Raw genomic sequence first — 72,089 nt, forward strand, 5'->3', positions numbered from 1 at the left:
GATCTCCAATTGGAGGCAGCTGGTCCTCGTTGTCTCTGATTGGAGATCATTTTTAAGTCTGGGTTTTTGTGGGTTATTATATTTTGAGTAGTGTTTGTTTCTCTCTGTGTCACGGTTTGTTGTTTTGTAATTTCAGTTATTTATGTTTTGCAAAGTTTCACGGATTTAATAAATTGTGGAACTACAACCACGCTGCACTTTGGTCCGCTCCTTTCGACAGCCGTGACAATGGTCATGTTATTATAGGCCTCCTACATTGGAAAGGAGGGGATGACAACTCAACATCTATGGTCACATTATTATAGGCCTCCCACAATGGAAAGGAGGGGATGTAGTATGCTTTAAATGCCAGCATGTCATACTCATTTTGACTTTTCATGTAGTAAAATTCGCTGCACACTATTGAGGAAGGGAATGATTTGTTTGACAACAGAAGGTATTCAAAGAAGGTAACGCACTGTACCAAAATTAACAAATGGCGGGAATCAATGCAATTCTGCATTAAATGTTGAAATTAGTTGCTTACTGCATTAGTTTTTAATAATACAGTATATAGTATGATTAGTACACAGTATGTAGTTTTAGTAAGTAGCAGGCAAGACTGACTTCGGCCAATAACTTTACATAGCCCTTTAGCATGTTTACCTTGGCCAGGTCAACCTCTGCAGCATTCTGTTAATCTGTTTCTCCCCCCTCCTCAGTGAACTGACTGAGAAGCGGTTCCAGCTGACCTGTCTAAGCAAACACAATATGTTTACCTGTCTGTGGCACAGCGAATCACGCTGTCTCAGCAAACACAGGAGACAGGGCCTTCTCAACCATTAAATCTGGCTAAGTCTGGCACTGGAGATACTGTGTCACACAGCCAGAGAGGACAAGAAAGACTTTATCTGAGGCCCACTGAGACACTTTCCAACTGGTGCAACTCCTTTTTTAATTATTTTTATTTATTTCACCTTTATTTAACCTCTATGGGCTAGGTGGGATGCTTGCGTCCCACCTACTCAACAGCCAGTGTAATCCCGTGGCGCGTTATTCAAATACCTTAGAAATGCAAAACCTTCAATTTTTCAAACATGACTATTTTACACCATTTTAAAGATAAGACTCTCGTTAATCTAACCACACTGTCCGATTTCAAAAAGGCTTTACAACGAAAGCAAAACATTAGATTATGTCAGCAGAGTACCCAGCCAGAAATAATCAGACACACATTTTTCAAGCTAGCATATAATGTCACATAAACCCAAACCACAGCTAAATGTAGCACTAACCTTTGATGATCTTCATCAGATGACAACCCTAGGACATTATGTTATACAATACATGCATGTTTTGTTCAATGAAGTTCATATTTATATAAAAAAACAGCTTTTTACATTAGCATGTGACTAGCATGTGACTAGCATTCCCACCGAACACTGCCGGTGAATTTACTAAATTACTCACGATAAACGTTCACAAAAAGCATAGCAATTATTTTCAGAATTATAGATACAGAACTCCTCTATGCACTCGATATGTCCGATTTTAAAATAGCTTTTCGGTGAAAGCACATTTAGCAATATTCTCAGTAGATAGCCCGGCACCACAGGGCTAGCTATTTAGACACCCAGCAAGTTTAGCACTCATCAAAGTCAGATTTACTATAAGAAAAATTGTATTACCTTTGCTGTCTTCGTCAGAATGCACTCCCAGGACTTCTACTTCAATAACAAATGTTGGTTTGGTTCAAAATAATCCATCGTTATATCCAAACAGCGGCGTTTTGTTCGTGCGTTCAAGACACTATCCGAAAGGGTAAATAAGGGTGACGAGCATGGCGCAATTCGTGACAAAAAAATTGTAAATATTCCATTACCGTACTTCGAAGCATGTCAACCGCTGTTTAAAATCAATTTTTATGCCATTTTTCTCATAAAAAAGCGATAATATTCCGACCGGGAATCTGCGTTTAGGTAAACAGACAAAAGAAAAGAAAGCATTCGGTCGACGCGGGCACGCGCCTAAGCCCATAGTACTCTGAGTGGCCACTTGCCAAAAGCGATAAAGTGTTTCAGCCAGAGCCTGCCTCGATATCGTTCAGCTTCTTCCCGGGCTCTGAGAGCCTATGGGAGCCGTAGGAAGTGTCACGTTATTGCAAAGATCCTCAGTCTTCAATAAAAAGAGTCCAGATGAAACACTACTTGTCAGACAGGCCACTTCCTGCATGGAATCTTCTCAGGTTTTGGCCTGCCATTTGAGTTCTGTTATACTCACAGACACCATTCAAACAGTTTTAGAAACTTTAGGGTGTTTTCTATCCAAAGCCAATAATTATATGCATATTCTAGTTACTGGGCAGCAGTAGTAACCAGATGAAATCGGGTACGTTTTTTATCCGGCTGTGTCAATACTGCCCCCTAGCCCTAACAGGTTAACCAGGTAGGGTAGTTGAGAACAAGTTCTCATTTACAACTGCGATCTGGCCAAGATAAAGCATAGCAATTCCACACATACAACAACACAGAGTTACACATGGAATAAACAAAACATACAGTCAATAATACAGTAGAACAAAAGAAAACAAAGAGTCTATATACAGTGAGTGCAAATTAGGTAAGTTAAGGCAATAAATAGGCCATAGTGGCGAAGTAATTACAATATAGTAATTAAACACTGGAATGGTAGATGTGCAGAAGATGAATGTGCAAGTAGAGATACTGGGGGGCAAAGGAGCAAGATAAAAAAATAAATACAGTATGGGGATGAGGTAGGTATGTCAAGCACCCCTTATTTTCTAAATTCTGGGATCAACTCGAAAGTGTCAATCTTACCAATTTAATAGCGCAAACAATTGAACAAGTCAATTGAAACGTACCGCAGGGTTTGGCAGTGTTTACAGAATGACTTGAGTATGATACAAATCCATATTGTGTCTGTCTAGGCTTATCTCCTACAGTATTTCCATTGGCTTGCATTGCTTACCTCTAAGTTTGGGACAACGGCTATTCAAATCCAGCATGTCAATGGTTCTGGAGGGACAGAGAGAGAGAGAGTACAGCCTTTAGCCAGGAAAATATAAAGTATGAAGTGATATTTATGACAGTATTGAATACTACTAATCAGTCTATGCAAATCCCTGACTGTCACTCAGAAACTTATTCCAGTGTCATTTATTCCAGTGTCTGACTGCCAGTGTGTGTGTAAACACCCCTCCCCCTCTGAAGCATAGTCTACTGCAGCTACTGATGTAACAAGCATGATTCAGAAATTAGGAAGAGAATGGATTCACTTTTTCAAAGCTAGTAAATAATACTATAGATATCACGTTTCACATTGGATTTATTAACTACAAAATAGATAAAACATGTTTTTTATTTTAATTCTGGTGCTGCTCTGTACACACAAGCTTGTTAGTCAGCAAGCTCGCTCTGGTTTAGCTCTCAAACGCTTGGTGGCATTATGTGTGATGTAATGGAACTGAGAGTCATGATCAAGGGGCTAGCTCTGGTCCAACGTTAGTTAAGCCAACTCTGAAATTCAAAAACATTCAAAGTTCCTTCATAGAAGCCACTCCTCCGTAAGTATAATTATGTCAGCCTTATTTAGTGGGGTGGCAGGTAGCCTAGTGGTTAGAGTGTTGGCCCAGTAACCAAAAGGTTGCTAGATCGAATCCCTGAGCGGACAAGGTAAAAATCTGTCATTCTGCCCCTGAACAAGGCAGTTAACACACTGTTCCTAGGCCATCATTGTAAATTAGAATTTGTTCTTAACTGACTTGCCTAGTTAAATTTAAAAAAATCACATGTCATAGCAACAAGAGGCCCAGTGCTCTCCTCACCTGCATAATTTCAGTAGCATCCTACACTACACTTGTCTGTCTAATGCATGTTCAAAAGTTTGGGGTCACTTAGGAATGTCCTTGTTCTTGAAAGAAAAGCACATTTTCCAGCATCAAATTCATCAGAAACACAGTGTACACATTGTTAATGTTGTAAATGACTATTGTAGCTGGAAACGGCTGATTTTTAATGGAATATCTACATAGGTGTACAGAGGCCCAGTAACAGCAACCATCACTCCTGTGTTCCATGGCACGTTGTGTTAGCTAATCCAAGTTTATCATTTTAAAAGGCTAATTGATCATTAGAAAACCCTTTTGCAATTATGTTAGCACAGCTGAAAACTGTTGTGCTAATTAAAGAAGCAACAAAACTGGCCTTCTATAGACTAGTTAAGTAACTGGAGCATCAAGTGAACATGATTGGAGCATCCAAGTGAACATGATTATATTATGCTACAGTGCATGTTGTATATACCTGTAGAAGATCCAGCTATAGCCTTCTCTCTGATGCCTCCTTGCCCTCCTTCCCCTGCTGTGCCACCAGGAAGCTGAAGAAACACCTCTATTTCATCAGCACCTCAGAGAACTGGAGCTATAGAGAGAGAGGTAGAGAGTAATAACAAGCACTATAGCACTTTACGAGAGAGTCAAGCCACTGTATACACTACCAGTCAAAAGTTTTAGAACACCGACTCATTCAAGGGTTCTTCTTAATTTTTACTATTTTCTACATTGTAGAATAATAGCGAAGACATCAAAGCTATGAAATAACCCATATGGAATCATATAGTAACCAAAAGTGTTAAACAAATCAAAATAAATGTTATATTTGAGATTCTTCAAATAGCCACCCTTTGCCTTGATGACAGCTTTGCACACTCTTGGCATTCTCTCAACCGGCTTCATGAGGCAGTCACCTGAAATGCATTTCAGTTACCAGGTGTGCCTTCTTAAAAGTTAATTTGTGGAATTTCTTTCCTTCTTAATGCGTTTGAGCCAATCAGTTGTGTTGTGATAAGGTAGGGGGTACACAGAAGATAGCCCTATTTGGTAAAAGACCAAGTCCATGTTATGGCAAGAACAGCTCAAATAAACAAAGTGAAATTACATTCTATCATTCAAGTGTAGTCGCAAAACTCATCCGGCGCCATGATGAAACTGGCTGTAATGCGGACCGCCAAAGGAATGCAAGACCCAGAGTTACCTCTGCTGCAGAAGATATGTTCATTAGAGTTACCAGACTCAGAAATTGCAGGCCAAATAAATGCTTCACAGAGTTCAAGTAACAGACACATCTCAACATCAACTGTTCAGAGGAGAATGTGTGAATCGGGCCTTCATGGTCAAATTGCTGCAAAGAAACTACTACTAAAGGACACCAATAATAAGAAGAGACTTGCTTGGGCCAAGAAACACGAGCAATGGACATTAGACTAGTAGAAATGTGTAATTTGGTCTGGAGTCCAAACTGGAGATTTTTTTTTCCAACCACCTTGTCTTTGTGAGATGCGGTGTGGGTGAACGGATAATCTCTGCATTTGTATTTCCCACCGTAAAGCATGGAGGAGGAGGTGTTATGGTGTGGGGGTGCTTTGCTGGTGACACTGTCTATAATTTATTTCGAATTCAAAGCACACTTCACCAGCATGGCTACCACAGCATTCTGCAGCGATACACCATCCCATCTGGGTTGGGCTTGGTGGGACTATCATTTGTTTTTCAACAGGACAATGACCCAACACAACTCCAGGATGTGTAAGGGCTATTTTACCAAGAAGGAGAGTGATGGAGCGCTGCATCAGGTGACCTAGCCTCCACAATCCCCCGACGTCAATTAAAACCTCTTCAGCGTCTCATCCCGTCACCGGGATCAAAATCCAGCGAAAAATCATATCGCCAATTAGCATTAAAAAAAAATCATAATTCTTTTTTTATAGATACACCTCTCCTGAATCGACCCACGTCGTCCGATTTCAAAAAGGTTTTACAGGAAAAGCAAATCATTAGATTATGTTAGATGAGTCCATCGTAAAAAGCAGCTTCATAGCCATTTTCCGACCAACCACTTGCATCACATATAATCAAAAAACAGCTAAATGCAGCACTAACCTTTTACAAACTTCATCAGATGGCACCCCTAGGACATCATGTTATACAATGCATGCCTTCTTTTGTTCAATAAAGGTCATATTTATATATAAAAACAGCATTTTACATCTCTGTCTGAGGTTGACTACATAATTTCCCCTCAAAAGCGTCCCGGTAAACAATGCTACATTTCCCTAAATTACTATCCTATAACGATTTTTTAAATTTATATTGTCAATCTAACATTTATAGATGAATATCTCTTGAGAACACCTGTCATACCAGATTTTAAATTAACTTTACTGGGTAATCACACTTTGCGATAAAAGGAGATGCGATACTCAGAAAATGAGCTAATATACAGAGCTCGGCGCCATCTTGGAAACAATCGCATGTCACATCTCATCTTGTATAATATTGTCAATAATCGCCTACCTTTAGTTGTCTTCATCAGAAAGCATCCCAGGTCCACAACAGATGTATTTTCGGTCAAAAAGTCCATACTTCACGTTCCATTAGCCAGGTGTTGGTAGCGCGTCCTATGGCTCTCTCTAAGCGCAGGGCTGAAGTTCCGGATAAAATGCGATTCTCCCGCATGTAGGTTCGTTCAAACATGTCAAACGTTGTAAAACATTAATCTTCAGGGCCTGTAACACCAAGAGAGCCAATAAGATTCGAGGGGGATGATTTCATGGCCTTTAAAACCGTTTCCAAAGGTGGGGGCAGACATGGCCGCCGGCGTCATAATGGTGATGGCCCATCCCCTGTGACCAATTTCCAACTCGTCTCATTCACTGAGTTTTGACTCTATAAGGCTCAAACCACTGTGAAAAGACTGGCGACATCTAGTGGAAGCAATAGAAAGTGCTCACTGAACCATGGTTAACGGTGTTATTTATAGGGAAAGATGAGAAGTCGAGTCCACAATTCAGAATTCCACTTCCTGTTTCAATCGGTCTCGGGGTTTTGACTGCCATTTGAGTTCTGTTATACTCACAGACACCATTCAAACAGTTTTAGAAACTTTAGAGTGTTTTCTATCCATATATAATAAGTATATGCATGCCCTAGCTTCTGAGTTTGATTAGTAGGCCGTTGAAAATGGGAACGATTTTTTTTCAAAATGCGCTGTGGCGCCCCCTATCCTACGGTATCCTCAAGAGGTTTAAATTGAGATGGCTTGGGATGAGTCGGACCACAGAGTGAAGGAAAAGCAGCCAACAATTGCTCAGCATATGTGAGAACTCCTTCAAGACTGTTGGAAAAGTATTCCAGGTGAAGCTGGTTGAGAGAATGCCAAGAGTGTGCAAAGCTGTCATCAAGGCAAAGGTTGGATAATTTGAAGAATGTCAAATATAAAATGTATTTTGATTTGTTAAACACTTTTGGTTACTACATGATTCCATATGTTATTTCATAGTTTTGATGTCTTCACTATTCATCTACAATGTCGAAAATAGTAAAAATGAAGAAAAACCCTTGAAAGAGTAGGTGTTCTAAAACTTTTGACTGGTAGTGTATACAGTGGCTTGCTAAAGTATTCACCACCCTTGGCATTTTTCCTATTTTGTTGCCTTACAACCTGGAATTAAAATTGATTTTGGGGGGGGTTGTATCATTTGATTTACACAACACAAAATATTTGTTCTAATGAAACAAACAAGAAATAAGACAAGAAAAAACTGAAAACTTGAACATGCATAACTATTCACCCCCAAAGTCAATACTTTGTAGAGCCACCTTTTGCAGCAATTACAGCTGCAAGTCTCTTGGGGTATGTCTCTATAAACTTGGCACATCTAGCCACTGTGATTTTTGCCCAATCTTCAAGGCAAAACTGCTCCAGCTCCTTCAAGTTGGATGTGTTCTGCTGGTGTACAGCAATCTTTTTTTAAGGGGTGGATCAGCTTAATATTGTGGAAAGATTTTTGCTTCCATCAATGTAATTTTATTTATTTATTTTTTATTTCACCTTTATTTAACCAGGTAGGCTAGTTGAGAACAAGTTCTCATTTACAACTGCGACCTGCCCAAGATAAAGCAAAGCAGTGTGACACAGACAACAACACAGAGTTACACATGGAATAAACAATAAACAAGTCAATGACATTGTAGAAAAAAAAGTCTATATACAGTGTGTGCAAATGGCGTGAGGAGGTGGGCAATAAATAGGCCATAGTAGCGAAGAATTACAATTTAGCAGATTAACACTGGAGTGATAAATGAGCAGATGATGATGTGCAAGTAGAGATACTGGTGTGCAAAAGAGCAGAAAAGTGTATAAAAACAGTATGGGGATGAGGTAGGTAGATTGGGTGGGCTATTTACAGATGGACTTTGTACAGCAGCAGCGATCGGTTAGCTGCTCAGATAGCTGATGTTTAAAGTTGGTGAGGGAAATATAAGTCTCCAGCTTCAGCGATTTTTGCAATTCGTTCCAGTCACTGGCAGCAGAGAACTGTAAGGAAAGGCGGCCAAATGAGGTGTTGGCTTTGGGGATGACCAGTGAGATATACCTGCTGGAACGTGTGCTACGGGTGGGTGTTGTTATCGTGACCAGTGAACTGAGATAAGGCGGAGCTTTACATAGCATAGACTTATAGATGACCTTATAGATGAATTGTCTGCATCATTTCCAATCCCCCATATATTTTTGGGGTAAATATATATATATCCATATACATACACGTATGCATACATATACATACACATACCTATATAGACATACATACTTTTTTAAGAATATACCTTTATTATTCCCCGCAAACCCTACCACCCTTCCCCCAATTGGAGTAAACTAATAAACACTTAGGCTACTACCTTCAGTTTATACATCTTATACACATTTTACAGACACAATCTGTTTTACAATAGTTATATTTTGCTTGTTTTTAGTCCTTCCTCTATTTCTGATGTCAATCCAGTTTGATTTCTATTTGTAACTATGCTATTTCACAACATTTCTGAACCTATATACATTTTACAGACCCTGTATGTTTTACATGGGTTATCTTGTTATTAGTCCCACCCTTCAGCTCCATTCAACCCCTCCCATCTATCTCTCAACACCATCCATTTTGGATTTCTATTTGCCATATATTTTTCAACTGTGCTGTTTCACAAAAGTACTGAACCTTTCTATTCTCATAGCTTCAACAGATTGTAAATTAAAAATTAACATTTTTGTTAAAATAATAATTTTATTATTGATTGATTGACTATGGCTTTTCAAATCACTGTCACGTCCTGACCATAGTAAGATGTGATTTTCTATGGTAGAGTAGGTCAGGGCGTGACACGGGGTGTTTTGTGTTTTTCTATCTCTATGTTTAAGTTCTAGTTTTTCTATTTCTATGTTGTTTTTTGGGGTTGATCTCCAATTGGAGGCAGCTGGTCCTCGTTACCTCTGATTGGAGATCATATTTAAGTAGGGGTTTTTCTTCCTGGGTTTTGTGGGTGATTATCTTTTGAGTAGTGTTTTTCTCTCTCTGCGTCACGGTTTGTTGTTTTTGTTATTCTAGTTATTTGTGTATCGCAATGTTTCACGGAATAAATAAATATGTGGAACTACAACCATGCTGCATTTTGGTCTGATCCTTTTGACAGCCGTGACAATCACCCAGTATTGCTATCTGCAGCGTTAGTTCTAGGCAAATGTTGCAATTCTTCAGCCATTCCTGGACCTGTGACCAAAAACGAGCTATATATGGACAATACCAAAATAAATGATTTAATGACTCTGCCTCCTCACAGCAGAATCTGCAGAGCTGGTGAAGATTGTATCCCCCATATATATAACATTATATTGGTTGCAATAATTTTGTATAGTAATTTAAATAGAAAAATGTGAAGTTTTGAATCCGGCGTTGTTTTGCGTATCAAATCATAAACCATGTGCTATGGAATGAGTACAGCAAAAATCTCTTCCCAACTATTTTGCAATTTATATGGCAAAGCTGTCAGTTTTTTGGTCCTTAAATGAAATTGGTATATGTTTTTATTTATCACACTTTTCTTTAACCATTTATGTTCTTTAATACAGGGCCGACATACAAGTTCTTTACTTTTTTTTCCCCCTTCTACTTGCCTCTTCCATTTGTGTGGTAACGCTGCAATTAATTGGTTGTAATGTTGGGTAGAGCAGGCATTTCCATATGACTGTGTTAGCTGTATGTGTGACATAACTCCACCAGTCCTATTTACGATATCATTCACAAAAATTATACCTTTTTTTTTATTTATTCGAAAAATACGTTTTTTATCAATTAGTATATTTGAGTTTAATCACAATATTTGCTGTATTATTTGTTCTGTCTTTTCAGGTGGATTAAACTGAAATTGCAACCAACTTTCTATTGCTTGTCTAAAAAATAACGAGATTTTGGAGATTATTTCCTTTTCAAACAACTGAAAGTGAGCAGGTGTAATCTGAAAAGGAAAAAGGCCCTTCTTGAACATAGGATGAGACATTCTTACCAATTTACAAGAGAACCAGTTTGGATTTAAGTATAACTTTTGTATGACTGATGCCTTTAGTGAGAGGTCTAATGCTTTAATATTTAATCATTTCTGCCCTTCGAATTCATATTTGTAAAATAAATAGGCCCTCTTAATTTTGTCTGGCTTGCCGTTCCAAATAAAATTGAATATTTTTTGTTCATATAATTTAAAAAGCAGGTCACTAAGTGTAGGCAAAACCATAAGCAAATAGGTAAACTGTGATATGACTAAAGAGTTAATCAGGGCAATTTTTCCACAAATAGACAGGTATTTTCCTTTCCATGGTAACAAGATCTTATCTATTTTTGCTAACTTTCTATAAAAATGTATTGGAATGAGATTTCTTTCTTTTGGAATTTGTATACTGAGTATGTACACATCTCCGTCAGACCATTTTATTGGTAAACTACACAGTAATGTAAAAGTTGCATTTTTAGTGATCCCATACGTAATATAGTATAGTAATACACTTTTAATCCAGAGAGGATAGCAAAAGTATCTAGATCCTCTATGAGGCAGTGAAGAGATTGTAATTGTGGTTTAAGAAGAAAACATGAATCATCAGCGTACAATGACACCTTAGTTTTTAAGCCACGGATTTCTTATTCCTTAATATTATTATTTGATCTAATTGTAATAGCTAACATTTCGATGGCAATAATAAATAGATATGCCGATAGTGGACAACCTTGTTTCACTCCTCTAGACAGTTTAAAAATTTCTGAGGTGTAGCCATTATTTACTATTTTACACTTAGGGTTCCTATACATCATTTTAACCCATTTTTTTAAGGAGAACACTGTTCTGAGAGAAGCCTTACTTGACATACAGACTAGATCTAGGCATTTATATATAAACTCTAGTCGTACTTTATCAAAAGCCTTTTCAAAATCAGCTATGAAAACCAGGCCTGGTGCCCCCGATATTTCATAGTCTTCTATTGTTTCCAGTACTTGTCTTATATTATCTCCAATGTATCGTCCATGTAAAAAACCTGTCTGATTAGGATGAATAATATCTGACAATACATTTTTAATTCTATGCGCCAAGTATTTTGCTAGGATTTTTGCATCACAACACAGAAGTGTAAGAGGGCACCAATTTTTTAAATAGACTGGATCTTTATACACTGCTCAAAAAATAAACACTAAAATAACACATCCTAGATCTGAATGAATGAAATAATCTTATTAAATACTTTTTTCTTTACATAGTTGAATGTGCTGACAACAAAATCACACAAAAATAATCAATGGAAATCCAATTTATCAACCTATGGAGGTCTGGATTTGGAGAAAAACTCAAAATTAAAGTGGAAAACCACACTACAGGCTGATCCAACATTGATGTAATGTCCTTAAAACAAGTAAAAATGAGGCTCAGTAGTGTGTGTGGCCTCCACGTGCCTGTATGACCTCCCTACAATGCCTGGGCATGCTCCTGATGAGGTGGCGGATGGTCTCCTGAGGGATCTCCTTCCAGACCTGGACTAAAGCATCCGCCAACTCCTGGACAGTCTGTGGTGCAACGTGGCGTTGGTGGATGGAGCGAGACATGATGTCCCAGATGTACTGAATTGGATTCAGGTCTGGGGAATGGGCGGGCCAGTCCATAGCATCAATGCCTTCCTCTTGCAGGAACTGCTGACACACTCCAGCCACATGAGGTCTAGCATTGTCTTGCATTAGGAGGAACCCAGGGCCAACCGCACCAGCATATGGTCTCACAAGGGGTCTGAGGATCTCATCTCGGTACCTAATGGCAGTCAGGCTACCTCTGGCGAGCACCCCACACCATGACTGACCCACCGCCAAACCGGTCATGCTGGAGGATGTTGCAGGCAGCAGAACATTCTCCACAGGGTCTCCACGTTTGTCACGTGCTCAGCGTGAACCTGCTTTCATCTGTGAAGAGCACAGGGCGCCAGTGGCGAATTTGCCAATCTTGGTGTTCTCTGGCAAATGCCAAACGTCCTGCACGGTGTTGGACTGTAAGCACAACCCCCACCTGTGGACGTCGGGCCCTCATACCACCCTCATGGAGTCTGTTTGACTGTTTGAGCAGACACATGCACATTTGTGGCCTGCTGGAGGTCATTTTGCAGGGCTCTGGCAGTGCTCCTCCTGCTCCTCCTTGCACAAAGGCAGAGGTCCTGCTGCTGGGTTGTTGCCCTCCTACGGCCTCCTCCACGTCTCCTGATGTACTGGCCTGTCTCCTGGTAGCGCCTCCATGCTCTGGACACTACGCTGACAGACACAGCAAACCTTCTTGCCACAGCTCGCATTGATGTGCCATCCTGGATGAGCTGCACTACCTGAGCCACTTGTGTGGGTTGTAGACGCCGTCTCATGCTACCACTAGAGTGAAAGCACCGCCAGCATTCAAAAGTGACCAAAACATCAGCCAGGAAGCATAGGAACTGAGAAGTGGTCTGTGGTCACCACCTGCAGAACCACTCCTTTATTGGGGGTGTCTTGCTAATTGCCTATAATTTCCACCTGTTGTCTATTCCATTTGCCCAACAGCATGTGAAATTTGTCAATCAGTGTTGCTTCCTAAGTGGACAGTTTGATTTCACAGAAGTGTGATTGACTTGGAGTTACATTGTGTTGTTTAAGTGTTCCCTTTATTTTTTTGAGCAGTGTATATACCATTTGGGTTCTGTTTCAGAAATAATGATATCAGACCTTCTTGTTGCGTGTCTGATAATTTACCATTTATATTGGAGTGGTTAAAACATGCTAATGGTCCTCTGAGTATATCAATAAAAGTTGTGTATACTTCCACTGGTATGCCATCCAGCCCTGGAGTTTTCCCATCCTTAAAGGCCCCAATTTCATCAAGAAGTTCCTCCTCTGTAATTTGGCCTTCACATGAGTCTTTCTGTACAGATGTTAATTTTACATTATTATTAGGAATAAAATCCATACAATTAGTTTCAGTTAGTGGAGATGGAGGAGACTGAAATGAAAACATATTCTTAAAGTACTTTACTTCCTCTTCCAAAATATCATTCGGTGAATCATGCGTGACTCCATCATTTGTAACAAGTTTTAATACCATTTTTTTGGTAGCATTTCTATATTTAAGATTGAAAAAGAATTTGGTGCATTTTTCCCCATATTCCACCCAGTTCGCTTTATTTTTATAATATATTACACAGAATCTTTCTTGAATACGTTCCTCAGATTTCTTTTTGTTTTTCCTCTAACTTATTCTGTGCCTCTATGGTACAGTTTTTATTGCTATTTAACTGTACTATTAGTCTTTCAATTTCCTTTGTTAATAATGACTCTTTTGATTTAAATTGCTTTTGTTTTATAGATGAGTACTGAATTGCATGGCCTCTAAAGGCACACTTAAAAGTGTCCCATACAATAAGGGGATCTGCTGTACCTATGTTATGTCTGGAAAAAGTCAGTTATAAATTATTCTGTCCTAGTTCTAAACAATTTATAATCTAGTAAGCTTTGATTACATTTCCAATATCCTCGCCCACGTGGAAATTCTGTAAGGTAAATATATATGCCAATTATGTGATGATCTGACCGCATTCTGTCCCCCATTAACACTTCTTTAACTTTTGGTACCAGAGAGAATGGCATAAGAAAGTAGTCAAGACAACTAGCTTGACTAAGCCTCCACCATGTATATCTCACTAGGTCAGGGTATTTAAGTCTCCATATATCAGCTAATTCCAATATATCCATGACATTCATGATTTCTTTAAGTGCCTGAGGGTGATAGTTTGTAGTGTGTTTGTAGTGTGATTTCCTTTCCGGAACATAGAGGTATTTAAGACCGTATTAAAATCTCCCACCATAATAATAGAGTCTAGGGTTGCTTGTATAGTTGATAAATTCTTATATATATTTTCAAAGAAGCTTGGATCATCAGTATTTGGACCGTATAGGTTAATAAGCCATATCTGTTTATAGTCCAATAACATATTTAAAATAATCCATCTACCTTGATGATCTGTTTGGACAATTTGCACATTTGGATCAAAATGACTGTTAATTAAAACCATCACCCCTTTTTAATTTATTTGCCCATGGGAGAAATATATTTCACCCCCCCCCCCCCCCCCCAGTCCTTTTTCTACAAAACTTCATCTAAAATTGTTGAATGGGTTTCCTGTAAACAATAGGTATTATATTCCTTCTCTTTTAGCCAGGTAAATACTGATTGCCTTTTCTTATTATCTGCCAGGCCATTATAATTGTAACTGGCTATACTTATTTCACCACTTACCATAATGAGACACAACTTTCAATTCTATTTATCAAAATATATGTTTGTAAACATACCATTAAAAAGTAACATGATGATTGAGTGTCTATATAGCTGTACCATGATATTTGCATTGCTACTAAGTAAACCTAAAATTGGTCACTACTATTTCACCCTCTAAAAGCCCTCCTCATCCCTAGTTGGGTTGTCATCCCAATGCCCGGCAGACCACCCCCGACCCCTCTTATCCCATGGCCCTGAAAAGACTGGGATCCATCCTAGAAAAGAGTACACAGTGCCATTTACAGAACAGAAGTAGATCAACCTCCAAATGCATTTCCATCGCCCTCACCTCGATTTGTATTATATATAGCCATAAAAAAAAAATATATAAGACTCCTATTAATATTTGTAGTAATGTAGGCAATTTATGAAAAGGATTTTACCTCTCACCAGTCTCGCCATTATCAAAATTACATTATTGCAAGCAATTATTATTTTAGCAAACAATTGTTGTGAATCATCCTCTATTGTCCCTAACATCTTTTACTCCTTCGGAACAGTTGTGGGATACACACATACACTCATACACACTCACCCCTTTCCCCCCACACAACCATAGGCTCACATTCTCAACAGTTGCACCATCCCTGAGCTCAACTCAAGAACGGTCTTGATTTACAAATGCATTTACAGTTGCAGCTGTATGAGAAGGCCTGCAAGACCGTGCAAAAAAAATGGGCAGAAATTGAGATTTTATTAACCATTGTCACGTCCTAGATGATGGAGGACAAATGTACACCTTTTTCCTGAAACACCCATAACACGGTCCCCCATATTGACCATATTCCCAAGCATCTCCATGCAGTCAGACTTTTGATTTTGTGCCACCAAGGCCACAATAATATACCCCCTTTCTGAATGTCTGCGTGTGACCCCCTCCCCATGGGTTACCGTAGCAAGTGTTGCCAGCACTGCCACTGCCTGGGTGGGGGCACCCCACCGGAATCCCCACCGGCTAGGTACAAGGTCGTCAAGGTTCTCATTAGCAGCTTTGAGAATTTCCTTGTATAGTATGCTCTCCCTTCAGGGGGCTTTGGCTTTGCAGGACCAACCCTGCCAAGCAGTCTTTTACCCAGGCTTTTAAATCATTATTTTATCTTTAAAGGAAGCAAATTTGGCAACGATTTAGCGTTCATACCTTTGCCCTCTCTGTTTCGCGTGGAATCTGAAGTGCTGTAAGGAGGAACTCTCTAACTACAGATTAAGGAACTTCTTCTTTCTCTTGGATACCTGTAAGTACCAGATTCTCTCATGGATCTAGTCTGTATGTCAAGTAAGGCTTCTCTCAGAACAGTGTTCTCCTTTTTAAGTTAATTCACTTCGGTTTCAATCTTATTGACTGTCCCTTTCAGCTTGTGTGTTTCCTTCTCCAGTGTCACAGCTTTTTAAATCACTCAACTCTTTTATCCTTACTAATTCAAGTATACCCAGTTTGTCATTTATTGATTTTAACAGATCGGTTTTGACCTTCACCATTCCCGGTGGTGAAAATATTAAATTGTCTGTGTCTGTAGAACAGTCACGTTTTCGTTTAGAAATCGGTTCCCCTGTCTTACTCTCCGTCATGTTTGGGTGTTGCTTGTTTTTGTAATATTTGTCAATACATGTCTTTAGTCTTAAGATTTATTTTGTGTTATTATCCAGATTGAAAGTTATCACCCACCAGATTGTGTAGTGCTAATATTTAGTCTAACTTGCCGATATTGAATATTACGTTTTTATCTTGAGGTGCTCTACATAACTTCGTTCAGTCTGCCATTACCTGTCTCAGTCCCGCCTCCCGCCTTGTGTACAGCAATCTTTAAGTCATACCACAGATTCTCAATTGGATTGAGGTCTGGGCTTTAATTAGGCCATTGCAATACCTTTAAAATGTTTCCCCTTAAACCACCCGAGTGTTGCTTTAGCAGTATGCTTAGGGTTATTGTCCTGCTGGAAGGTAAACCTCCGTCCCAGTCTCAAATCTCTGGAAGACTGAAACAGGTTTCCCTCAAGAAGTTTCTTGTATTTAGCGCCATCCATCATTCCTTCAATTCTGACCCATTTCCCAGTCCCTGCCGGTGAAAAACATCCCGACAGCATGATGCTGCCACCACCATGCTTCACTGTGGGGATGGTATTCTCGGGGTGTGGAGAGGAGTTAGGTTTTCGCCAGACATTGCATTTTCCTTGATGGCCAAAAAGCTTGATTTTAGTCTCATCTGACCAGAGTACCTTCTTCCATACGTTTGAGGAGTCTCCCACATATCTTTCGGTGAACACCAAACATGTTTGCTTATTTTTTTCTTTTAAGCAATGGATTTTTTCTGGACGCTCTTCCGTAAAGCCCAACTCTGTGGAGTGTATGGCTTAAAGTGGTCCTATGGACAGACACTCCAATCTCCACTGTGGAGCTTTGCAGCTCCTTCGGGGTTATCTTTGGTTTCTTTGTTGCCTCTCTGATTAATGCCCTTCTTGCCTGGTCCATGAGATTTGGTGGGCGGCCCTCTCTTGGCAGGTTTGTTGTGGTGCCATATTATTTCCATGTTTTAATAATTGATTTAATGGTGCTCCGTGGGATGTTCAAAGTTTCTGATATTTTTTTATAACCCAACCCTGATCTGTACTTCTCCACAACTTTGTCCCTGACCTGTTTGGAGAGCTCCTTGGTCTTCATGGTGCCATTTGCCTAGTGGTGTTGCAGACTCTGGGGCCTTTCAGAACAGGTGTTTATATACTGGGATCATGTGACAGATCATGAGACACTTAGATTGCACACAGGTGGACTTTAACTAATTCTGTAACTTCTGAAGGTAATTGGTTGCACCAGATCTTAATTAGGGGCTTCATAGCAAAGGGGGTGAATACATATGCACGCACCACTTTTCTGTTTTACTTTTTATTTATTGAAACAAGTAATTTTTTTCATGTCCATTACATGAAATCCAAATAAAATTCATTTTAAATTACAGGTTGTAATGCAACAAAATGGGAAAAATGAATAATTTTGCAAGGCACTGTAGTTAGTGGCTCAAATGTAAGCCTAACACCCCAACAGACGGACTTGCCTAAGCTTTCTTTCTCTGTAGCGGACACACGTGATCTGTCAACAAAAAAGGAGCGAAAAAGAAAGCTGAATGATCCACTCATTATGGATGTGAACAGTATTATAGTGTTCATTATGTTGGAGCTCGCCACAGTCCACACACACAAACATTATTAAATTCCTTGGTGAACATGAGCCTGGCACATCAAATCCCATTCCATTTGTTTAAATAAACACAATTCCATGAATTGTATTGCCCTTGAGGCACCAGCCGGTGGATATAGGACACATATCCCCACAGGTGGGGCCCAGATAGACTGATTTAGCTGTCCCTGCCCATGTTTAATTGGACCTTCACGAAGGGCACTCAGACATACTATACAGCTGGACCTATGTCCATACCATTACAGAAATGAGATCTGACTCATATCACGTGATATGACTACTCAGGGGCCGGTAAGCTTGATGACTATACAGCCTGGTCACACCAGATCTAATGCAGTATTCGACATTCATCCAGGTCCACAGAATGGCGGGAGATGCCTTCAATACCGGGCCACTAGGGGCAACGGTGAGCACTATTACCATCAAGTGGGCGTTGTGGATGGGGATGGGCATAAGCCATGAGCTCCGGCTCCAAGGATTGCAGGTTCAATCCCAGTGCTAGGCACTCTTCTTATTTTATTCCCAAACATTAACCAATCGGAATCAATGCCTAAACTTAACCGTCAAACTCTTTAGTTTATCTCCCCTTTGGACCATGGTCGAATACCGTGTTAGACTGTGTCAGTCCGTGAGATCTTGTTGGGGTATTTGGACGTAAGAAAGTTTGGTAACAGGGGGTAGATGGTATGTCTGGACTGTAAGTGGAATACCTTCATCAGACATGAGATGGAATGTAAATACCTAGGGGGTGGGTTGTTGGTTGGTTATTTGTGTGTAAAAGTACAAGCTTGTTGTGAAAAATGTTTTTTTTTTCTTCTCGGGGATGATTCTATTATTTTATATTCCATTCTATGGAAGACCAAGCATCCCCTCTTGTTCATACTGTGTCTCACTCACATGCTGCTGAGATGCTGCCTGGTGCAAGCGTCTTTGATAAGTCACATGAGTACATGTCAAGCACAATTGTATCAGAGCGTTGTCTTGCATCAAATTGGACTAGCTAACTCTCCCTGGCTTATGCCTTGCAAGTCTGTTTTTTACCAACACAAAGGTCTGACTGTCTTCTGATGGTAGACAAAGTCCAGAATAAGCCAAAAACTTAACAGAGCAGAAATGACTGGGTGTCCTGTCCTAATATTATTTTCATGGTAGAGTTAGATTTTTCAAACAGGGCAGGGAGTGAGTAAAGGCCACACTGTCTTACACCTGTTTTTGCAAATTAAACAAGATCTCAGGCAGCCATTGGTCTGAGTCAACAGAGCTGATCACCTGCTGATTCTGAGATGTACCTGACCAGAGTGACCTCTTTCAGAGAGAGACAGACACAGAGAAACACTCAGTCCTTTGGCATTATGTCCCTATCTCTCTCTTGCACTGGATGCAATTCAGACGAATTTACTTATTTTTTAGGCATGTAATCTCAAAGTTATTCTCCAAAGAGGGGAAATGAAGGTGAGTTCAGAAGAATAACTCAGTGTGACTACACTCCTCAGAGAGGACAGTGTGTAAGTTTTTCCTGGCCTGTCATACAGTTTTATATCAGAGCAGGGATCAGACTGTCTCCGTCTTGTGCTGCTGCAGCTTGCCTCATGTGACAGAATTCCTGAAGAGTGAGAGTTCCGAGAAGACAGCCAATCAGACAAGGGCCTTGACCAAACCGACCAATGGGGTCTGGACAGAGTAGTGTTTACATCCTGAGAGGGATATCAAATTATAGCCTGTCCCTGGCTTCAAACAGGGGAAAATCATACTGTGGTCGTTCACCCTGGTTAGATCTGAATTCCTTTCATTCAGAATAAGGAAATAACATTCGTTTGCGGAAACACTTTTGATGTGTGAAAAATACGTCTACCTGCAATTTGAAAGGTTTCTCAAAATGTGGTGCTGCCAACAGGTGCCAAACACAAAAGAGCCTTAACTGCATCAATTTCCTCTTGACACTGGGTGGACCAGAAATTCAGCCTTGGCCTTCAGATTGTCAGGGGAGACACTACTATAGAAAAGTTTACAGAAAGCACGGTAGTACCCCGCCATTACCAGGAAGCGCATCAGTTCTTTCTTTGTGGAGGGCTGTGGGAACTGCTTCACAGCCTGAACCTTGGCTTGAACGGGACAGACAACACCCTGACCAACAACCTTGCCTAGGTATGTGACTGTAGCTTTGGCAAACTCACTTTTCCAAATTGACAGTCAACCTGGCCCACACCAGTCTTTCGAACAGGGCTTGCACTCTCCAGACATACTCCTCCCAGGAGTCTGAGTAGACGACCACGTCGTCCAATTGCAGCCTCTTCCTCAGATACACAATAAAATCTTTTTGATAGACATCGGAGATGCTAAGCCTATGTCATGCTCAATTAAGTGGGTTTGCGATAGAGTGTCAGAAAACAAAACAGGGTCGTTTCTAATAAGAGCTACCAATTCATCACATTTCTCAGAGTCTAAATGATCTACCAAAACCCCAAGGTTTTGCAAAGTCTGGGAGTTTTTCAACCAACCTTGTAAGACCTCATCCGAAACCCTAACTCCCTCCTCTTCTCCCCCCTCCAAAGTTAAAGCCACAAGATGCAGTGACTGGAGCAGCAGTCAACGCTGACCTCACCGCTGGAGTGCCTTCCACTTTGCTTAGATCACGGGAGTGATAACATTTTAACAAGTTCACATGGCATAATTTAGAGGACTTCCTATGACCAGGGGTTTCAAAACGATAGTTCAAATCTGACACTTTGCCTAACACAGTGAAAGGACCACAGTATTTTGCCTGAAAAAGTGAACGTACAAAAGGCAGAAGAGCAAGCACACGATCACCGGGACCAAACTCACGCAGCTCAGCCTGTCTGTCATATTTCAGTTTCATTTTCTGTTGAGAACATTTTAGTTTCTTTCGCCAGTTCACCAGCCCTATACAACTTCAGCCTAAAACCATTTACATAGTCAATAAGGTTCCGAAGTGGTTCCTCAGGCAAACAACCATCCTGCAGCACTGCTAAAGGCCCACTCACCTTATGACCAAACACTAAGTAATTTGGGCTAAACCCTGTGCTTTCCTGCACTACTTCACGAGCAGCTAGTAACAGCCAAGGTAACCCCCTCCTCCCAATCTGCAGACAGTTCTGTACAGTATGCACGAAGCAAGGATTTTAAAGTTTGATGAAAACGTTCCAAAGCTCCCTTACTCTGGGCATGGAACGCAGTAGACCGGTGTTTAACTTTAAGCTGTTTAAGAACCTGAGCAAATAAATGGGAGGTAAAGTTAGACCCTGATTTACTAATTTTGAAGTTGTGGTACACAAGGAAAAAGCTGCCGGATATCTAGTTTCTTGACACATAACAGTTAATAAGTAGCTATGACCTGACTTGGACCGTGGTAAAGGCCCAACACAATCAATAAGATGCTCAAAAGGTTGCCCTATGGCTGGTATTGGATACAAAGGTGCTGGCTTTACAACCTGGTTTGGCTTGCTTGTGCACTGACACGCATCACAAGTTTTAATAAACTGAGCTACATCCCGCTTTAAACGTGGCCAGAAAAAAAATTACGGAGTATGCAATCATAAGTTTTACGAACACCCATATGACCTGCCACATCACCATGTGATGTTTGCAACACCTTATTTCAAAGTAGTAGGTACAACTATTTGAAGGACTGGTTCCCCTAGACCCTGATCATAGTGTGGAACCCATTTCCTAACCAACAGCCCATCAAGAAGAAACACTGAGCACTATTCCTCACCACTGAATCAGGAACTTTAAACAGATCAGCCAAGGTAGTATCGGCCTTTTGCTCAGCTATCAATGAATCTCTAGAACTACTCAACTGTTCTGTCTGGAGTTTGACTGGCAACTAAAGACTTGCTGGCTTACTCGCAACCTTATTACGAGAGGCAGCGCCGGTAACAGCACAAACTGGAAATACCTCAGGAGACAGTTGCGATCTGAAGATACCCTTGCTGAGGACACTGAAGGTTGCTTCATAAAGATGTTTAGTTTGCCATCTGCCCACACCTTTCTACCTGCCAAGTCATTCCCCAAAATCATGTGGACTCCCTCTACTGGCAACTGGGGTCTAACCCCAACATCTACATCACCCTCCACCAGACCACATTTTAGGGTAACTTCATGTAAAGGAGAAGAGAATGGAACTAAACCCATACCACGTACCATTACACAACTGCCAGTATCAGACTCCTTAGAGAACAGCAAAACAGATTCCAGAATAAAAGAATCTAAAGCTCCAGTGTCTCCTAACATCTTGATTGAAACATTTTGCTTGCCATCTACCAGGGACACTACACCATCTGAAATAAAGGCTGAAAAATCAGTGGGAAGAGAGAATCAAACTCAACTAGTGGCTGAAAAAGCTCACCCTGGTGGTCAGAGGCTGAAACAGGAGCTGCCATCACAGTAGGTTTAACTTGACCTGACTTTTGATTTAAAAGTAGAGGGCAATCTTTCTTCCAATGTCCTTCAACTAAACAGTAGTGAAAGGTATTAGCATTAACCGGTGCTTTAAGTCCTCCAAACCCAAACTTCTGCTGAGGCCTTTGGAAAGAAGCTCCAAGAAAAGGTGACCTACTATTCCTAGAAGTAAAGTTATTTCTATGGTACATGTCACTGTTTCACTCAAAACAGCTTTTATGTGTTAGCCTGTACTCATCTGCAAGGACTGCTGCATCACTTGGAGACTTAACTTCACGTTCATTCATGTATGTAGCAACCTGGTCAGACAGAATTTTTGAACTGTTCTAACAATCAAATTAGACAGATCCTCAAGTACTAACTTCAGAAGCTGTACACCAATGATTAAATGCAGAAGTCAAATTACGAACCAACTCAGAATAGGTTTGTGAATCTAACTTTTTCCTGTAACCAAAACGTTGACGATATGCCTCTGGCACAAGCTCGTAGACCTTCAGAACTGCTTATTTAACTTTAGCTTACACTTTACTGTCGGCTACACTCAGTGCTGCAAAAGCCTCACGTGCTTTACCTGCAAGTACACATTGCAACATAGTCATGTCCAAATCTGACCAAGCTCTAGCTTCCACAATACGCTCAAATACTGCAAAGTATGTGCCTGGATCTGACTCAAATTTAGGCAACAAAGACTCTGAAACATCAAACTGTGGTAGTCCTTCTGGTCTATTAGCGCGATTGAGAAATGCTATCTCCAACTGCATTTGCAACAGCTCCCACTGCTGCTCAAAAGTTAATTACATTTTTTACATTTTTTGTCATTTAGCAGACGCTCTTATCCAGAGCGACTTACAGTAGTGAATGCATACATTTCATACATTTTTTTCTCCGTACTGGTCACCCGTGGGAAACGAACCCACAACCCTGGCGTTGCAAACACCATGCTCTACCAACGGGACCATAGTTCTGGGCGGATTCCTCACCTCACCATGATCATTGCAACTCCACGAGGTGAGATCTTGCATGGAGCCCCAGGCCGAGGGAGTTTGACAGTTCTTTTGTGTTTCTTCGAATAATCGCACCGACTGTTGTCACCTTCTCACCAAGCTGCTTGGCAATGGTCTTGTAGCCCATTCCAGCCTTGTGTAGGTCTACAATCTTGTCCCTGACATCCTTGGAGTTCTTTGGTCTTGGTGGAGAGTTTGGAATCTGATTGATTGCTTCTGTGGACAGGTGTCTTCTATACAGGCAACAAGCTGAGACTAGGAGCACTCCCTTTAAGAGTGTGCTCCCAATCTCAGCTCGCCACCCGTACAAAAAGACACCTGGGAGGCAGAAATCTTTCTGATTGAGAGGGGGTCAAATACTCATTTCCCTCATCAAAATGCAAATCAACCCACAACATTCCTGACATGCGTCTTTCAGGATTTTTGTTGTTGTTGTTATTCTGTCTCTCACTGCTCAAACAAACCCACCATTAAAACCACAGACCGACCACCTCTTCGTCAGTGGGCAAACGCACAAAATCAGCAGGGGATCAAATACCTTCCCCCCCCCACTGTACATGTAACTACTTATCTTCCAAGAGATTCGATCTTTAGTCGATTAATTGATAAAGTATGAACATATTGAAGGGCTAGACTAAACTTGTACCTTCACTACTAGCAGACTGACCCCAAAAAACACCTATTTCCTTAAGACCCTGCTATAATTTAGTTTTAAGTCATTTTTTTTTAGCAACAATCTCAATCTGATAATGTTCAGCAATTTCAATTAACTGCTCCTTAGTACACAACTCTGAAGCTACCTCTGGAGCTTGAACAAAATTACTCAGAATGGAAGACATTTTCCTCAACCAATAACCATTACAAATGCTAAAAAAAAATAAAAATAAATACAACTCACCTGCTGTCAGTCTGGGTTCAAGAACAGGAGCCACACCCCACTATCCTCCAAAAACAATTAACTGACCCTGGTCTTTGTGCAGTCACATGTGGTGGGGTTTTATGCACACAAAATCAGTGGAGTGGAAAAGACAACCAGAACTGCGGCCCCCCCATAACCCTGGAGGTGCTCCCGAGCCAATGTAGGGGAAAAGGAAAGCTCTACCCACATTCACTGCCACCTAAAACAAAAACACCACGAGCCTCCTATTGACACTCGCTGATAAGCCTGAAGAGGAGGAGAGGACTCCCACTTGAACAAAAACCCAGAAAAACCCAGAGTGAATTGCTAACCAAATTTAGCTACCAAACTAACTTAACCAAAAGAACACAAGGCTCTCACTCTCTCCAACAGTATTGGCCCAACCAAAACATCCCCTTAAAGAAAAAAATGTGTCAATCTGAACTAAACTAACCCAAGTTAACTATAAAAGTCAAATAAGCCAAATTACAAAACAAACGTATCAATAATAAAGCAAAGACAATCTAGACAAAACCTTAAAGTAAATGAAAATACTAAAGTAAGGCTAAAGTACAATTAACTTATGGACGAGCCCCCACTTGTCACAGGCCGGCTCATAGCCTGTAGCAAAAATGAGGGGACATGAACAACAGGTATAGGCCAATCAAAAGGTTCTTTATTATAAACCAAAAAACGATTAACTTTAAACAAAGAAAAAGGAATGAGGTGTGGAAATGTCATAATGTAGGGTGTATGTAAGGTGCATGGATGCATGAATCTGTGTGTGGGAACATGACTGAGTGGAAACTAAGTAAACCTACAAAAGAAACAATCAAAAGAAACAAACAAAACAGGATCATACCTGGAGGAGCAGAGAGAGAGATAGTGGTTAGTGAAGCAGTTTTAAATACCCTGAGCCCAGGTGGCTCCAATCACGCCAGCTCCAATCACTAATGACCCTCCTCTGCCAGCAGGAGGAACCGCCCCTGCACTGCAGAGGAGGGGCCATGACACGGGACATAATAGATTCCCTGCTCTGCTGCATCTTTAGGTTAACTGAATGTTGAAAACTGTGGTTAGGTTTTTTGAACCACTCCAAAGAAGAAGTTCCCTCAATGAAGAAAAAATATATATAAATCCAACATGTAAAGTGTTGGTCCCATGTTTCATGAGCTGAAATAAAATATACCAGAAAATGTCCATACACACAAAAACATATTTCTCTCAAATGTTGTGCAAAGATTTGTTTACATTACTGTAAGTGAGCATTTCTCCTTTCCCAATATAATCCATCCACCTGCCAGGTGTGGCATATCAAGAAGCTGATTAAATGGCACGTCATTGCACAGGTGCACCTTATACTGGGAACAATAAAAGGCCACTTTAAAATGTGAAGTTTTGTCACACAACACAATGTCACAGATGCCTCAAGTTTTGAAGGAGCATGCAATTGGCATGCTGACTGCTAGAACTGTTGCCAGATCATTGAATGTTAATTTCTCTACCATAAGCTGCCCCCAACGTTGTTTTAGAGAATTTGGCAATACGTCCAACTGGCCTCACAACCGCAGACCATGTGAGCAGTATTTCTGTCTGTAATAAAGCCCTTTTGTGGTTGGCCTGGCTCCACAGTGGGTGGGCCTATGCCTTCCGAGTCCCACCCATGGCTTCACCCCTGCCCAGTCGTGAAATCCATAGATTAGGGCTTAATGAACTGACTGATTTCCTTACATGAACGGTAACTTAGTAAAATCTTTAAAAGTGTTGCATGTTTCATTTATATTTTAAGTCAGCATGCAGGACAGATTAGAAAGTGAAACCACAGAAAGAAACCTTTAATGTAAACAGACAGAGAAGATAGCATGCAATGATGTGCCTCTAATTTTGCTTTATATGTACTTCGCCAGTTTGAGCTTTACAACAGGAAATAAATACAAAAAATAAGCTTGATTAGTATAGGCCTACCAAACCTCCTTATCAATCAAAAGGTCATAAGAGCATAGTGTGAAAACCACCAAACTTCTGAGCAGTTCTAAATTGTCTTTACTCTTGTATGCTTCCTGTGTATGTTCAAAGTCAAGAGGGGGAAGTATTTCTGCTTTTCGGTGGAGTTCAACTGTGTGCCCGCGTCCTACTCCGCTTAGAAAGGACATTGTCTTCTGAAGTTTATATCCGCGCCTGCCCGAGCCAGGGCGGATACAGTTTTGACGTAAAACACGTGTGTATTCCTCCTTGGTAAAGACTTTCAGGTGGATTCCAGCTCTAAAATCGAAAACACCTGTCCCAATAAATATCCCATCAAACAGGAAATCGTCGTTTTTATTTTCCAAATTAATGTAACAAGTTGATGAAAATAACTATTGTATTAATCGCACAGTAAAGTATTGAAAACTACGGTGAAATGGTAATAATCCAGTCATGTCATGTGGTTATTTTGTCAGTTCATTCAATGAAACAGACGGGGGAGCCATTGCCTTGCGAAAGTTAACTGTAGGAAGGGTGCTGCCAAGAGTTTTTCTTTCTGTTAAATTTCGATCCAATGAAGTTGGCCTTGAATAATGATTGATTGGGACTAACATTAATGTTACAAACATTTGAAAAAATAAATAAAGTTTGGGTACTTCATTGCCTAAATTGAATTACTGCTATTATTTTACTATAAATAAACCCCCTTTTTTTAACAAAATTATTATTATTATTAAAGTATTCTCTTATATTTTGAGGAAATGTGGACATTGAAGAACCAGACATAGGCCTATATCATAATATTGTCTATTTGTCCACTTGTGGCACACCCACTTTTTTTAGTTGCTTATGGCTTCTTTTCTCAGAACAAGAAATCAACTGTGGCGCACGAAAAGTAAATCCACTTGACTCAGTGTAACGACAGCGAAGGATAGACAAGGCTAAATCGGGAATTTTCCTCTGACACACGTGAGAGCCCAAGAAAGAGAAGACAATAACGGAATAAAACTTTATTAATCTTTGATTTAAAGAAAATTTGACATTTTGACTCGGCCTGTTGAAATATTTCGTTTTCTACTCGTTTTCTGTTAGTTTCGTTTTTCCGCTGGGCACAAAACAAGATTTGTGACCAAATTATGGTTGGTGGCAATAAACGCCTGCTTATATTGTCGAAGGAGGATGCCTCTTGTTGGCTTCCGCTACTTTCCTGATGCCTCTTTCCTGCTTGTTTATTCTTTTGAAAATGTATGGAATAACGAATAGTTCTGTTACAAATCTGCAATGAACGAAAGTCATCATTCGAGGAGATCGAATTGCGTGCTCATCTTTGGGTTTTATCATTTATTTGGAACAGTACTCTGTGTGGTTTGGTGTCGCTACACTTTCTTTCAACTCTGGGTACGTCGGTGGCGTAGATAGCGCAGTGGTGAACCTTTTCTCCTCAACTGGAACATGTATTATACCATACTTGGATAAAGTATCTGAAGTTCCGACAATAACAAATAAACACCTTTTACCGCCGTGGATTATACATACAGAAACCCTGGATAACACAATAGTAGGAGAAAGTGTTGTTTTCTGGAGAGCAGGAACGCGGAGTGTAAGAGGCGTCTAGAAGGATGCTGTTTCTTGTACAATGGAATTGAATAATTTTTTTGCAGTTGTTGTGGTTGTTTGTTCATTTTTTTCGAGTTTCAGCCAAGAACTCAATCCCAAAGGCAGGAATGTATGCAAACTACCAGGGTAAGTAAAATAACGGTTCTGTCGATTAAAAAAGGAGTTGCCTGCCTCTATCGCTCTCCATATCGTGCAGCTAGCCTACTTCTTGATGTATTGTGCTTTTATTTATTGATTGCTCACATTGCAAAATATTTTTTTTGACGTTGTCTTTCCCTCCACTAACATTTTACATCTTTGATATTGCGTACTAGTTGGTCGTATTTCTTTTCATATGTATAACATCTCCTTACACAAGAAGGAGTCCATCTGAACAGCCATCCCATCCAGATGCGATATGCATCTGAAACCGTGGATAATGTTCCATATTTTCTTATAGGGGGCGCTATATATTGAGTGACACTGGCCTGAAGTCGTGGCATCAGATAGTTGTGTTTCCCAACTCCAGTCCTCGAGTACCCCAACAGCACAGATTTTTGTTGTTGTTGCCCGGACAAGCACATCTGATTCAACTTGTCAACTAATCATCAAGCCCTGAATGAGTTGAATCAGGGGAGTTTGTCCGGGGCTACAACAAAAATGTATTCTGTTGGAGGTACTGAAGGACTGGAGCTGGGAAACATTGAGCTAAATGACTGAAAATAACCACACACAATGTTATGGCTTCAGCTGCCAGACACAAAGGAAAGTTATAGACTGAACGTAAACAGCTCAGTTTCCCAATGTTTTCATTCGATTCTGAACACCCATGAAGTAAGTGTGTGTGTGCGTGCGTGAGTGCACAGCAATGACAATCTATTCACTGAAGCATTAATTTCTTACTCTCCAGTAAGCACCTTTACTATGCAAGCATGTCAAAGGAGGGTCAGGTGCAAGAGAAGAGTGTATGGGATCCAAAGTAGAGGTCATAGCCCGTCTGTGGTCTGCCCATCAACACACTCTGACATTAGAAAGGAGACCCCAGGGCCCAGCCTGCTTCTATCCTTACCATTCCTGTTAGAATGTCTCCTGACAATACAACTCCAATAGCCAATGATGAGCATTTACAGTACCTCATGTAGTCTGTATAAAACACATTTCTTTATTGTCATAGTTGTTGCCCAGGTCTATATAGTTGGTTTGATGGTCAATATTTTGACTTTTAGCATCCCCACGGAGTGTTTTTGTTTAGGGTACAGTAAACTCTCCATTCTTCATCCTCACCACATACATATTTGGCATTGGCCCAAATCTCAAATCTCAATTGCAATCATATCCTTAGTTTTTTTTACAAGCTTGAGTGCTTGCTTTATGGCAGTGCACCATCCCTATCATTTTATTTCATTTGTTCCTTTTGTTTTATATTTTTACTGGGTTCAGTCACAGGATGAATTGAGGGAAGTTATTTTTAATTTATCATTGCTGCCCAGCATTTCTTGTGTGTCCTCATGTTATTAATCAGCTCTATTGTAGCTGGGTGTTACTAAATCAGCTCTACTGTAGCTGGGTGTTACTACATCAGCTCTACTGTAGCTGGGTGTTACTACATCAGCTCTACTGTAGCTGGGTGTTACTACATCAGCTCTACTGTAGCTGGGTGTTACTACATCAGCTCTACTGTAGCTGGGGATTACTAAATCAGCTCTACTGTAGCTGGGTGTTACTAAATTAGCTCTACTGTAGCTGGGTGTTACTAAATTAGCTCTACTGTAGCTGGGCGTTACTAAATCAGCTCTACTGTAGCTGGGTGTTACTAAATCAGCTCTACTGTAACTGGGTGTTACTAAATCAGCTCTACTGTAGCTGGGTGTTACTAAATCAGCTCTACTGTAGCTGGGTGTTACTAAATCAGCTCTACTGTAGCTGGGTGTTACTAAATAATATCTACTGTAGCTGGGTGTCACTAAGTAATATCTACTGTAGCTGGGTGTTACTAAATCAGCTCTACTGTAGCTGGGTGTTGCTACATCAGCTCTACTGTAGCTGGGTGTTGCTACATCAGCTCTAATGTAGCTGGGTGTTACTAAATCAGCTCTACTGTAACTGGGTGTTACTAAATCAGCTCTACTGTAGCTGGGTGTCACTAAATAATATCTACTGTAGCTGGGTGTTACTAAATCAGCTGTACTGTAGCTGGGTGTTACTAAATCAGCTGTACTGTAGCTGGGTGTTACTAAATCAGCTCTACTGTAGCTGGGTGTCACTAAATAATATCTACTGTAGCTGGGTGTTACTAAATCAGCTCTACTGTAGCTGGGTGTCACTAAATAATATCTACTGTAGCTGGGTGTCACTAAATAATATCTACTGTAGCTGGGTGTTACTAAATCAGCTCTACTGTAGCTGGGTGTTGCTATGTCAGCTCTACTGTAACTGGGTGTTGCTAAATCAGCTCTACTGTAGCTGGGTGTTGCTAAATCAGCTCTACTGTAGCTGGGTGTTACTAAATCAGCTCTACTGTAGCTGGGTGTTACTAAATCAGCTTTACTGTAGCTGGGTGTTACTAAATCAGCTCTACTGTAGCTGGGTGTTACTAAATCAGCTCTACTGTAGCTGGGTGTTACTAAATAATATCTACTGTAGCTGGGTGTTACTAAATCAGCTCTACTGTAGCTGGGTGTTACTAAATCAGCTCTACTGTAGCTGGGTGTCACTAAATAATATCTACTGTAGCTGGGTGTCACTAAATAATATCTACTGTAGCTGGGTGTTACTAAATCAGCTCTACTGTAGCTGGGTGTTGCTACAATCGCTCTACTGTAGCTGGGTGTTACTAAATCAGCTCTACTGTAGCTGGGTGTCACTAAATAATATCTACTGTAGCTGGGTGTTACTAAATCAGCTCTACTGTAGCTGGGCATTGCTAAATCAGCTCTACTGTAGCTGGGCATTGCTAAATCAGCTTTACTGTAGCTGGGCATTGCTAAATCAGCTTTACTGTAGCTGGGCATTGCTAAATCAGCTTTACTGTAGCTGGGTGTTGCTAAATCAGCTCTACTGTAGCTGGGTGTTACTAAATCAGCTCTACTGTAGCTTGGTGATTCGAAATGAGCTCTGCTGTAGCTGGGTGTTACTAAATCAGCTCTACTGTAACTGGGTGTTACTACATCAGCTCTACTGTAGCTGGGTGTTACTAAATCAGCTCTACTGTAGCTGGGCGTTACTACATCAGCTCTACTGTAGCTGGACGTTACTAAATCAGCTCTACTGTAGCTGGACGTTACTAAATCAGCTCTACTGTAGCTCGGCGTTACTAAATCAGCTCTACTGTAGCTGGGCGTTACTAAATCAGCTCTACTGTAGCTGGGTGTTACTAAATCAGCTCTACTGTAGCTGGGTGTTACTAAATCAGCTCTACTGTAGCTGGGTGTCACTAAATCAGCTCTACTGTAGCTGGGTGTCACTAAATAATATCTACTGTAGCTGGGTGTTGCTAAATCAGCTCTACTGTAGCTGGGTGTTACTAAATCAGCTCTACTGTAGCTGGGTGTTACTAAATCAGCTCTACTGTAACTGGGTGTTACTAAATCAGCTCTACTGTAGCTGGGTGTCACTAAATAATATCTACTGTAGCTGGGTGTTACTAAATCAGCTCTACTGTAGCTGGGCGTTGCTAAATCAGCTGTACTGTAGCTGGGCGTTGCTAAATCAGCTGTACTGTAGCTGGGCGTTGCTAAATCAGCTTTACTGTAGCTGGGCGTTGCTAAATCAGCTCTACTGTAGCTGGGCGTTACTAAATCAGCTCTACTGTAGCTTGGTGATTCGAAATGAGCTCTACTGTAGCTGGGTGATACTAAATCAGCTCTGCTGTAGCTGGGTGTTACTACATCAGCTCTACTGTAGCTGGGTGTTTCGAAATGAGCTCTACTGTAGCTGGACGTTACTAAATCAGCTCTACTGTAGCTGGACGTTACTAAATCAGCTCTACTGTAGCTGGGCGTTACTAAATCAGCTCTCCTGTAGCTGGGCGTTACTACATCAGCTCTACTGTAGCTGGGCGTTACTACATCAGCTCTACTGTAGCTGGGCGTTACTACATCAGCTCTACTGTAGCTGGGTGTTACTACATCAGCTCTACTGTAGCTGGACTTTACTAAATCAGCTCTACTGTAGCTGGGTGTTACTAAATCAGCTCTACTGTAGCTGGACTTTACTAAATCAGCTCTACTGTAGCTGGGTGTTACTACATCAGCTCTACTGTAGCTGGGTGTTACTACATCAGCTCTACTGTAGCTGGGTGTTGCTACATCAGCTCTACTGTAGCTGGGTGTTGCTACATCAGCTCTACTGTAGCTGGGTGTTGCTACATCAGCTCTACTGTAGCTGGGTGTTGCTAAATCAGCTCTACTGTAGCTGGGTGTTGCTAAATCAGCTCTACTGTAGCTGGGTGTTGCTACATCAGCTCTACTGTTGCTGGGTGTTACTAAATCAGCTCTACTGTAGCTGGGTGTTACTAAATCAGCTCTACTGTAGCTGGACTTTACTAAATCAGCTACCTGACTATAAATGGGCCGTTGACAACATCAACAATGCCGGTACACATGTCATTGTTTGTCAGTATTCAGTGCATCATAAAGTACCATGGGAAAGTGAGAAATGCAAAGCAAACCCATAAAAAAGTGGTAAAGCTGCTATCTGATTTTGTCAGTCTCAAGAAACAAATGTAATGTTGAATGAGGAATTCAGTACTAGACGCCCTTCGAAGTGGCAAATCACTAATATAGGAGTTACGAAATACAAATGTGGGTCCATCTTTGTTTCTAAACCACATCTTTCACACAAAGAAAAAATTCTGTCTTCTCCAGAGCTGTGATGGATTGAACTGTGTGTCAAAGGTCAGATGGGTTCAACCCCGTACATGAACAATGTGATTTATCTACATTACACAGATACCATTGACCACCTTGGAAACACCTCACTGAGAGTGGATCTGGTTCATAGTTTACAAAGGTTCATGGCAGCTTTTGATCCATGTTTGCATACCTTTAATCCAGAATTGTAAAGAATCTCTCAAACTCAGCCTACCTGCGTGTCACAGAAGTAGCTTTGAGACATAACAGAGGAGATAAGCTGGCATAGTTTTAGAGTAAAAAAAGTGTGTCTCTATCGGTGAGTCTGTGTATGCGGGCACTCCCTGTGTCTGACTGAAGGCAGAATGCCATCCCCAACACTTCAGAGGAAGGAAAAGTGTGGCTGGGTCCTCTGGGAGGTCAGTGGTGTGGGAGCAAAAGGAGAGATCCGATCAGCGCAGTGCACGGTGTTTCTGCCACCGACTAGACCGCCATGCCTCTCTAAACTCGCACACCCCACTACTTTCTGGCTAGACGTGGGGTCATCTTAAAAAAGTATTTGTTTTCTTTAAGATATTTTAGCTGTAGCTTGCCTGGCGCAATGGAACCAATAGATTAGTCCCAAAAGTGCAACCCCTGTCCATCTGACACTCCAGGCTCAATGAAACACTGAAAGTTTAAAAGAAAACAAATACTATTTTGAGGTGGTGGGGATAGTGACGGTGTTGGTGGTGTGGTGGTAGTAGTTGTGGTGGTAGTGGGGGTGGTGGTAGTAGTGGTGATGGGAGTGATAGTGGTGGTGATGGTAGTTGATGCTGGTGTGGGTGATAGTGGTGGTAGCAGTTGTGGTGGTATCAGTGGTGGTGGTGGTGATAGTGCTGGTAGTAGTTGTGGTGGTAGTGATGGTGCTGATGGTGATAATGTTGGTAGTTGTTGTGATAGTGTTGGTAGTAGTTGTGGTGGTAGTGATGGTTGTGGTGGTGCTGGTGGTGATAGTGTTGGAGATGGTATTGGTATTGGTGGTGGTTCAGGGCTGTGGCGTGTTGTTGTGCTACACTGAGTGTTTCCTGTCTTATCTTGTTCCTCTCTGACACGCTCCTTTTTCTTCCCCTCTGTTTCAGGTCACCAGGCTTGGTATGCTGCAGCGGGTGGGGGCAGCTAGGCGATGAATGTTTGACACGTATGTATACATATCAACATCAAAACACAGTATTTCCATACCTCTTCATATTCACATTTGTAATATATCAGTAACATCACAACATGGTAGGTTTTCCATGTTGTGGATATTGCTAATAATAATTCAATATTCACCTCCTCCCACCAGCTCTTTGTGTAGGGAACTTTACCTGTAAGGAGAATGAGGTGTGCGTCAGGCCCAATGAATGTCGCTGTCGCCATGGATATTTTGGAGCCAGTTGTGATACAAGTAAGCAACTTGCTTTTGTGATACTATATTTCAAACGTATATATTGAAATCACTTTCATGGCCATGACTTGTACTTTCATTGTCAAGGGAACCATTATGTTACAGTTAATAGTTGAAATGAAACTGAACTGTCAGCTCTGAATGAATGGTGTTGAATATGCTGTCCTAAACCAACAGGAGGGAAATGTCGAAACCATTCAACATTATATTCCTTGACTTGTGAAGTTCCGGTGATCATCTAAAAAGGTCTCTATCCTTCTTCCCCAGAGTGCCCAACCCAATTCTGGGGCCCGGACTGCAAGGGCAAGTGCCAGTGCTTCCCCAACGGCCACTGTGACGACGTGACGGGCAAGTGCACATGCAACCCCAACCGCTGGGGTCCCAACTGCGAGAAGCCCTGCCTCTGCCAGAAGGGCAAGTGTGACCAGGACACGGGCTCGTGCACATGCCACCATGGCTTCTGGGGCCCTCAGTGTGCTAACAACTGCTACTGCAGTCTCAACTCTGTTTGTGACCAGAACACAGGAAGGTGTAACTGTAGTCTAGGTTGGTCGGGGAGGAACTGTGCCATCCAGTGTAACTGCAATAACTCACCATGCGAGCAGTTTACGGGTCGGTGCCAGTGCCAGAAGAGACTTTGGGGCCCGCGGTGCGAGAGGTATTGTCAGTGTATTCATGGGAAGTGCAACCAGGCAGATGGCTCGTGTACCTGTACGCCGGGGTACCGAGGGAAGTTCTGCAGGGAACCGTGTCCCGCTGGATTCTATGGACAGAACTGCAGGAACAGGTGAGGAACCAAAACACTGGAGGGGAAACATTCGAGTTCACTGGATATCGAGTATTATTCTAACAGAATAGGGAACATACATTTTTCATGAAAATGTAACCGATGCGAAACATTAAAAGCCAATGATCCTAAAGCACAAGTTTTTCTCTTTTATTTTTGCTAAGGATCTTAACGTTCAAATCCATATTATATTGTACAGTGTTTTTTGAAAATATGAATTGACATAAGCTCCAGCTGATAACGCCTAACATATCTTCAACATGTTAGGTCATGGAGAAACAGTTTAATAGGGAGATACTGGGGAATTGGTGTTCACATTATCTCATAATAATCATCCAATATGCTGAAGCCATTCAGTTGAAGTGGATAACCTTGTTCAGGGTCTGCAGAACTGGTGTTATACAGTCGTGGCCAAAAATATTGGCACCTTTGCACTTTTTTCAAGTAACTCACAATTTTCCCTAAAAATAAGTTGAAATTGCACTGCATCGCAGTGCTAGCTGTGCCACTAGAGATTCTGGGTTCGAGTCCAGGTTCTGTCGCAGCCGGCCGCGACCGGGAGACCCATGGGGCGGCGCACAATTGGCCCAGGGTCGTTCGGGTTAGGTGAGGGTTTGACCGGCAGTGATGTCCTTGTCCCATCATGCGCTAGCGACTCCTGTGGCGGACCGGTCGCAGTGCATGCTGACACGTTCGCCAGGTGTACGGTGTTTCCTCTGACACATTGGTGCGGCTGGCTTCCGGGTTAAGTGGGCATTGTGTCAAGAAGCAGTGCGGCTTGGTTGGGTTGTGTTTCAGAGGACGCACGGCTCTCGACCTTCGCCTCTCCCGAGTCCATACGGGAGTTGCAGTGATGAGACAAGACTGTAACTACCAATTGGATACCACGAAATTGGGGGAAAAAAATAAGTTGAAATTGACAAGTATTTGGTCTCCACAATTCTTTATTTCACTGTTAATATTACAGAACCTTTGTTTTGATTCAGAACTTAATATATCCATTTAAATCAGAAAAGAAACAGAAATTGCAAATTTTTTTACACCCTAGACTTAATATCTGGTAGCACAGCCTTTGGTAAAAATAACTGCAATCAAGCGTTTCCTACAGCCATTGAAGAGCTTCCTACACCTCTGTACTGGCAGTTTGGCCCACTCTTCTTGTGCAAACTGCTCCAGTTTTCCCAAATTTGAAGGGTGCCTTTTCCCAACTGCGTTTTCAGATCCCTCCACAACTTTTCAATGGGATTTAGATCTGGACTCATTGCTGGTCACTTCAGAACAGTCCAGCGTTTGCCTTGAACCATTCCTGAGTGCCTTTTGAAGTGTGTTTTGGGTCTTGTCCTGCTGGAAGAACCATGACCTTCGACAGAGACCCAGCTTTCTGACACATGGTCCGTCATTGCGCTCAAAAATGCCTTGGTATTTTCCTGATTTCATGATGCCATGAACATGTTCAAGACACCCAGTGCCAGAGTCAGCAAAGCAACCCCAAATCATCACTGAACCTCCTCCATGTTTGACTGTAGGGAAGGTGTTCTTTTTTTGAAGGCTTCATTTTGTTTTCTGTAAACGTAGAGATGATGTACTTTACCAAAAAGCTCTACCGTAAATTCCGGACTATAAGCCGCAACTTTCTTCCCAGCTTTGAACCTCGCGGCTTAAACAATGACGCGGCTAATATATGGATTTTTCCTGCTTTCAATTTTTTTCTTCTCCAAAAAAACACATTCTGTGACGTGCTCAGTTTTTTGGCAGCATGAAGCTTTCATTAGACCAATGAAATTGCCGAACGGGTTAAGGTCAAACAACTTTTTTGTTTACTGTTTAGATTAAATCGAGCTCTCTCAAACTTCACATCATTCTGATTACGGTAGTCACTTTGTCACCCTCATCATGGCAAAGACGGAGAAATGCATATGATGCAGCTTTCAAGTTGAAGGTGATTGATCTGGCTGTTGGAAAAGGAAATAGAGGTGCTGCAAGGGAGCTTGGTCTTAATGAGTCGATGATAAGACGTTGGAAACAGCAGCGTGAGGAACTGACTCAGTGCCAAAAGACAACTAAAGCTTACTGCTAATTTTGTATTTTTTGTTACAAGCCGTGTTTCGTTAAAGCCTGTGTAAAGTTAATTTGTTTCAATGTACCGGTAGGCACCTGCGGCTTATAGACATGTGCGGCTTATTTATGTTCAAAATAAAAAATTAAAAAAAATTCAGTGGGTGTGGCTTATATTCAGGTGCGCTTAATAGTGCGGAAAATACGGTAATTTGGTCTCATCTGTCCACAGGACATTCTCCCAGAAGGATTTTGGCATGTTCAGGTGTGAATTCAGGCTTTCTTATGTCTTTCTCACAGCAGTGGGGTCCTCCTGGTCTCCTACCATATAACCCCCTTTCATTGAGTTGGCGACAAATGGTGCGAGTTGAAACTGTCCTACCTTGTGTCTGAAGGTCAGCTTGAATCTGTGGGACAGTTGACCGAGGTGCTTTCTCCACCATTTGAACAATCCTTCACTGCAATCTTCCATCAAGTTTTCTCTTGTGGCCATGTCCAGGGAGGTTGGCTACAGTGGCGTGGGCCTTAAACTTCTTGATAACATTGCATACAGTGGAAAAAGTAACTTCAAGGTCTCTGGAGATGGACTCGTAGCCTTCAGATTGTCCATGCTTGACTACAATCTTGTGTCTGACCTCTTTTAATGATTTTTATATTGCAGGTACCTGCAACTCACCACAGGTGAGCTCATTTCCAAAGTAAAGGAGAATCACATGCTTGAAATGTTATTATTTCTAACTACTTCTAGAAGGTTTGAATAATATTGTCCGGGATATTTTAGGATTTCTTTGTGGAATAAGCTTACTAAATTATTCAGTTTTTTTGTTTTTGTTTAAATGCACACCAAACACATACATACAGTATGTGGATACCAAAATATGTTTTAATTTCAATGGTTTTCTGGAAGAAATGGTGTATTATTTTACTAAAGTACAAAGGTGCCAAACTTTTTGGCCATGACTGTACAACCGCAATGTAGCAACTTTCCCACACTTCTCTAACCTTAGTGTTGTAGATATTCTAAGGATAGGTACAGGTGTAGAATCTTAATTTCAGCCAGTTTACTGCAACAGGACATGTGAATTATTATGTGGATTATAATTAATGGACAATTTTGGAGGAGTTGATACATTTTTCATTAGCGAAAATCAAGTCTAAAATGTAAAAGTGGAAATTACAAACTTCAGAAGCCTTTTTAAAATCTCATACATTAAAAGTTCTGCAACAGGGTGATCAAATTAAGATCCTACATCTGTACTACACACATTGAAAATGTATACAGGTCCCAAATGTAGCAAATCCTCAAGTGTTATCTTGCATATAAGGCATTGTTTTGACAGCACCAAAACTATGAGATATTACCTAAACTGACCAAAATGTCATCCAATAGTCATGCTGCTCCCAAATTGTGATGACAGACTCAGCTTCGTCCAAAAAGCTCCCTATTTCTATATAGTGCAATACTTTCTCTGCACGACATAAGGAATATGGTGCCATTTTTCACACAACCAATGTTTCCACTTCCATTCTAATGTCTCCCCCTCTTTCAGCCTCTCTCCCCCCAGTTGTTGGCATGTCTCCCCCTCTTTTAGCCTCTCTTCCCCGAGGTGTTCTAATGTCTCCCCCTCTTTCAGCCTCTCTTGCCCCAGGTGTTCTAATGTCTCCCCCTCTTTCGGTCTCTCTCCCCCCAGGTGTTCTAATGTCTCCCCCTCTTTTGGCCTCTTTTCCCCCAGGTGTTCTAATGTCTCCCCCTCTTTTGGCCTCTTTTCCCCCAGGTGTTCTAATGTCTCCCTCTCTCTCCCCCAGGTGTTCTAATGTCTCCCCCTCTCTCCTCTCTCTCCCCCCAGGTGCTCTGTCTCCCCCTCTTTTGGCCTCTCTTCCCCCAGGTGTTCTAATGTCTCTCTCTCTCTCCCCCCAGGTGTGGGCACTGTAAGGGGCAGCAGCCCTGTAAGATAACCGAGGGCAGGTGTGTAACCTGTGAGAGGGGCTGGAACGGGACCAAGTGTGACCAGATGTGCCTGTCAGGCTTCTTCGGAGAGAACTGCCTGGATGTGTGTCCTCCGTGTAAAGACGGCCACTTCTGCAACCGCATCGACGGAAAGTGCTCCCACTGCAACCCCGGCTGGATCGGGGACAGGTGAGAGAGAGGCCTCACGCATACACCTGGACCCACGGACAGGGGTACACAAACGTGTGTACACACACACAGACACACACACACACACACAGACATACACACACACACATACACACACACACACAGACACACACACACACATACACATACACATACACATACACAGACAGACACATACACACAGACACATACACACACGCACACACACAGACAGACACACACACACACACAAACACACACACACATGTTCACATTCCATTAGGGTTCATTGTAGTTGTTTAGTAGGAGAGTAAATATTTATTGCCCTAATGGGTATTAAACTTTGTAGAATTTCAACATAACATTTCATATCGACAGATGATGTGGAAAAACACATTATCTTTATTGTTTAGTGCAGTCATGTTGTCCACTTGTTCTCATGCCAACGTATCATTCAGACTTTTTGTATTTCCATTTCAAGCACTTGAAAGAATCATTTCAAAGATTTGAACTTGTACTAACCAATGCGCGCGTGCTGTGCTAATGTTCTGAGTGTGTACACATTTTTACAGTACTTTTCAGTATGTGATTTACGTAGATACTGTCTTATAGTTACTACATCAGAGGATTGAACTTGCGTTGCTAATGGCTCTGAGACGTGACTCAGTATTTTCTTTATTTTTTATGATTACAATGACTATAATCAATATTGCTTCAAGTTGTGTCCCATCCTGTCCTGTCCTCTAGGTGTGAGGTGCGTTGTCCCAACGGAACTTATGGGGATAACTGTGAGAATGACTGCAGCCACTGTTTTAACGGCGTCTGTCACATTGCCACCGGAGAGTGCCTGTGTGACCCAGGATTTTACGGGACATAGTAAGTCACGAGAATGAAACCCGCATCAAAACATCCTGTATGCGCCTCCCCTCATGTCTACAATACTCAGACAGAATGTTCAACAATTTAAAAAAAAATTGTACGCACTCATGCTTCACGCCTAGAGGTTTCCTGATTACATGGCCAAACCAGTAAACCCTTTAGAACCTAGCATATTTCTAGTGCCCAGGTCACTAGTGGTTGGGAAAAACTCCTGGTTGTACGTACAGATATAGGATCTTAATTTGACCCCTTTTGTCACAGCAAAATAATCCTGCAGCACAGGATTTGAACGTTTAGTCCATAATGTTGCTTGATCGGTGGTTAGGCTATTATTTGGCCAAGGAGGCTACATGGCATTTTTAATATAACCTTGTTAGTGTGGGTTTTCCGTGAATCTGCATTTCAGGAAAATTCTCAGCAACAAAAGAGTGATCAAATTAAGATCCTATACCTGTAAGCGTTATTCAGTCAGCGCCAGTAGTCAGTCAGTCAGTGAAGAGGGAGCTTCATATAGTCATTGTAGTACATTATTAGTTTATTCCCTGTCTATTTCAATGCACCTGTCTCAGTCACTAAGATGTTGTATGTGTCTGTCTTCTAGCTGCAACATGACGTGTCAGATGGGTCAGTATGGAGTGAACTGTGCCCAGACCTGCACCTGTCACGACAACAACTGTAACCCAGTGTCTGGGGCCTGCAACCTACGTAAGGAAACCACTCTCTGTATTTCCTCATTCACTTTTCCAGATCTGGGAGAATGTTAGGTCGTTGTTTTTGAAGGCAGCCACACCGCAAGACAATATTCAGATGTAAAAAAGGTGTTCTTAGCGGAGTACTAAGGGCGTCAAACTCTGGTTCTTCTAGTGTTAAAAAACCCTGGTGCTTCTAGTGTTAAAAAACCCTGGTGCTTCTAGTGTTAAAAAACCCTGGTGCTTCTAGTGTTAAAAAACCCTGGTCCTTCTAGTGTTAAAAAACCCTGGTCCTTCTAGTGTTAAAAAACCCTGGTGCTTCTAGTGTTAATAAACATATATTTGATTTTTTTAAGGAATGCAGGATGTAAAGAAAACTCACCCCTGCCTACACGCGACCATAGAGATCATATAAAATGGGTGCACTCTACATGAAGGTCCCAAATGTCTAAATAGCCAGTTGCTAACAGTGACGCAGCACATGTATAGCATGTCTGTCTGTGAGTTGGACGGAGACAGCGAGCGCTAACACACGTTTATTCAGGTTACTGTAGTAGAGTTGACATGGAGGAACCCTGATGGCCTTTCCAGAATGCCTGGTGTCCTTTTTTACTACTGTGTTTGTTGGCCTTGTTCCTATCCAGCCGGAGAGAGAGAGACGGGGTGGGGGGGGTGGTAGGAGGGATGAAGGTGAGAGAGAAGGAAAGTAAGGGGAAAAGAAAGAAAGAGAGGGAGAAAGAGAGAAAAAAGATAAATAGAGTGAGGGAGGATGGGAGAGAAAGAGGGAGAGAGAGTGAGGGAGGATGGTAGAGAGAGAAAGCGGGAGAGAATGAGGGAGGATGGTTGAGAGAAAAATAGGGAGAGAGTTAGGGAGGATGGTAAAGAGAGAGAGAAAGAAGGAGGGTGAGGGAGGGAGGATGGTAGAGAAAGGGATGATGGTAGAGCGGGTGAGGGAGGATGGTAGCTAGAGAAAGTGAGGGAGGATGGGAGAGGGAGTGGGAGGATGGTAGAGGGAGAAAAAAATGGAGAGTGAGGGAGGATGGTAGAGAGAATAAAGCAAAGAGAGCAATAAAGAATGAATAGAGAGTAAGAGAGAGAGAGAGAGAGAACTGGAGGAGGAAAAGAGATGGGATAGCGGGAGGAGAGGAAACGAGGTCACCAGAGGTTTTGGCAAATGGGCATGTTGGGAAGCGGCGATGATGTCACTGGGTCAGGCCATTCAGCTGTGCCAGGCCAGTCCCTTCCTTTATCCAGCTGTGAACATAGAGGCCCTACACGCCACACCAAGGACACACAACCATTCTTCCACAGCCTCTATGACAGCAGAGGGACATAGAGGGCCAGGGGCCACCAGTATTTATCTAACTGCTAGGTTATCTCAGTGACGGTGCCATCTGGCTGCAGTGTGTCTGTGGTGATTAAGGCTGCATCTGAAATTGCTCTCCTTTTACAGTGCACCACTTTTGATCAGGGCTCCATAGGCCTAGAGATGCTTATCAATCAAATGTATTTATAAATCCCTTCTTACATCAGCTGATGTCACAAAATGCTGTACAGAAACCCAGCCTAAAACACCAAACAGCAAGCAATGCAGGTGTAGAAGCATGGTGGCTAGGAAAAACTCCCTAGAAAGGCCAGGACCTAGGAAGAAACCTAGAGAGGAACCAGGCTATGAGGGGTGGCCAGTCCTCTTCTGGCTGTGCCGGGTGGAGATTATAACAGAACATGGCCAAGATGTTCAAATATTCATAGATGACCAGCAGGGTCAAATAATAATAATCACTGTGGTTGTCGAGGGTGCAACAGGTCAGCACCTCAGGAGCAAATGTCAGTTGGCTTTTCATAGCCGATCATTCAGAGTATCTCTACCGCTCCTGCTGTCTCTAGAGAGTTGAAAACACCATGTCTGGGACAGGTAGCACGTCCAGTGAACAGGTCAGGGTTCCATAGCCGTAGGCAGAACAGTTGAAACTGGAGCAGCAGCATGGCCAGGTGGACTGGGAACAGCAAGGAGTCATCAGGCCAGGTAGTCCTGAGGCATGGTCCTAGGGCTCAGGTCCTCCGAGAGAGGGAGAGAGAGAGGGAAAGAAAGAAAGAAATAGAGAGAGAATTAGAGAGAGCATACTTAAATTCATACAGGACACCTGATGAGACAGGAGAAATACTCTAGATATAACAGACTGACCCTAGCCCCCCCTGACACATAAACTACTGCAGCATAAATACTGGAGGCTGAGACTGGAGGGGTCGGGAGACACTGAGTTTTATGTGTAACCAGCCTAGAAAGGGAGGGTGCTTCTAAATCATGAAGGAATTATGGGGGTAAAGGGAATCGTAGCAGAGGGGTAATAGAGTGAGTGAAGGATAGGGTTCAGTGGATGCTTCTAGAAGTCAGTTAAGTGGATCCACGACTGGTGATTTTTAGAGAGGAGTGCTATTGCATGCATGGCTGAATTTAACATCTATTACTTATCTCTATTGGATATCTCTTCAATGCCCACTTCATGGTACAGACGATATGTCGACAGTATTTACATAGTGCAGAAAGGCTTGAGTTTCAGCTCCAGAGTCTTGGTTCTGGGAGTTCAGGGAGTTCTGACAGAGAATGTCAGTTGGCACCAGATATATACAGATGGCTCTGTTGGCTCTGGTTGGCACTGGCAATCTGTACCAGTGTGGCACACCCATAAACCCCTGCTTGTGTCTGTCTGTCTGCTGTTTTAGAGCCTAACCAGCGGATGGGCGTGATCGCGGCGGGAACCCTGGTCTTCTTTCTGCTCATTGTCCTCCTCTCACTCCTCTGCTGCTGCTGCCTCTGCAGAAATAAACACCACCACAAGTGAGTGACAGACACAGGCCTGGTGTAGAGTAAGGGCAGGTGATGGGATGGAGGGTTAGAGAAGATTGGACCATTCCTTGTTAAAATAGCAGAGGGCTACATCCTTTAAAGAGTTTTTACCCTTTTATCTTGTATCGTCACTGTCGGAAAAAAATAAAGTAGGCACAAATGGAGTTACAATATTTTTCTTTTGACAGCAATGATATATATATATATATATATATATATATATATATATATATATATATATATATATAATATCATATATATCATATATATATATATCATATATATCATATATATATATATGCATATATTAGTATTACAGTACATACAGTATAGTTAAGGCTATGGGTTTTTTGATATATAGTATTACAGTATAGTTAGGGCTATGGGTTTTTCCTGGTCGTGATACCTGATCAGGAAAGACTGTGGGTCCTTGTTATAGGTTACAACCGAGTTTAAACGTCCTGCACAGTATATCTTATGTTGCCAAATCCAAAATGGGTCAGTATGATAAGTGTGTTTGGTCTTTTTCTTCAAGTGGCCCATGGCATGTAGCTCGTACTGCAAGCGTGTCAGTGTAGATGAACCTCACCCACATTTGAATCGGTTTGTATGGTTTAGTAATTTAGTATGTTTTCCATGGCGTCACCCCTCCCTCTTTCCCTCAGTCCTGACCAAGACAACTCTACCAACAGTAAAAAAGCCAGGCGGATCCTGTGTGGACGATTCAGCCGAATCAGCACCAAACTCCCCCGGATCCCACTGAGACGGCAGAAGCTGCCTAAAGTAGTCGGTAAGCCCTAATCCCTCCTCCCTGATAGGCTACTGCCTTCACCATGCCAAGACAGAGGCTCCTCTGTGTCCCAAATGGCACCCTATTTCTTAAGGGCTCTGGTGAAAAGAAGTGCCATTTTGGACACTAACCAAGCCACTGTTGCTGTCCTCAAACCTCCTTTGTTCATGTCTCTTGATGTCCTAATAGTTTCTGTGTCTCTAGTCATTACAAACCTCTAACTCTTCAGCAAAAGAGAGAGATCATTTTCATTTTCCCTTTGCTCTGTGACCTGTCTCTGTGACTATGTTGAGTGGTTTTCAGACAATGAATAGGGTTGAAAAGTGTACTGCAGCTGCCAAATGGGTTTGGGGTTTCATCTGAGAGGAATGCAATGGTTGTGGGCCTTATTATTCTTGGCACCTCTTAAATACCATGTGTTCATATTATTACAACCCCTCACTTCCTCTCTCCTGAGCTCCTCTTCTAGTGGGATGAAGGCTGTGTTAGTAAGAGAGACAGAAAGGGTCAGTGTAGTGATGTGGTGCTCAGGTACGTCTGATTGGTGTTGAGTGATACCTTATCAAAGGCTGCTGTGTTATTAGTAATGTGGAGAGTAGCGTCTGTCTGTCTGTCTGTGTGGAGGGAGGGAGGTTTGGATTGTCTGTCTGTCAGGACCCATCTCAGGTCAGCTTTAAGGACATTACACATAGCTTACATACTGAATAACTCTCCCCTTTCTACCCAGATGCCTTCTGGAATCTTTAGACATTCCAGACACAGCCATGTTCTGAATCGGCGTTGGCCAGGATGCATTGGCTCTGCTATGTAGGAGATCAATTGAATCATGGACATCTGCTCTGAATGCATGGATGGTCTGAGTATAGTATATTTTGAAGGGCCGGAGAAGTGCCCTATTTGTGGACATCATTGTAGTCACTCTACAGAGTAATATTACACCTTTTAAAGCGGTCGTTAAAAAACAAGTGGCGATGAAAGAGTTAAACAGCAGTGACCTCGTTTCACTTCTCCTCTCTTTCACAATGAGTAGCATGTGCTTCTCTTCTTCAGCTGACTAGTTCAGCTAACAGCTGTCTTCATCACGCCTGCATAGAAACACACACTGGAACAGTATTGTCTTTGTCAGAGACTTGTCTTGTGTCATGGCACATTAACAGCATTTTCTAAAAACACCCTCAAAGTTTACTGTAACATATAAACAATCGGCCAGAGGCTTTAGAAATTGCATTTTGTTAACCTGTTGGGGATAGGGGGCAGTATTTGCACGGCCGGATAAAAAACGTACCCGATTTAATCTGTTTACTACTCCTGCCCAGTAACTAGAATATGCATATAATTGTTTGATTTGGATAGAAAACACCCTAAAGTTTCTAAAACTGTTTGAATGGTGCCTGTGAGTATAACCTGTTATGGATAGGGGGCAGTATTTTCACGGCCAGATAAAAAACGTACCCGATTTAATCTGATTATTACTCCTGCCCAGAAACTAGAATATGCATATAATTATTAGCTTTGGATGGAAAACACTCCAAAGTTTCTAAAACTGTTTGAATGGTGTCTGTGAGTATAACAGAACTCATTTGGCAGGCCAAAACCTGAGAAGATTCTGTACAGGAAGTACCCTGTCTGACCATTTCTTGGCCTTCTTGATCATCTCTATCCAAAACAAGGGATCTCTGCTGTTACGTGACACTTCCTACGGCTCCCATAGGCTCTCAGAAGGCGGCAAAAAGCTGAATCGTGGCTTTGCAGGCCCTGACTGAAAAACAGTAGCGCATTTTGATAGTGGTCGATCAGAGTACAGAGATTGGCGCGTGCGTGCACGAGGCGACCCCATGTTTTTATTCTTTCGTCTTTGAACGTAAACAACGACTCCCGGTCGGAATATTATCGCTTTTTTACGAGAAAAATAGCATAAAAATTGATTTTAAACAGCGGTTGACATGCTTCGAAGTACGGTAATGGAATATTTAGAATTTTTTTGTCACGAAACGCGTCGGCCGCGTAACCCTTCGTCACCCTTGGATAGTGTCTTGAACGCACGAACAAAACGCCGCTATTTGGATATAACTATGGATTATTTTGAACCAAAACAACATTTGTTATTGAAGTAGCAGTCCTGGGAGTGCATTCTGACGAAGAACAGGAAAGGTAATCAAACTTTTCTAATAGTAAATCGGAGTTTGGTGAGGGTCAAACTTGGTGGGTGTCAAAATAGCTAGCCGTGATATCTACTCAGATTATTGCAAAATGTGCTTTCACCGAAAAGCTATTTTAAAATCGGACATAGCAAGTGCATAAAGGAGTTCTGTATCTATAATTCTTAAAATAATTGTTATGTTTTTTGTGAACGTTTATCGTGAGTAATTTAGTAAATTCACCGGAAGTGTTCGGTGGGAATGCTAGTTCTGAACGTCACATGCTAATGTAAAAAGCTGGTTTTTGATATAAATATGAACTTGATTGAACAAAACATGCATGTATTGTATAACATAATGTCCTAGACGTGTCATCTGATGAAGATCATCAAAGGTTAGTGCTGCATTTAGCTGTGGTTTTGTTTTTTGTGACATTATATGCTAGCTTGAAAAATGGGTGTCTGATTATTTCTGGCTGGGTACTCTGCTGACATAATCTAATGTTTTGCTTTCGCTGTAAAGCCTTTTTGAAATCGGACATTGTGGTTAGATAAAGGAGAGTCTTGTCTTTAAAATGGTGTAAAATAGTCATATGTTTGAAAAATTGAAGTTTTTGGATTTTTGAGGAATTTGTCATTTGCGCCACGCCCGTCATTGGATATTGGAGCAGGTGTTCCGCTAGCGGAACGCCTAGATGTAAGAGGATAACAGAACTCATTTGGCAGGCCAAAACCTGAGAAGATTCCAAACAGGAAGCGCTCTCTCTGACTATTTCTTGGCCTTCTTGATCATCTTTATCCAAAACAGGGGATCTCTGGCACAACGTGATATTTTCTAACGCTCCCATAGGCTCTCAGAAGGCGCCAGAACATTGAATGGTGACTTTGCAGGCCATGGCTGAAAAACAGTAGCGCATTTGGTAAGTGGTCGATCTGAGAACAATGAGACTGGGGCGCGTGCACGAGCCGACACCATGTTTTTATTTTTTCGTCTTTGAACGAAAACAGGGTTTCCCGGTCGGAATATTATTGCTTTTTTACGAGAAAAATCGCATAAAAATTGATTTTAAACAGCGTTTGACATGCTTCAAAGTACGGTAATGGAATATTTAGATTTTTTTTGTCACGAAATGCGCCATGCTTGTCACCCTTATTTACCCTTCGGATAGTGTCTTGAACGCACGAACAAAACGCCGCTATTTGGATATAACTATGGATTATTTAGAACCAAACCAACATTTGTTATTGAAGTAGAAGTTCTGGGAGTGCATTCTAACGAAGAACAGCAAAGGTAATCCAATTTTTCTAATAGTAAATCTGAGTTTGGTGAGTACCACACTTGGTGGGTGTCAAAATAGCTAGCCCGTGATGGCCGGGCTATCTACTCAGAATATTGCAAAATGTGCTTTCACCGAAAAGCTATTTTAAAATCGGACACCGCGATTGCATAAAGGAGTTCTGTATCTATAATTCTTAAAATAATTTATGTTTTTTGTGAACGTTTATCGTGAGTAATTTAGTAAATTCATCGGAAGTGTTCGGTGGGAATGCTAGTCACATGCTAGTCACATGCTAATGTAAAAAGCTGGTTTTTGATATAAATATGAACTTGATTGAACAAAACATGCATGTATTGTATAACATAATGTCCTATGAGTGTCATCTGATGAAGATCATCAAAGGTTAGTGCTGCATTTAGCTGTGGTTTGGGTTTATGTGACATTATATGCTAGCTTGAAAAATGGGTGTCTGATTATTTCTGGCTGGGTACTCTGCTGACATAATCTAATGTTTTGCTTTCGTTGAAAAGCCTTTTTGAAATCGGACAGTGTGGTTAGATTAACGAGAGTCTTGTCTTTAAAATGGTGTGAAATAGTCATATGTTTGAGAAATTGAAGTAATAGCATTTCTAAAGGTATTTGAATATCGCGCCACGGGATTCCACTGGCTGTTGAGTAGGCAAGCGTCCCACTGGCCCAGAGAGGTTAAAAGTCAGAGCGTCCGACCTCCTTTCAAACAAACAAGCCCTTTCATTCTTGTATACGCAAAGCATATGCCATGCCTGGGTTGCAATCAACTAGAACAAACTACCACTTTGGGAATTTCAGAGAGTAGAATAGAGTTTTTGGTCCAAGCCAAAAGCAATTTTCTCTTAAGTTTTCCTCCCTCACATTCAAGAATACATGACAACCCAATTCATTTTACAGTCATTCTCCCACTGAAGCTTATAGATCCTCCTCTTGTTCATAAGGGGAGATAAACTGGTCAGCCTTTCCCTCCCTCCCCAGAGCCAGGCCACTCTGCTCTGCTCTGCTTTCCTCGTTGCCTGCCTACAGAAGTGTGGCCTGCCTGCCAGCGTTTTGAAACTCTACCCTCCCTGGGGCTCCTTCAGTCCCTGCAACATTCCGCAGGAGGCCCACTGGACTAAAAACAGGAAGTGGCCAAATTTACCCCAACCTGTGTCAGACCTATGATTTATCCACACTGGGGTCAACACACTACAACAGATGTGGCAAAGGAAAGAGGGACAGGGGAGAAATAGGAAGAAATCATGTGTGCTGTTTTTGCATAGGTCATTTAGCTCCTTCATACACAAACTCTCACCCATCTCAAGATAAAGGAAAGAGAAACAGAGAGAGGAGGACAAGGAAGAAAACGTTTGCTCTGTCTTGCATAGCTCATAGCTCCTCCGCTTCTCAATACGTAAATGTTCCCCCATCCCCCTCCTCTACTTATTAAACCTCCAAACTGCTTCGACTTTGTCATTCCATGCCCTATACTATAGCTAGCTATCTGACGCTCGGCTGGCTGGCTTCCCCCATTCCCATTCCGTGGCACTCTGTGTGTCTGCGTGGGCTCTGGTCAAAAGTAGTGTACTATATAGGGGATAGGGTGCCATTTGGGATGCAATTACATGTCCGAATGCTTCCCTGTGAAAAGTGATGTAGAGTGGGACCACCTGCTCCAGTGTTGTTGGCCTCACAGGCAGCTATTATAGGACTGTGCAGCTGGGGCACGGTTGTCCAACGTTGGCCTCTGTGTAGGCAGGGCTTTGGGCTTTCAGTGGCGTCCTGTCTCTCTCTTAAGATGAATGTGGCTCCGGACATTTAGTCTGGTGTGAACATCCAAGGACAGCAGTTGTTAGTTTACTGTTGCGTTAAGATAACGGAGGCTTAGTTACTTTACAATAGACCCTAGACTCGTAGGAAAAAAAAGTTAAATATAACCTAAAACGGTTCTTCTGCTGTCCCCATAGGAGAACCCTTTGAAGAACCTTGTATTATTTCTACAGAGGGTTCTACAAGGAACCCAAAAGTGTTCTACTCGGAACCAAAAAGTGTTCTAATTATCGGTTCATAGGTTATCCTATGGGGACAGCCGAAGAACCCGTTTGGAACCCTTTTTTCTAAGAGTGTATACCAGGGGTCGGCAACACGCGGCCCGCGGGCCCCCCAAAGTTTTTAGTAAAACTATGATTTTAGTTTTTGATTAAAAAAAATTTAAAAAATCACCAGGAATTCAGATAAAAATGTCTTTAATTTAGAAAAGTATTGCCAATAATAAAAAAAATAAAAACGAGACGTGATGTATATGTCTCAATGTAACCAGGGTAGGATATGACTCTTATTTTCAAATACAACGTCTTTTTGGGCTTAGTTGGGGTCAATTTGCAGTGTATGAATTATTCTAATTATGTTCCAGCCCCCCGACCACCTAGTTGCCTACCCCCGCCCTGTACTATACCAATTGGCCACTTCACCAGTACTGTTTGTCTGCTATAGTCTAGTACAGCATTTGGTTAGTTAGTCAATGAGCTTAGGGCCACTCTGCTACTTACATTGCATCTGTTCTCTTTAGTCTATCACAGAAGGGCTGCTACAATAGAGAAAGTGCAAACCACTCATAAAGACATTCAGACATGTATGTATGTAATGTATGTATGTATGTATCGCCTTCATTGAATTTGAGCAAAATATTTTTTGTCTTGAAGAAAAGCAGCTATGAAGTTATTTTCCTGGATAAATATCTGGTGGGTATTGTTTACAGTATATTGTTTCTAACCTACTGCCATTGCTACAATCCAACAAATGTAATCTACATCAAGTCAAGTTCCTTAATATAATCATCCAGTCACCATTGTACTGTAGTATTGCAATTTTTCCAGGAACAATATCCGAATTATTCATTCCGAGACTGTGCAGTCTGCTGGATATCCTTATAATAAGCTCAGCTGTCAGTGGAAATTCCCACCAACAAAGTCCCCTGATTTCACTAGTGTTGTGAGAGTAATAGAATTCTGCTGCCCTTGTGTTGACACATCTCCTGGTAGTCATTTAGTTGTAGCTGTACTACACCTGGCCATGCTGTTGTTACTAGAGGTCAGTTGTTTTACAGTTTGGAAGATGACATCCATGCCACAACCATATCTTATACCACAATAAGGACCAAAATGGAAATATGTTGTAAAACTTAATTGGTTCTTCCTCGTTGATTTTACATGCAATAAATCTGCTTGTGTGGCGGATTGTGTTTCAAACTGTCAAATAAATCAAATCCAATACATAGAGACTCAGGGTAGTTAGAGGGGATCTTTCAGCCGAAACACGGTTTAGGGTTAGCTTAGTGTCAGCGGAGAACAAACGGATGGGCTCATGTGTCATCGGGTGGAGGGGGGATGTATGTAGACGAATCTGATGTGTCCAGTTAACGCCCAGTCACACACAGTCAGTTAGTCCACTGCCAGATGGGGAAAGGAGAGCAACCACAGGCGTCCCAAACAGAACACAGCTGTCCTCAGACTGAAGGGTCAGCAGAATACACCAACATGGAGGCAGGGAGGGAGGGAGGGAGGATCTACATTTAGGAAAAATAGCATTCGCTAGCTAATTTCTCAGTAAATACTTTTGTTCAAAGAATAGATAGACCAGATATTAAAATGTCCAATGCACACCCACAAATCAAGGACTTGATCATATACGTCATCACAGAAAAGTTTTATATCATTTCAAACATAACTTTGTCTCAAGCTACCCTTTATCTTTCATTACAACCCCAACACACTCACATCTCCATTTGTTGTTCCTGTTTGGTAGTGCCATTCCCTTCCCCCTCCTTCTCTGACCCTGTTTCTCTGTGCCCTAACCCCTCCAGTAGCCCACCACCCTGAGAACACATTCAACTGCAGCTTCATCGAGCCCCCCTCTGTAGCTGAGCTGCCCAGCCCCTCCTCCTGGTCCTCCCAGGAGTCCTTCGATTCCTTCGAAGAGGAACCCAGTGATGATGGCCCTGTGTACTGTGTTCCCCATGAAGGTGAGTAATTACGCACGCACAAGCACACACACCCTCAATAAGCACGGACGCATGCACACACACACAGTGAAGGCGGCCCCGTCTAAACAATGTGAAACCCCATGAAGTCGTCAGGAAAGAAAAACAAACACTGTGATTTGATTTGACACGGCAATTTCACAAATAAACACATGTTGGCCCGAACGGTTGCATGCACACTCACACGTACTCACACTCTTGGAGTGGGATTTGTTTGTCACAAGGGCACTGTGAGTCACACACCTCTGGAAAGCTAATTAGATTAATAGGATAGTAAGTTCTCCTTATCATGTGCCATTGAGCCCAGTTCCTTCCCCCATGTGCAATTTTTTATAATAAAAAATAAAGTTCAAATTATTACCTGTGGTTTGATCAACCTGCAATAGAGCATGCTTGAAAATATGATGATGGGCATGGTTTTGAGTGGTTTTGAGCAAACATATATTTGTAAATTTACTCAACAAGCTTGTTCAAATTCAGCTCACCTCGGGTAGTATGTGTTGCTTTAATGTACAATTGTAAGGCAACCAGCTGCAATAGGATTGTGAGTTTGCTCAACATTTGAGTGTATCCTTCCAAAGGGAAACGTATACATTTGTTTTTATTCTTATAGTTCTTATACATTTATACATGTGAGCAAATTTGTTGACTGAACAAACATTCATACATTAGCTCAATTTCTTTTCCTGACAGAATAATGCTCATCAAGCAATTAGTTTCATTTGCTTTTTACAGTGTGGCTGCAAAAGCATGAACAGGAAATGTAATGGTAAATTTAGAAAATGGCACATGTTCAATTCATGACTCACTCCTTGCAGTTTGTTGGAAAATATCCATGCCCACCAGTTTTTTTGTATCGTGTGGGGAAGTTAGATTTCCCAGAAACAATGTTAAAGACATGCTCCGGTACTTTGGCGACCAAGTAAGTATTTTTGTAAACATGCCTCACATCTACATCCTTTATCCCTGATGATGCAGTCATACTGTATTTCCTGATCACCTATGTATGACCACCATTACCATCCAATCTAAACCTGACTCTCATCCATGTTCTCTCTTCCTGTCCTATAGAGTCGCTGAATGAGAATAAGGTGAAGGGCAGTTCCTCTGTGGCTGAGATGCCAGCAGCAGCCTTCCACGGTGAGGATGATACAGGTGGGTATACCTCCCTAAAAGACACCAGCGCCACCACCGACAAACCCCAGGATGGGAGTGAAGCGCCCCTCAAATCCTCAGACAGCGAGGGCTCCACCAGCAGTTCCGAGTCAGCCATTGGGGCCCTTTATGCTCGCATTGCACATCTCTCCAAGAATTCCAAGGAGGAAGAAGATGGGGGTGACAGCATGGTCACCATCGAGGTCAAGGGTAACAGGAAATCACCGTCCCCGGGGGGAAAGACCAGGACTAAACCACGCCCGCCAGACCCCTCCACCAAACCCAAGGTGTCGTGGATCCATGGGAACAACGGGGGTACCACTCTCCAGGTGGAGAAGCCAAACCAGGGGGGCAAGGGGCTAACATTTCCCAAGGTGAAGACAACCAGGAGCTCCAGCAACAGCTCAGCCAAGAGCGAAGAGAGGCAGAGGCTGAAGGAGAATTCCAAGGAGAAGAGCAACCGAGAGGAAAAGGGGACGGAGGTCAACGGCTCCCCCAACAAGGCCCACTGGGTGGGGAGGTCCAGGGAGAACATGAACCACATGGAGCACATCAACGGGGTGGTGCAGAACGCTCTCAAGAAGATCGGCAACTTCCACAACTCCAACAAGAAGGCAGCCGCTGTGGAGATCCCCAAGGAGGCGCCCAAGAGCCCCAAAGTGATCCACCCACACATGAACTCAGAGGCCGCCACACTCCTGGCCGCCCAGCTCAAGGAGAAGACGCAGAGCATCACCCGGAACGAGGGCACAGGCCTGGTAAAGACCAACGGCCTGTCCACCCCGATCCTCCGGGGCCGAGGAGAACTGGAAAAGCCCACCCCTCCGCAGAAGGCCAAACGGACCACCGCTCCCACACCAGGCCACCAGGGCTCCAACAAGCTTCTGCTGCCTACCACCACCAGCCTCCAGAAGATGGTGGGTGTGGGGATCCCCAAAACGGACCCAGCTACCCCCGAGGTTGCCCCCAAGAGCCCGGAGAAGCAGGACTTGAACGGCTCTAGAGTGGGAGAGGGTTGTGGTGGTGCGGGGGACCCCACGCCAAAGAAGACCCCCATCCAAAAGCCTCCCCGAAAGAAAGGCAAGGATGGGACATTGGATACTACTCTGGAAACTAAGACACCAACAAAGACAGCGATTATGCCACCGCAGATAGTCAAATAGACCGTTTTTTTTTTATTGTTTCTCACAGACAGGACAATGGTGACAATGGTGAATGAATTACTTTTCTTCCAACGGAGACATGCAAAAGGACTTGGTGGTTGTTCATCAAAGGAATTTATTATTTTTGCGCGTGTGTGTGCTGTGTGTCCAGAACCAGTGGAAAGTAAGTAGAACTTGTTTGTAATGTATTGAACTGTATACCATACTAGTATTACATGGACTGAAATTGAAAGTAATTTCATGGACTCTTTTCATAAACCTGCGATGTATCTGTTTTCTACTACAACGCCAAACATAACTGGGGGAGAGTGCTGACAGTGCCAAGCAACCGTATTTAATTTCTTCCATATTTCTCCTATGCTCACAACTAAGTATTCATGTAAGAATCTCATCATTGTATCATTATAATTTAAAAACGTTTTTCCTCAATATTCTATGTGATGCAATCAAATCTATGCAATGTAAGTGAGGTGAAGGCTAAGTTGATCCATGGTACTGAGAATACAAGTACAATATTTTTCAGTTTGATTTAAATTAGCCAGTTACACTCCATAAAGGAGATTGTTGACGTCTTTTTTTTTGTCCTTTTTTGTTGTTAATATGTTGCGTAATACAGAATACAAACCATTTTAACTTCAGTACAGTATCTAGCTCGTCCTGAGTTGCCCTGTTCTTCAAATCAAGATTCTCTCCTTTGGCATTGGATTTTATTGTCTTTAGAGAGTACATTCTTTCACAATTTTGTCAGTCATGGTTTGTTGGCAAACAAATTCGCTTTTTGAACTCAAGCAAACTGTTAAGGAAGCATTACGTTGTCATTCTGCTCCTAACAGAGCTATGGCCTCATGAGACTCGGCAATACATTTTTGTCCTCTCTAATTGTTATTCGTTTTTGTTCCGTATCTCTAAGGCCTGTGTTAGGTCCTGTTGTCCCTTTTGAGAGGACATTCTGGGATTTTCAATGATATCACATGTGTGGGGTGTCATCTTCATAAAAAAACTAATCTGGTTCAAAATGGCTCTATTACAATTTCCATCACAATTAACACATTTTATTGTGTTATCATTTTTGTGAGTTTGATATTCAAATTGTTTCTAATAAGTAAATATCTCAGGAATAGTTTGGTAAGTTTTCAGAGCTGTGTAATACATTTTCCACATAAAATAAGAGTAACTTTTACATATGCTCTTGTTTTACAAGTAAAACCTGCAAAAAAAATGCTAAGCTATCTTTTACTTGTGCTTATCGAATAGCTAGCTAGTGTAAATGCCATACTTTTAGGTTCTTTCCAAATCCTTACTTCAATCTCACCCACGTACGGGTAAGCAACACTCCGTATCAAGAAGTAATAAAGAACATCCTTGCATAATGTTTCTATGCATTGTTGTTTCTGTAGCCATTGTTTCATAAAGGGCATGAAACAATGGCTACAGTGCTAGAGGCGTGACTACAGGCTGTATCACAACCGGCCGTGATTGGGAGTCCCATAGGGCTGTGCACAATTGGCCCAGCTTCGTCTGGGTTTGTCCGGTGTAGGCCGTCATTGTAAATAAGAATTTGTTCTTAACTGACTTGCCTAGTTAAATAAAACATTTAAAAAATGTAATGATGGATTAGTCATCTGGTCTTATCACAATGTTGTCTATTAGGTTGAAGGCATTGTGGAAGTTTCCCTATAAAAAGGCAGTGATCATTGTCCTAATGGATGGAGTCAGTCTGGTCAGACAAACAACTTTTGGTTGTGAACTGATATCTCCCTTCTTCTGCTGCTCAGATACATTAGTGCATTTGTTACGTACCTCCTAGTAGGAGGGAGGTGCATGGAATCATGAGCAGGAGAGCAAGGAAGTCCCAGTGGCACAATCGTTTATTAAAGGCGTCCCAAACAACAACATGAGAGAAAACACGCTAAAACGAAGTCGCCACACACAGGGAAGAAACGCAACACACGGAGGAGAAACCTCTACTCCTAGAAATAAATCAATCAAAACGGTAACATTACCGTGAGCAAAAAAACCCCGTGGTGCATACACGCACCCCTAACAACGTAACTCTGAACAATCCCGCACAAAGATGAGCAGGCAGCGGGGTGACTATAAACGCATCGAAATCAACTAAATGAACACAGGTGTGAAAAAACAGACAGACACAAACGAAAAGGAAAAATGGATCGGTGGAAGCTAGTAGGCCGGCGACGACCGCCGAGCGCCGCCCAACAGGGAGACGAGCCTCCTTCGGTGGAAGTCGTGACAGCATTATTATTCTGTGGAAGGCCCTAAGTAGCTACATCTTCTCTGATTCATAAAGGCATAGTATAGTGGAACACTCGCTATAGCAAGTATTTCAATTGCGATAATAAATAGAAAAGCACATCCTCATGATAATTTAATACTTTCAGAAGAATTAACATTATTTATCATTTCACATGCAAGGTTGTTGTGCATGACTTTTCTGCTGTTTTGCCAAGAGATTACACCACTAATGTCTGATGGTACCATTCATTGTTAGTGGGAAATATTACGTAGCAGAAGAAATACAACACAAACTGTTTGATACTTCAGTCATTAACTTCCTGTGGTTTAATTCACTATTGCATGACTTAGTCTAGACATGTTATATTGTTTTGATGCTAAGTTTACTTTGTCCCAACTTGAATTACGAAGTGTGGTAAATTAGTTTATCAAAGCCAGCTAATTGGGGCGGCAGGTACCCTAGTAGTTAGAGCGTGGGGCCAGTAACCGAAAGGTTGCAGGATCATATCCCAGAGCTGACAAGGGAAAAATCTGTTGTTCTGCCCCTGAACAAGGCAGTTAACCCACTGACTTGCCTAGTTAAATAAAGGTAAAAAAAAATAAAAAATAAGCTAATTAGCTAATTATCACCCTATCCTAGACCCAAAGGAATGTATTGTGTCTATTACTGTAATCAGTCTAAGACATGGGAAATATGATGATGGGTGTGGTTTTGAGCAAATGTAAATTTACTCAACAAGCTTGTTCAAATTCGGCTCACGAGTAGAATGTACAATTGTAAGGCAACTAGCTGCAATAGGATAAGTTGACATGGAATTGTTTTAATGGTCATAATGGTGTTTGATAAAATATAGAATTTGGCCTTTAGTACCAAATCCCATAGAAACGCATTGAATAACACATTCATAAAGGGAATAAGGTTTTATAGTGTCTGTCCTAAATCTTTGAGATATAAGAAAGCTCAGGAAATATACAAAATATATATTTTTTACACATATTTAACCCCTTTTTTTGGGTAAATATTTTTTCAAAACCGGTACCGGTTACATTCAGATGAGTCCCGTGGGGCTTGTGGGGGTCGTAGAGCAAAACGGAGACCCTCATCGTGTTCGTAGGAGTCGCATCTATCCATAGAGTGGACTCTACAGCAGTTTTCATGAGAAGTCAGATTTTTGGGATGTCTCATGGTCTGACAAACACCATTGTAGCTCAGCCACCTCTTCCACCACAGATGAGGAAGGCCGTCATAGGCGGATGTGGTGATATCTCTAGCTTAAACTGATGGATTTTGATGGGGATTTGTTTTATTATGTTAATTAGATTGATGCACCGGTGCATCAATAGACTCTAGGGGGCTACAGTAATATAGTTGTGTGTTTTTATGCATATGATAGTAACTACATTGCAAGAGGAAGCTCACAGAACTGGAGCGTATGGGATATGGACACAACATATTCATATAAAATTAAATGTGCATATTATAGTACATAAGTGACAGTGGTTTATGCTGTGGATTCAAACCTACATTTCACTTTCACAGTTTGAAAAGCTATTTGAGAGTGCTTATGATTCCTACACATTTGTTATTGCTGTTTTCATTTTTAAAAAATGTGGGTTTCAACGATACAGCCAGTCTCCTCTTTACCAGTTATTGTTTTCTACATGTGAAAGTATAATTGTTAATGTTTGTAAGCTGTGCTTATATAAATAGTTTTGCTACTTTACTCTGTATGTGTTAATGAACTGGCTTTCATGTTATGTTTGATTTCTTTGTGTCAGGTTCTCTGCAGCCACGGTATGAGTACTTACTTGGCTTGTCATTTCCCTTTTCTCTGTGGATGTGGTTAGTTTAACACTTAACTTTATAAAGCAGAGTGAAATTATATGGAAACCTATAGCCTTCTCTCTTTATCTTATCAACTTTTCTTAATCCTTTTGTCCATAGGAAATATCAAAACTTCAAAGTATTGTACAGGACATGTATTATTGTGTCACCACTGTTATTAAGTACATGTGACTGAAACCATACAAGTTGTGTGATTATAAAGTGCCAATTTAAGCAAGCAGAAAACACATATTTTTATATCTGACTGACTGGCCTCTGCCTGCTTTCACAGGCTACAGTACATATTTGTAAGCAGGGCCTCAAAACGCTGCAGAAACATTATCAGCGATACGGTTGTAACTCGTCATTCTGTTTGTCTGATTAGATTTTCAATTGTTTGTCTTTTTAAAATTATATATATATATTTTTTTCATTTACTTTGAAATAAAAGCGATACATGTAGTGGCTATGTGGAAATTCTCACATTAATCTGTGAACATATACCTCAGTCAACCTTTTGCATGTGAAAAGAGTATCACTTTTCATTCCCATGACACAAACATCTCACAGCGGCCCTGATGTAATGATTTCAGAACCAGCGATATAGCCCCCCCCCCCTCCCCCATCTGTAGCCTAGAAACCATCCATCCCTGCAGCAATAAAGGATATTTTACAGTTTCCGGTGACTCCTGGCCATCTCTCTCCTGGAGACGAAGAGGATCCAGAGGCTTTTTCACACTGGATCATTAAAGAGCCAAAATGGCCAGGGGACCCACTGCTGTGCTCCTCCTGAGGGGGGACAAGAGCCTCTTTCATGGGGAAAACAGTGGGAACTCTGTGTTTAGGGCCTAGAGTTAATGAATCACACGTTCCATATTTGTATTCTTTTGGAGGAGAGAGGGATTTTGCTAGGAGCGAGGCAGAAGGCTGTGGAGAGGAGTGTATGGATGGATCATGTGGTCGTGTAATTGAATCCAGAAGACCGGGCCGTTTGCTTGGGCCTGACATGGTGCTCCACTTACATGTTTTTTAACTCGTGTGTGTGTGTGTGTGTGTGTGTGTGAGTAACAGACTAAACAAAGCCCCCCCAAAGCTCAGCTAGACTGCGAACTAGGGCATGGTCAAGACATGACACAGAGGTTGACCGCAGCTTCAGACCACACTGTGACTACAAAGAGAGAGTCTGAGCCAATCATATCCCAGACGGAACCGAAAAAAACAGCAGTTTAATTTGTCTTGACTGACACATGGATTTTCTACACAGTTTTTTTTAATGTAATGACCTTTCTAGAATAGGCCCTCCCTCCACTACCTACCACATACAAACCCTGTTTATACCTGCCGCTAACATGCGTCCTTCATCCTGATTTTATCCTAATCTTAACCTAATCCGATCTTGTCTCTTTACACTCATATCTTTTAATCCTCTAATGGGGCACAATAAGAATGTGGACAAGATCAGGACAAAGGCTGCATGTTAGAACCAGGTATAAACAGGGCTAAAGTCTGTCATTCTAACTCACCACATCCCAAAGAGTTAACTCTCAACTGTCCCTCCACTCACAAGCACACAGTCGTGAAGAAGGCACGACAGCGTATCTTCCCTCTCAGGAGTTGAAAAGATTTTCCTCAAATAGTTCTACAGCTTCACCATTGGCATCTTGACTGGCTGCATTACTGCTTGATATGGCAGCTTCATCGCCCTCAATCGAATGGTGCAATAGAGGGTGATGCGGACAGTCCAGTGCATCAGGGCCGAGCTCCCTGCCATTCAAGACCTCTACAGTATATCAGGCGGTGTGAAAGGAAGGCCCAGCCACCCATATTTTTTGCACTTACTCTATGCACACTCAGTCACTCACAAAGAAACTGAAACACAAACACACTTCATTTGCTCACACACACACATAAGACACACACACATTCATACTGACTCTACACACACACACACTCACATATAATCATCATATACATTATATACAGTGCCTTGCTAAAGTATTCATCCCCCTTGGTGTTTTTCCTATTTTGTTGATGTTCTAACCGACTTGCCAAAACTATAGTTTGTTAACAAGTAAGTTGTGGAGTGGTTGAAAAATTAGTTTTAATGACGCCAACCTAAATGTAAACTGTTCAACTGTATATTAAGGAGTTTGGTGTACAGTGCCTTGCAAAAGTATTCATCAACCTTTGCGTTTTTCCTATTTTGTTGCATTACAACCTGTAATTTAAAAGGATTTTTATTTGGATTTCATGTAATGGACATGGACACAAAAGTCTCCAAAATGGTGAAGTGAAATGAAAAATGATTTGTTTCCAAAAATTAAAAAAAACTGAAAAGTGGTGTGTGCATATGTTTTCTCCCCATTTGCTATGAAGCCCTTAAATAAGATCTGGTGCAACCAATTACCTTCAGAAGTCACTTAAATAAACTCCACCTGTGTGCAATCTAAGTGTCACATGATCTCAGTATATATACACCTGTTCTGAAAGGCCCCAGAGTCTGCAACACCTCTAAGCAAGGGGCACCACCAAGCAAGCGGCACCATGCAGACCAAGTAGCTCTTCAAACAGGTCAGAGACAATGTTGTGGAGAAGTAACGATCAGGGTTGAGTTATGAAAAATATCTGAAACTTTGAACATCCCACGGAGCACCATTAAATCCATTATTAAAAAATGGAAAGAATATGGCACCAAAACAAACCTGCCAAGAGAGGGCCGCCCACCAAAACTCATGGACCAGGCAAGGAGTGCATTAATCAGAGAGGCAACAAAGAGACCAAAGATAACCCCGAAGGAGCTGCAAAGCTCCACAGCGGAGATTGGAGTATCTGTCCATAGGACCACTTTAAGCCATACACTCCACAGAGCTGGGCTTTATGGAAGAGTGGCCAGAAAAAAAGCCATTGTTTAAAGAAAAAAATAAGCAAACACGCTTAAGGTATGTGGGAGACTCCAGAACATATGGAGGAAGGTACTCTGGTCAGATGAGACTAAAATTGAGCTTTTTGGCAATCAAGGAAAACTCTGTCTGGTGCAAACCCAACACCTCTCATCCCCCCGAGTACACCATCCCCACAGTGAAGTATGGTGGTGGCAGCATCATGCTGTGGGGATGTTTGGGAAACTGGTCAGAATTGAAAGAATGATGGATGGCACTAAATACAGGGAAATTCTTGAGGGAAACCTGTTTCAGTCTTCCAGAGATTTGAGACAGGATGGAGGTTCACCTTCCAACAGGACAATGACCCTAAGCATACTATTAAAGCAACACTCAAGTGGTTTAAGGGGAAACATTTAAATGTCTTGGAATGGCCTAGTCAAAGCCCAGACCTCAATCCAATTGAGAATCTGTGGTATGACTTAAAGATTTCTGTATATCAGCGGAACCCATCCAACTTGAAGGAGCTGGAGCAGTTTTGCCTTGAAGAATGGGCAAAAATTCCAGTGGCTATATGTGCCAAGCTTATAAAGACATACCCCTAGAGACTAGCAGCTGTAATTGCTGCAAAAAAAGGTGGCTCTGCAAAGTATTGACTTTGGGGGGGTGAATAGTTATGCATGCTCAAGTTTTCAGTTTTTATGTCTTATTTCTTGTTTGTTTCACAATTAAAAATATTTTGCATCTTCAAAGTGGTAGGCATGTTGTGTAAATCAAAGGATACAATCCCCCATAAAATCTATTTTAATTCCAGGTTGTAAGGCAACAAAATAGGAAAAATGCCAAGGGGGTGAATACTTTCGCAAGCCACTGTATACAGCAGTATGTGAACATCCCTTCAAATTAGTGGATTCGGCTATTTCAGCCACACCCGTTGCTGACAGGTGTATAAAATTGAGCACACAGCCATGTATTCTCCATGCACAAACATTGGCGGTAGAATGGCCTTACTGAAGAGCTCAGTGACTTTCAACGTGGCACTCTCATGGGATGCCACCTTTCCAACAAGTCAGTTCGTCAAATTTCTTCCCTGCTTGAACTGTCCCGGTCAACTGTAAGTGCTGTTATTGTGAAGTGGAAACATCTTGGAGCAACAACGGTTCAGCCGCTAAGTGGTAGGCCACACAAGCTCACAGAATAGGACCATTGAGTGCTGAAGCACCTAGCCCATAAAACCATCTGTCCTCGGTTGCAACACTCACTACTGAGTTCCAAATTGCCTCTGGAAGCAACGTCAGCACAAGAACTGAGCTTCATGAAATAGGTTTCCATGGCCAAGCATTGGCTAGAATGGTGTAAAGCTCACCACCATTGGACTCTGGAGCAGTGGAAAAGCGTATTCTGGAGGGATGAATCACGTTTCACCATTTGGCAGTCCGACGGACAGTTTGGCGGATGCTTGGAGAATGCTACCTGCCCCAATGCATAGTGCCAACTGTAAAGTTTGGTGGAGGAGGAATAATGGTCTGGGGCTGTTGTTCATGGATCGGCCTTGTCCCCTTAGATCCAGTGAAGGAAAATCTTAACACTACAGCATACAAAGACATTCTAGACGATTCTGTGCTTCCAACTTTGTGTCAACAGTTTGGGGAAAGCCCTTTCCTTTTTCAAATCAAATTTATATAGCCCTTCTTACATCAGCTGATATATCAAAGTGCTGTACAGAAACCCAGCCTAAAACCCCAAACAGCAAGCAATGCAGGTGTAGAAGCACGGTGGCTATGAAAAACTCCCTAGAAAGGCCAGAACCTAGGAAGAAACCTAGAGAGGAACCAGGCTATGAGGGGTGGCCAGTCCTCATCTGGCTGTGCCAGGTGGAGATTATAACAGAACATGGCCAAGGTGTTCACATTTTTTAGTTCTAGTCAGGATTCTAGCAACCGTATTTAGCACTAACTGAAGTTTATTTAGTTATTTATCCGGGTAGCCTGAAAGTAGAGCATTGCAGTAGTCTGACCTTGTCACGTCCTGACCAGTATAAGGGTTATTTGTTATTGTAGTTTGGTCAGGATGTGGCAGAGGGTATTTGTTTTATGTGGTTCGGGGTGGTGTTTTTGTAGAAGGGTATTTGATTTATGTATTCTGGGGTTTTTGGGCACTATTCATTGTTAATAACGTATTTCTATGTTTAGTCTAGTTAGTTGTAGTTCTATGTTTAGGTTAATGGGGGGTTGGACTCTCAATTGGAGGCAGGTGCTTTCTCGTTGCCTCTGATTGAGAGTCCTATATATGGGTATGTGTTTGGTTTAGTGTTTGTGGGAAATTGTCTCTTGTTTTGCGTGTGTGAGCCTTACAAGACTGTTTGGTTGTTCGTGAGTTTTTCGTCGTTTTGTTATTTTGGTGTTTTCTTGGTTTCAATAAATATCAAGATGAGCATCCATATTCCTGCTGCGTTTTGGTCCTCCTTTCCCGACGACAACCGTGACAGAATCTCCCACCACAAACGGACCAAGCAGCGGAGGAAGGAGCAACAGGTGGACTTTAAGGAGCAAAGGGATTTCGAGATGGACTGGTGGGAGAAATGGACCTGGGAGGAAATTCTGGACGGGGCTGGACCTGGGCACCAGGCTGGGGAATACCGTCGCCCAAGGGAGGAAATCGAGGCAGCCAAGGCGGAGAGGCGGATGTACGAGGCCTTGTACGCGCAGAGGGAGAAGCATGAGAGGCACCCCCAATCATTTTTTTGGGGGGGGCACACGGGTAGTTTGGCTGGGCCAAGGGTGAGACATAAGCCAGCTACCCGTGTTTATATGGAGGACCGTATGGAGTGGAGGGCGCCGTGTTTTGCAGAAGTGCGCACAATCGCGCCCATACGCACGCACAGTCCAGTGCGAGTTATTCCAGCCCCTCGCAGATGCCATGCTAGAGTGGGCATCCAGCCTGGTAGGAGGATGCCTGCGCAGCGCGTCTGGTCACCGGTGCGCCTCCTAGGACCAGGCTACCCCACGCCCGCTCTACGCATGGCAACCATCAGGCCCCTGCACAGTCCAGTTCGCCCTGTACGAGCGGGGTGCTAGTTCCATCCAGCCAGGACGGGTTGTGCAGGAGGTGAGATCAAGACCGCCTGTGCGCCTCCATGGCCCGGTGTTTCCAGTTCCTGTCTCGTGCGGACCCGGAAGTGCGAAACCCCAGTCTGGCACGTCCAGTACCAGCACAACGCACCAGGCTTCCAGTGAGTCAGCCCAGTCCGACTCGTCCTGTTCCCGCTCCCCGCACTAGCCCTGAGGTGCGTGATCCCAGGCTGATACCTCCAGTACCAGCACCACACATCAGGCTTCCAGTGCGTCAGCCCAGTCCGACTCGTCCTGTTCCCGCTCCCCGCACTAGCCCTAAGGTGCTTGTTCCCAGTCTGGCACGTCCAGTACCAGCACCACGCACCAGGCTTCCAGTGCGTCAGCCCAGTCCGACTCGTCCTGTTCCCGCTCCCCGCACTAGCCCTGAGGTGCGTGTTCCCAGGCTGATACCTACAGTACCAGCACCACGCATTAGGCATCTAGTGCGTCAGCAACTCGCCAGTCAGGAGTCGCCAGAGCCGCCCGCCAGTCAGGAGTCGCCAGAGCCGCCCGCCAGTCAGGAGTCGCCGGAGCCGCCCGCCAGTCAGGAGTCGCCGGAGCCGCCCGCCAGTCAGGAGTCGCCGGAGCCGCCCGCCAGTCAGGAGTCGCCGGAGCCGCCCGCCAGTCAGGAGTCGCCGGAGCCGCCCGCCAGTCAGGAGTCGCCGGAGCCGCCCGCAAGTCAGGAGCTGCCGGAGCCGCCCGCCAGTCAGGAGCAGCCGGAGTGGCCCGTCTGCCCGGATCAGCCGGAGTGGCCCGTCTGCCCGGATCAGCCGGAGTGGCCCGTCTGCCCGGATCAGCCGGAGTGGCCCGTCTGTCCGGATCAGCCGGAGTGGCCCGTCTGCCCGGATCAGCCGGAGTGGCCCATCTGCCCGGATCTGCCGGAGTGGCCCGCCGCGCCGGATCTGCCGGAGTGGCCCGCCGCGCCGGATCTGCCGGAGTGGCCCGTCTGCCAGGATCTGCCGGAGTGGCCCGTCTGCCAGGATCTGCCGGAGTGGCCCGCCGCGCCGGATCTGCCGGAGTGGCCCGCCGACCCGGAACCAAGGGGGTCTGCCCGTGACCCGGAACCGAGGGGGTCTGCCTGTGACCCGGAACCGAGGGGGTCTGCCCGTGACCCGGAACCGAAGGGGTCTGCCTGTGACCCAGAACCGGGTGAGTCTGCCTATGACCCGGAACCAAAGGAGTCTAGCAGCAACCCGGAACTGAGTAAGTCTATTAATGATCCAGAACTAAATTTAAGTAACTGTGTTTCAAATGAGTCTACTGACAGTGTGGAATGGAAGAGGTCTGCCTACGATCCGGAACGAGGGGAGTCTGCCTACGGCCCGAAACGGATTAAGTCTGTCTGCATTCTGGAGGACAGTAGGCCGGAGCCTGAACCACCACCTGTATAGGTGGGTTGGGGAGGGGGGGTGTAGCACAAGTGCCGTTGGTGACGGTAGCCACCCTCCCTTCCCTCCCTTTAGTTTAGGGGGATTTTTTTGTTGTTGTTTTGGGTTTTGTTTATTTATGAGGTACATCCGGGGTCTGCGCCTTTAGGGGGGGGGGGTACTGTCACGTCCTGACCAGTATAAGGGTTATTTGTTATTGTAGTTTGGTCAGGACGTGGCAGAGGGTATTTGTTTTATGTGGTTCGGGGTGGTGTTTTTGTAGAAGGGTATTTGATTTATGTATTCCGGGGTTTTTGGGCACTGTTCATTGTTAACGTATTTCTGTGTTTAGTCTAGTTAGTTGTAGTTCTATGTTTAGGTTAATGGGGGGTTGGACTCTCAATTGGAGGCAGGTGCTTTCTCGTTGCCTCTGATTGAGAGTCCTATATATGGGTATGTGTTTGGTTTAGTGTTTGTGGGAGATTGTCTCTTGTTTTGCGTGTGTGAGCCTTACAAGATTGTTTGGTTGTTCGTGAGTTTTTCGCCGTTTTGTTATTTTGGTGTTTTCTTGGTTTCAATAAATATCAAGATGAGCATCCACATTCCTGCTGCGTTTTGGTCCTCCTTTCCCGACGACAACCGTGACAAACCTAGAAGTAACAAAAGCATGGATACATTTTTCTGCATTTTTGGACAGAAAGTTTCAGATTTTTGCAATGTTATATAGATGGAAAAAAGCTGTTCATCAAAAGAGAGATCAGGGTCCAGAGTAACGCCGAGGTCCTTCACAGTTTTATTTGAGACGACGGTACAACCATCAAGATTAATTGTCAGATTCAACAAAAGATCTCTTTGTTTCTTGGGACCTAGAACAAGTATCTCTGTTTTGTCCGAGTTTAAAAGTAGAAAGTTGGCAGCCATCCACTTCCTTATGTCTGAAACACAGGCTTCTAGCGAGGGCATTTTTGGGGCTTCACCATGTTTCATTGAAATGTTCAGCTGTGTGTCATCCGCATAGCAGTGAAAGTTAACATTATGTTTTCGAATGACATCCCCAAGAGGTAAAATATATAGTGAAAACAATTTTGGTCCTAAAATGGAACCTTGAGGAACACCGAAATGTACAGTTGATTTGTCAGAGGACAAACCATTCACAGAGACAAACTGATACAGTGAGGGAAAAAAGTATTTGATCTCCTGCTGACTTTGTACATTTACCCACTGACAAAGAAATGATCAGTCTATAATTTTAATGGTAGGTTTATTTGAACAGTGAGAGACAGAATAACAACAAATAAATCCAGAAAAATGTTATAAATTGATTTTCATTTTAATGAGGGAAATAAGTATTTGACCCCCTCTCAATCAGAAAGATTTCTGGCTCCTAACGATTGCGTCTGAAGCAGGGCTTGCAGCACAGCTATCCTCGCCGTAAGGCGATCTTTCTCCTGTATATTATGAGTACAACGACTGCAATTAAAAGGCATCATGTTAATGTTACTACTTAGCTTCGGCTGTTGGAGGTCCTGACAATTGCCCACACACAAAGTGAGGTCCACACAGAAATGGTTTGTCGAGATCAGTGTGGAAGAACTTGACTGGCCTGCACAGAGCCCTGACTTTAACCCCATCGAACTTTGGGATGAATTGGGATGAATTGGAACACCGACTGCGAGCCAGGCCTTGTCGCCCAACATCAGTGCCCAACCTCACTAATTCTCTTATGGCTGATTGGAAGCATGTCCCCGCAGCAATGTTCCAACATCTAGTTGAATGCCTTCGCAGAAGATTGGAGGCTGTTATAGCAAAGGGGGACCAACTCTATATTAATGCCCATGATTTTTGAATGATCGAGCAGGTGTCCACATACTTGCAGTGTATATACTACTACTCCCGATACTACTCCTGATGTCTAGTCACGTTAACTCTATACATATATACCCCTACAACTCCAGTATCCCTGCACATTGTAAATTTGTTAATGGCATTGACCCTGTATATTGATGCCATACTTTGTCATGTTTTTCTTATTTCGATTTGTGTTTTTGTTTTACGTTATCTTAGAATACTATATGTTGACATTGATTACTGCATTGTTGGGAAAAGAGCTTATAAGAAAGGCATTTCACTTTACCTGTCCATGTGGCAACAAAACTTGAAACTACAGTATTTAATGTCTGGCCATGGAACTGAAGGAGTAGAATGTTATAGAACGGGCAAAGTAGAATGTTATAGAACTGAGACTAAACTGTTATAGAACTGAGACTAAACCGTTATAGAACTGAGACTAAACTGTTATAGAACTGAGACTAAACTGTTATAGAACTGACAGAGTAGAATGTTATATTACTTACTGAGTAGAATATTATAGAACTTACTGAGTAGAATGTTCTAGAACTGACAGTGTAGAATGTTATCGAACTGACAAAGAAGAATGTTATCAAACTGACCGAGTAGGATGTTATAGAACTCACAGCGTAGAATGTTATAGAACTGGCCGAGTAGAATGTTATCAAACTGACAGAGTAGGATGTTATCTAGAACTGGCAGAGTGGAATGTTAAACAACTTACTGAACGTTAGAATGTTATAGAACTGACAGAGTAGAATGTTAAAGTACTGACAAAGTAGAATGTTATACAACTTACTGAACGTTAGAAAACTTACTGAATGTTGGAAAACTTACTGAATGTTGAAATGTTATACAATTTACTGAATGTTAGGTTATATAACTTACTGAATGTTAGGTTATAGAACTGACCGAGTAGAATGTTATCTAGAACTTACTTAGTGTTAGAATGTTATAGAACTTACTGAACATTAGTATAACAACACAGGACGAGACCCAAAGGTCAAGGACAGGCAGAAGTTTGTAAACCAGGTCAGAGTCAGATGGGTGCAGGACAGCAGGCAGGCTCGAGGTCAGGGCAGGCAAAATGGTATGGCAGGTGGGCTCAGGGTCAGGGCAAGCAGAAAAGGTCGGAACCGGGAGGACTAGACAAACAGGAGTATGAAAAAACATGCTGGTAGGCCTGACAAGACGAACTGGCAACAGACAAACAGAAACCACCGGTATAAATACACGGATAATGGGAACAATTGGGAGACACCTGGTGGGGGGGTGGAGACAAGCACAAGACAGGTGAAACAGATCAGGGTGTGACAGTTAGAGCATTATAAAATTTACTGAATATTAGAATGTTATAGAACTTACTGAATGTTAGAATGTTATAGAACTTACTGAATGTTAGAATGTTATAGAACTTACTGAATGTTAGAATGTTATAGAACTTACTGAATGTTAGAATGTTATAGAACTTACTGAATGTTAGAATGTTATAGAACTTACTGAATGTTAGAATGTTATAGAACTTACAGAACGTTGGAATGTTTATAGAATTGACAGAGTAAAATGTTATCTAGAACTTACTGAACGTTAAAATGTTATAGAACTTAATGAACGTTAGAATGTTATAGCTGAATGTGAGAATGTTATAGAACTTACTGTCAGAGTAGAAACAGAGCCATGTAGTTACATGTAAATACATGGCCCTGAGTAGAACTTACTGTCGTGTAACTTGCAGATGGTGGAGGTTCTCAGTCTAGCATTGCAACATCTGTCGCGCAGTTGCTCTCCCTCAACATGCCCTATGAGACAGAAAGGAATGAGAAGGCATATTGGCATGTTGTCAGTGGCTTTGAGAATGACATGTGCAATCTAACTTTCAACCACAATGTTTTTGTACTAGTAAATGTGCAGATAGTGTTTTAAGTCTTTTCTTCCAACTCAGCCACTTAAAATACTATTCTTTAGTTGAAATTAGAAAATGCCTTTTTTTCTACGTACTGAAACATTCCTGTGTAAATTGTTGTGGTTTTGGACTTAGTTGTGATTCCATCCAAAGTGAAACATTGTTTAGAGAAATATGAAAATATTTGTTCTCTCTTTATTCAGATTATTAAAGCTTCTTTTGCAAATTGTAAGCCACAGCATTAAGAAAAACAAAAGAACCATGCAGAATATATTCTAGGTATGGCAGTTTAAATGTTTGGGGGCGAATAAAATACGTGGGAACTACAACGACAAGTTTACTGCCCGTCTAAACAGAACTTGGATCTTTGCCCATACTAGTCTTACGAAAAATAATTCCAAAGGTGTTCTTCAGCTGTCCTCAAAGGATAACACTTTTTGGTTCCGGGTAGAATATTCTGTGGAAATGGTTCTAACTGGACCCAAAAGGGTTAAACATGTAACCAAAAGAGTTCTACCTGGAACCAAAAAGGGTTATCCTATGGGGACAGCCGAATAACCGTTTTAGGTTCTAGATAGCACCTTTTTTTCTAAGAGTGTTTATTGTACCAGGTCTATAGAAACAGCAACTAGGCCTTAAAAACTAGAGCTGCAGTGAGTCAGCCAAGCTAACAGCCCTAGAACCTGGATGTCTTATTCAGAAGCCTGCGTTTCCATGGTAACAGGAACAGATTGCTTCCACATCTGGTAGCCATTTCAGTCTTGGCTGCAAAAAAAAGTGGAAGAAATACATTTATGGGTGAGGGAAAAAAAATACAAATATTTTCTGCAATGCAAAGCAGAAATGAAACTGGGGTAAGGTTACACTTAAAAGGAGTTGAAAATATAAATGTTTCTGGCGGCTAGAATGCATGTAGAACATGTTTTATATCTCCCCATAAGTTATCGGTATTAGAGTGAGCTCCACTGTTTGACATGTACTACTTGTAGGCTGACATATTGGACGAAGCAGAGTATTTCAACATTGAGGGGGCACTACAGGTTAAGATATACACAAGGCCTCTAGCCTAAGGGGATACAAAGAAAGTCACACTTCTAGAAAAAAAAGGGTTTGTCCCCATAGGAGAACTATTTTTGGTTCCCTTTAGAAACCTTTGGTGTTGAAAAAGGTTCTATTCAAAACATTGTATTAGTGAAAGGGTTCTCTTAATTTTCAGAGGTTTCTGCTATGGGGACAATTCAAGAACTCTTTAAGGGTCCAGGTGGAACTTTCTTTTGTAATAGTGTATCTTAAGAACAGCTAAATTATAAGAAGCATTTGTTGGATGCAATGGAAACAGTCTTTGACACTGAATCATACTTCATATGCAGTATGATGGATGTTTGACTGCTCCACATGTGGTCCTTTTTGTTCTTTTATGATCAGATACTGTATTGCCCGAAGTAATTGTCTGGTAAGTTGTTTCAGTATAATTTACTTTAACATTATTTAAGCACTGCTTTGAAAAGGTTGTTACTGTCTGATGTTCATGGCAACATCTCTTACAGCAAGAGACATTGGGCGTTTTCGACTTTGCAGCCGACTTTAAAGACGAGGCGAGACTGACTAATCTACAAATCACCTTGCATCATAAATAACTACTCAATATAATTTGTAGATAATTCAGTCAGTCACATGATACATCCCAGTCTTGATGCTCTCGAACATGGCCAATACAGTGCTTAATACACTTGCAATGTCATTTATTATACATTTCAACATGTGGAGCTGCAGTAACTAAACTCAGCAAAAAAAGAAACGTCCCTTTTTCAGGACCCTGTCTTTCAAAGATAATTCGTAAAAATCCAAATAACTTCCCAGATCTTCATTGTAAAGGGTTTAAACACTGTTTCCTGTGCTTGTTCAATGAACCATAAACAATTAATGAACATGCACCTGTGGAACGGTCATTAAGACACTAACAGCTTACAGACGGTGGGCAATTAAGGCCACAGTTATGAAAACTTAGCACACTAAAGAGGCCTTTCTACTGACTCTGAAAAACACCAAAAGAAAGGTGCCTAGGGTCCCTGATCATCTGCGTGAACGTGCCTTAGGCATGCTGCAAGGAGACAAGAGGAGTACAGATGTGGCCAGGGCAATAAATTGCAATGTCCGTACTGTGAGACGCCTAAGACAGCGCTACAGAGAGACAGGACGGACAGCTGATCATCCTTGCAGTGGCAGACCACATGTAACAACACCTGCACAGGATCGGTACATCTGAACATCACACCTGCGGGACAGGTACAGGATGGCAACAACTGCCCGAGTTACACCAGGAACGCACAATCCCTCCATCAGTGCTGTCCGCAATATGCTGAGACTGTCCGCAATAGGCTGAGAGAGGCTGGACTGAGGGCTTGTAGGCCTGTTGTAAGGCAGGTCCTCACCAGACATCACCGGCAACAACGTTGCGTATGTGCACAAACCCACCATCCCTGGACCAGACAGGACTGGCAAAAAGTGCTCTTCACTGACGAGTCGCGGTTTAGTCTCACCAGGGGTGATGCTTGGATTCGCGTTTATTGTCGAAGGAATGAGCATTATACCGAGGATTGTACTTTGGAGCAGGAATCGATTTGGAGGTGGATGGTGCGTCATTGTCTGGGGCGGTGTGTCACAGCATCGTTGGACTGAGCTTGTTGTCATTGCAGGCAATCTCTACGCTGTGCATTACAGGGAAGACATCCTCCTCCCACATGTGGTTCCCTTCTTGCAGGCTCATCCTGACATGACCCTCCAGCATGACAATGCCACCAGCCATACTGCTCATTCTGTGCGTGATTTCCTGCAAGACAGGAAGGTCAGTGTTCTGCCATGGCCAGCGACGAGCCCGGATCTCAATCCCATT

The 72,089-nt window shown here is 42.3% G+C and overlaps 1 protein-coding gene across 4 annotated transcripts; it reads left to right on the forward strand.

The window, feature by feature from the left end:
- Positions 1–27,030: 27,030 nt before the first annotated feature.
- On the forward strand, positions 27,031–58,548 carry LOC106579808 (scavenger receptor class F member 2). 4 transcript variants are annotated; one of them, XM_014160001.2, is made up of 11 exons: positions 27,031–27,929; positions 33,754–33,812; positions 33,960–34,061; positions 34,329–34,848; positions 38,822–39,040; positions 39,767–39,895; positions 40,500–40,603; positions 43,312–43,426; positions 44,101–44,225; positions 51,517–51,672; positions 52,762–58,548. In XM_014160001.2, the coding sequence occupies exons 1-11, from the start codon at positions 27,823–27,825 to the stop codon at positions 54,006–54,008; spliced, it is 2,883 nt and encodes a 960-aa protein (XP_014015476.1). In that variant the 5' UTR covers positions 27,031–27,822; the 3' UTR covers positions 54,009–58,548. The 4 variants fall into 4 exon arrangements, with proteins under 4 accessions (XP_014015476.1, XP_045560225.1, XP_014015475.1 ...); XM_045704269.1 differs by having other exon boundaries at positions 44,128–44,225; XM_014160000.2 differs by having other exon boundaries at positions 27,032–27,929; positions 51,514–51,672.
- The last annotated feature ends 13,541 nt before the right edge of the window (positions 58,549–72,089 follow it).

The sequence above is a fragment of the Salmo salar genome, chromosome ssa20 (genome assembly GCF_905237065.1).
Source record: "Salmo salar chromosome ssa20, Ssal_v3.1, whole genome shotgun sequence".
NCBI classification, from domain to species: Eukaryota; Metazoa; Chordata; class Actinopteri; order Salmoniformes; family Salmonidae; genus Salmo; species Salmo salar.

Excerpts from the sequence above, each read along its gene's own strand:
- LOC106579808 (XM_014160000.2), top strand. The coding sequence starts at position 27,823 with ATGGAATTGAATAATTTTTTTGCAGTTGTTGTGGTTGTTTGTTCATTT. Across the intron at positions 39,041-39,766 it reads CCCGGCTGGATCGGGGACAG|GTGTGAGGTGCGTTGTCCCA; the intron begins GTGAGAGAGAGG and ends CCTGTCCTCTAG. Across the intron at positions 40,604-43,311 it reads GTCTGGGGCCTGCAACCTAC|AGCCTAACCAGCGGATGGGC; the intron begins GTAAGGAAACCA and ends CTGCTGTTTTAG.